This window comes from Motacilla alba, chromosome 2, assembly GCF_015832195.1.
Source record: "Motacilla alba alba isolate MOTALB_02 chromosome 2, Motacilla_alba_V1.0_pri, whole genome shotgun sequence".
Classification (NCBI taxonomy): domain Eukaryota; kingdom Metazoa; phylum Chordata; class Aves; order Passeriformes; family Motacillidae; genus Motacilla; species Motacilla alba.
The window spans coordinates 94,228,219-94,300,017 of NC_052017.1; the positions used below are offsets into that span (position 1 = coordinate 94,228,219).

At 38.9% G+C, this 71,799-nt stretch overlaps 2 protein-coding genes across 4 annotated transcripts; one reads left to right on the forward strand and one right to left on the reverse strand.

Annotated features, from left to right (window-relative positions):
• Nucleotides 1-2,592: 2,592 nt before the first annotated feature.
• On the reverse strand, nt 2,593-8,455 carry TIMM21 (translocase of inner mitochondrial membrane 21). Its single transcript, XM_038129420.1, has 6 exons — nt 8,003-8,455; nt 6,733-6,795; nt 6,536-6,633; nt 5,239-5,312; nt 3,347-3,452; nt 2,593-3,252 (listed from the first exon to the last, which is right to left on the reverse strand). Exons 1-6 carry the CDS (start codon nt 8,292-8,294, stop codon nt 3,160-3,162), a joined length of 726 nt encoding a protein of 241 aa, XP_037985348.1. The 5' UTR covers nt 8,295-8,455; the 3' UTR covers nt 2,593-3,159.
• Nucleotides 8,456-10,875: 2,420 nt separating this feature from the next.
• Nucleotides 10,876-36,891, forward strand: FBXO15 (F-box protein 15). Of its 3 annotated transcripts, XM_038130064.1 has the most exons (11): nt 10,876-11,352; nt 11,657-11,713; nt 15,097-15,210; nt 17,119-17,223; nt 20,723-20,965; nt 21,216-21,425; nt 23,228-23,357; nt 24,769-24,851; nt 25,995-26,140; nt 31,611-31,735; nt 34,904-36,891. In XM_038130064.1, exons 1-11 carry the CDS (start codon nt 11,333-11,335, stop codon nt 35,171-35,173), a joined length of 1,503 nt encoding a protein of 500 aa, XP_037985992.1. In that variant the 5' UTR covers nt 10,876-11,332; the 3' UTR covers nt 35,174-36,891. The 3 variants fall into 3 exon arrangements, with proteins under 3 accessions (XP_037985992.1, XP_037985993.1, XP_037985994.1); XM_038130065.1 differs by lacking the exon at nt 11,657-11,713; XM_038130066.1 differs by lacking the exons at nt 11,657-11,713; nt 15,097-15,210; nt 17,119-17,223.
• Nucleotides 36,892-71,799: the final 34,908 nt, after the last annotated feature.

Here is a 71,799-nt window from a genome sequence, read left to right on the forward strand (position 1 = left end):
TATAGCACTGTTTGGAATCACTGTATATCATAACAATATACATTCCCAGATGCCTAAGGAAAATTTCTACTGGAGTTCTATTATTCCCTATTCAGAGCAAGTGAATGTCTCTCTAGGGACTAAGCAATTTTTCCCTCTCAAAAAAAGGGGGGAAAGATCATTTTACTTTCAAACTTCTGTTTTTCCAGTGCCAGCTTCCAGATCTTCAAGCAGACTTCACAACCCCATATACAGAGACCAGTTATGAGCCCTTACTGTCACCTTTAAGCTTGCTCCTACAAAGTTTTTTCCCCCTTAAATTTTCTCCCCAATCTCTGTGCTTACCTTACATAGCTCTGTCAGTTTACAAGCTGCAGTGAATCCTCAAAGCAGACTTGGACTCAAAATGTGTCCTCAATGTTTTTTTGGGCATAATCTGCAACACTTTAGGTTGCTGACAATATACGTATTGGAATAATCCCACAAGTATTAGGGTGGATAGCATCTGTTGTGCTAGCCAATGAGACTGAGAGCAAAGTGAATTGAAATTACTTGTGGAAACTCCCAGCACGATTTCTTTGGCTTTTTATCTCTGCAGCTGGCACATGATACAGTAATTGTCTTACTCACATTCCTGTCTTCTCTGCTTGTTAGGAGAGTTTGTTGAAGTTTCTTGTACCAGACATGCATTTATTTGCAACCATTTCTAAGATCAAGACTCAATTCCCTAAATCAGCTGTTGAAACTTGAATCCCATGCAGAAAATATTTTGGTATCAAGGTTATTTTTAAACTCTGTCCTGCACAACACCTTTGCTTCCTTGTCTATAACTACTTTTTCTTTGCAAGAGCTTCTGCTTATTAAAGCTTATTGAAAGAGTAATAATTTCTTTTAAAAATATTTTTAAGTTTCCACTGAGTTAATTTCCTGGAGGGATATTTCTTTGTGCCACTGTACAGCAAGTATACACAGGACCTAGAATCAAACACAAGTCATAGAGATGACACAGTAACATTATTCCCACAAACCAATTCCAAACAATTGTCTGCCTATGCTGCACACACAGGTTTTGGCATCCACAAAATTAATGTAGAGATGGAAAAGTTAAGACCTAGTTGTACCCAAAACATGTTTTGAATCCTCTACACAGTGCTTCTGGAAAAACAACCTTTCACTGGTGACATGTTTTAATTTCCTAAAGGAGAGAGGGTCTTTAGAACATGTATCTTTATTAATTCTGCAACAATCAAAACTGAACTCTGGAAATTTGTTTAATTTCTATGAAAATGTCATTCCTTTGGCTCTGACTTGCTAGCATGATTTTTTCCCAATGTTTTATTAATATGACACTTTTACTTGAGAAAGTAGCTGGCACGTGCTGTAAATTTTGTGTTCTCCCAAGAGAAAATGAAGCAAGAGCTTTAAAAAGGAAGCAGTGAAATGCTTACTGCTTGTGTTTACCAACAACTGAAAGTGAACCTTTCAGTTATTTTGCTGTTTCCCCAGCCTAACATCTTTCAGTGAGAGGATGGAACACTGAGCTCCCTGCCATGGAGAAGGATCTCTGCATGACTTACTGGTAGTGCAATGATCCAGTGAAACAGGGGCAGCTTCATAAGGAAAACTGAGGCTAACACACATCAGAATTACAAAAAAGGTGTTCTAAAACATGTTTAAACTCAGTGAATGCAGCTGTTCCCCTCCAGTGCAAACTACCACCAGGAAAGGTGATAGTGCACAAGAGATCAATGTTCTTTTTTCCAGATGTCTTGTTCAACTTATCTTCACCTAATTTTGATTAAGGTATCTCCATATGTGTTTGCATAAAACAGAATTCAATAAAATTTTGTAAGCATGAGTACCAGCCCAGTCCATAAAGACCAAGAGAACTTCAGCCTCAGGAGGAATATGGAAAGAAGTTATCAGTTCCCAAAGCTTTACTACTCCTGAAGTTTCAAGGGGCTTAAATAATCTTGCTGGTGATAGGTATCTAGCTAGTACAAACTTGATAAATCAAGCTATGAAGTTTTTTTTTTCTTCACTGATGAGATGTTCCTAGCAAAAGAATTCCAAAAAGCTTTCCACCACTGAGATTGGAAAGCATTAGAGCCTTGTATTTATCATTTGTTCAAATTAAGAACACTAATACATCTAAGGTCAGATAAAGGTGGATTTCTTCTGCTACTTTTTGTCTTCATTTTATCAAGCATATTCTCAGCTTTTTCACAACACAGGAGAAGTGATGTCCTTTGCAGCTGTGTCCTCCTTTCATGAAATACACAGAAGCATCCTGGTAAATCTGCTTACCTACAAAGGTAATGCAGGCAGTAAAAGAAAATAATGTGGAACATTTTACGGATGGAAGACGTGCCCTGATAAACACCACATGTGTGTTTATCACATGTAGATGCTGACAAGGTGGGAAAGAGAGAAGTTTAAATGGAATATTGTGGTTTTCAAAATATTTTGAAGATAATGTCCAATCCAAATCCCCCTGACACAGTTTGAGGCCATGTCCTTTTGTCCTGTCACTAGTTGCCGGGGAGAAATGACCAACCCCCACCTTGCTACAACCATATGGAGCAGAATGGCAAACACTGAAATGAGCAGATGTTCTGCTTGCTGGTAATTTATTTATAAGACACCAATACCGAAGTCTTTATCTTCAGTTGTTTGTCACAGGTGTGTTCCTCCACCATTCCTACCCTTACACGCCCAGATCTCTTTTTTATAAAAATTTTACCTTCTTACCTAAAAAGGTATCCAAAATGAAAACAGCAGAATTCTGTCTACAGTTAAACTACCCCTTTCTTTATTGCAATGGTAGTGGGAAATCCAAGCTAAGGAAGACAAAAAAACTCCCCATACAAATCTAAAACCTTGGAAAATTCAGGTTTTGGGTGTGCAGAAGTATTATCCACCATTAAACTGTTTATTAGGAGGCATTATTTTCCTATGGCAAGAATATCTACCATGATAGTTTGGCTATATTTCATTGATTTCACTTTAAATCACATATCTGTTATTATCAAAAGTCCTTTGTGGAGGCCCTGAGAGGCTATTTCCCTTAACACAGCCCTGAAGCTGTGAGACACAATTGGCAACACCACACAATCCATATGTAGGCTGGCTACAACAACATTTCCCAATGTGAGATAAGGCAGCAGCTTTGATCATTGGCTATCTGTTGTCCTCTATGACAATGGTTCTTCTCGGATAGGTGTCAACATCCACAAATATGTAGCGAACCTCGAATCTTCCTGTTTCAAGATTCTGGAAAGAAAAAAAATTCAGAGTGGTTTTTTTTTCCTTTGGTAGTTTAAATTCAAGACTTAGCTTGTCAGATGTATCAAGTAATTGTACATACCTCTTTGACTTCCACATGGACGGTTCCCTGTTTCCCTGATTCAGTGCCCTCAATATAGAACTTCAAACGCATATGTTTCAGTCCGTCCTTTACGTATTCAATGTGACTAAAAACAGCAACACAAAACAAAAACCCAACCACCCAGCAAGAATACAGATTATATGCTAGTTAAGACTTCAAATTTAAACTTACTTAGAGGAGTTGCTTACTTATTTTGTAAGAAAGTATTCCGGTGGTGTCCTTATGCTACCTTGGGTTCCTTCTCTACTGCTCCTCTCAAGCTTTACTGTGAGTGCCTAAGGACTAGTGGAGTTAGAAGAGCTAATTAGCTGCTGAGGATTAAGAGATTAAATTCTTAAATGTCCTCACCCCAGTCCTCCCCTCAAAACTGAAAAGAAATCCACTGCTGAAGACTATGGAAATTCCTTGTATTTATTTTAAAAAAATCCCAACCTGGAGATTTGGAGCTCGACATCTAGAAAGGGACCCCACATCACCAAGATTTTCAGAGTTTTTTAGGCACTTAAACTAAGTCATCAAGCCAAAACACACAGAGCATGTTTTACCAAATTAATTATCAGGTTGGTTAAACCACATCAAAACAAACAGTTTACTATGTACTTTACTTACTTTGGCAATAATTTTGTTCTGCTGAAATTGTGTAACTTTGGCACTGTTTGAGATCTCCAACCCAAATGCTGGTATTTAGACTTGGGTTTTGCTCAAGTATGAAATAAATAGCACATCACTTTCAAAGTAGCCACTTTGGGAAACTAATGATCCCATGAGAGTTCTGGTGCCAGTTTATGTTTCTTACTGAAATTATAAACTGCTGTTTAGCACCAATCTTTATTTCTATAAGGCATGCCCAGGTACACACTGTGAAATAAACTTCCAATACAGTTTAAAGTGACATGATGGGGCAGAGAGAACAAATACGAACAAAGAGCCTTACTGCAGTAAATTTACATTCAAGGTGTTCCTACACAAAAGACCCTGCAGATTTTTGAGACAAATATTTAAAATCATTCTTATACTGCAGATGCAAACTCTACAATCTTACCCAGCTCTCAGCTCAAGAATTTATTTAAAATACAAGGTATTCAAAATTATGGAAATTAAATATTAGGAAAGCCGATTTATAGTAAATTTACTTATTTACAGACACGTGCTCAGAATATTTGTGCACATCAATTTCATTTAGCAGCTTCACTTTAAACATTATTTCACAGAGTCTGGTGAAGAGATAAAGCTTCAACCAGTAAAAGTCACTTTCCTCAGACAAAATAAAAAATCTCAGTTTCATGGTTCAACCTGTGTCTGGGCTTATATGTCTCACCCTATATGATACCTCATTAAATATATTCCTGCCAAATAACCCAATTAAGCAGGGAGGACTTAAGTTTTGTAAGAAATAATTTTTTTGTTTCTTTCAAAAGCAAAGTAATAGACAAACTCATGAAAGGTTTAGGTGATAGATGTTCTGTTAAAAACACAGTAGAGATGTTCCCTCAAGTAACAAAAAGCATTTTGCGTATCAGCTCAGTATAGTTTCAGACTGTAAACTTCTGTCAGATTACTGCTGCCCCCATGCAAGCCTAGGCCTTCCTCTGAACTACTCTTTTCAGACTCATTCTGTTTTTTTGAGAGCTCCATGTCTACCATGATGACATTGCTTGTTTTGAGGCACTCAGAATTGGCATTTTATATTCTATGTACACTGCACTTAGTGGTGTACAGCACACAAGAGGTACTGCAAAAAACTTCTATTTTCAATCAAAAGTGACAGGATATGTCACATACAGTTCATCACTCTAGAAATAACTTGTGATCCAAAAATATCTTTGCTGTCCAAAAACTGATGTCTTCATGAGGCAAACACCAAGGGGTACCTGACATGCTGTCGTCTTCCTCTTCTTGTTGCCTCTCCATAACCTTTGATAGAGTCACCAAAAACACCAATTATCTACAAGAGAAAAGAGGTTTGAGCTGTCAGAAAGGATCACATACAAACAGGTATTCCAGTATCAGCTCCTGCCTCTACTGTGAATGCATCTTCTTTTAACAAAATGCCCCTGGAGAATGTAACATGTCAAGAACAGAAGTGTTTATGAAAGAAAACAGTTTAAAGAAAACTCCTCTGTATTCCAGTCCTTTTTATTCTTTACAGTCCCGTCTTAAATGTCTAAAATAAATCCTATTGATATCTTCCATTTGTACTGTTCTCTGAGATGCAGACATGTAAACTGACATTTTGTGTAAAAAAGAAAAAAAAAAGCACAAAATATATGCTCACATTTCCTCCAAGAGAATATGTTTCAAAGTTTAAAATGCAAATGCACTCCCCTTCATATTATCTAAAAACCACTACTGAATAAGAAATTTAGTAATCTTTTTTCAGATCTATAGAGTCAGAGTAGATCAATTTAGTCTTAAGGTTACTTTAAATTTGGTTAGAGGGGAGGTTAAGTTTTACTGTGCAAGTACTGGAAAGAAGTTTTAATTCTACAAACTTGTTCCAAAGCAGTTTTCATTTTCATGTCAGCAACAACTTGTCATTTTATTTCCAGGTTATCCTCAAAGGCATCTGTAGCAACCTTGTTTGAAGGATGTTTTGTCTGAAGTAGTTTTTTTTTTTTTTTAATCTAGTTTCATATTGATTTTTGTTTGCACCTAGCTATGACAACCATGTGATCCCATGACTCTTCTCCACCTGTTTTCCAGTTAGCCAAAAGAATGCTAATTGCTCCAATGAAAAATTTAAATTCCTGGGTATCAGTGCAGTGCCTCACAGAATGACAGAACTGTAGTGAGGTGTCACAATAGAGTAAGAATTGAAGTGCTACATTTAGCAGGCAATTAGAAAAGTCCCCAAGACTTTCTGGATGGTGACACAAGCACATGCTCTGAAGGGCAGACTGTATTTCCACCAATTTTTGTGCTGTGGCACACTCGCTTGGCTTCCAGCAGGCTAGTTCACACAAGCTCAATGCTTGCGCTGACTTGTCCTAACGGAGGCTCTGCTCTGGAGCTGAGCCACCCCATGCCACCCAAAAGCACTGGCAGAACTGCTAAAGCACCATGTGGGTCTTCACGTAGCTTGTGAGATTCCTTGCATGAAGTTTTGACTTGAAGAGAGACAGTAACCACGGAGAAACACAAACTTAGGACTCAAGTTGAAAAACCAACCTCGGGGTGAGATCTGCATTTCTCCAAGGCATCTCCATAGATCTTATTTGGACTAGAAGAAGAGAATAGCTCTTTAAAAATCACATAGAACAAACCACCTGTAACAGAAACAACATCAGATGCAATGAAAACTTATCAAACCAGATGGAATTAATGAAAAGTGTCTTCTGATAAAGAATGTAATTTAAAAAAATAACCTGTAACACCAATTCCAACAAGCACCACAATAAAATAGGTAAAGTCTCTTCCAGCTTCTTTCACTGAAATTAAACAGAAAACAACACATAAATTACAACCTTGGATAATAACACTTGTATGACCTCCTTACATGAATGCTCTTCTGCTAGTCTGTAGATCAAATAACATTTTAGCAGAAGAAAATATTCCAGTTGCAGTTTCCTTAATGCATCATTGATGTAAAAGAGACCATGGAACATCTTGTATATTGTACAGGGCATGTTTACATCTCTCTGTTAAGCCTTATTGCTTTGTTTGCCAGATGTTTTCAAGATCCAAAGTAGCAATTACTGCTACTTTTTTGGGTGCACGAGAGCCAGATTTTTCAGGAACTAATGAGGTACTTAGCACTGCAGTATTCATGCTACCACCTAAACCCACAACCACTGAAATCCTTATGCTAAGAAAAGAAGTAAAAATAAAAAAGTAAAAGCTTATAAGTTGCACACACTGAAAAGAACTGATTTTATGAATTTTCAATCAATAGAACAATAAAAAGGGGAATATCAGAACAAAATATTTTTTTAAAAACATAATTAACTGCTGTTTGTCTGATTCGTTTTCATCTTCCAATTTTGATCTGAAGCGCAAGCGTCAGTATATACTGCAAAATAAGTCATATGAGATTCTCTGTTTCAAAATATTTGAGTACTTGGAAAGAGACTACTATCTTTTAGTGATAAAGTGTGCATTTCATTGGAGTACAAGTTATGGAGGAAATGTTAATTATTTCTCCTGCAGTCTTCTAATCAGTTGAAGGTGTTTTTTGTAAGTAATTTCAAAGTACTCAAATTTTCTGAGGCTTATGATGTAGTAACCATTGAAGTGAATGAGACCAACTAAAGTGAAGGCAATCCATAAAGAAACTACCATCACATGTAGAACTTTGACAACTTTGTTGGAGGTGAACCTATTTAAACAGCCATACGGACAGGCTGCATGTGATAGATTTTCCTTCTGAAATGGAAAATGAGAGGCTTTTACATCTTGTGTCTGATAATTACTTAGATCAACAGGCTGTTTAGAAGAAGTCATATAATTTGTTCTGATTGTGCAATGCATACACAGAAATGTAACATCTGCTTCAAACAACACGATGGGAAAAGAAAACGGCTTGGCGTGCTGTGATTGTTTTTTTCTAGATACTTGATGTTTGCTACTACAAAACTTCATCTGCAGAAGGAACCGTCTCCATCCCTTCGGAGCAGCACACAGCATCCTCCGCCTTACCTTTCTGAGCCGCCGACACCAGCGTTTCCTCGTTCAGCGCCCTTTGCACGGACACATCTTTGCTATTACCGCCAGGTTTTGCAGCTTTCAGCCCTCCCGCCTGCGTCCCGAAGCTCTGACGGGCGGCCCCGAGCAGCAGCGGGGGCTGGCGCCGCCACCTCAGGCAGGAGGAGCAGGAGCCGGAGCCGGTGCCGGCCCCCAGGAGCGCCCACCCGCGAGCGGCGAGCAGCCAGCGGCCCAGGCAGCCCCGCCCGAGGGAGGCGGGCAGTGTCCGGGGCAGCACGCCGGCCATGGCTCCCGCCGCCCTCACAGGGCCACGGCCGGGGCAGGCGAGCCGAACGGAGAGTTGGTGCCGCTCGCCACGGCTCCCCCGGGGAGCCCTCCGGGAAGTGCCGGGCGGCCGCTGCTCCAGCTCAGGAGCCCACCTGAACCTTTACCGCTGCCGGCCGCTGCCCCGGCGGAAATGTTTGGGACGGCGGAGCGGCGAGCGGCGGCGGCGAGTCCTGGGAGCGGTAGTTTGAGCGGGCTCCCTCTCCCGCCCGCCGCCGGGACGGCTCCTTGCGAGGTCACTACAGCGCCCGCCATGCCCAGCGCCGCCGCCGCCACAGCCCGCCCTCCGCGGGCGGGGACCCCCGGCTCCATTCGGGGGTGGGCACACGGCGGGGCCTGCTCGCAGCGCCTGCGGTGGCGGCCACCCTTTTAAAGCTGTGTTTTCATACTTGTGTTTCTTGGTCTTGCGCGCATATGTGAAAAACGCCAGTCACTTGTTTTTGAAATTTTAAAAGTTTAATAGTAATAAAATGGTTGTAAAAATAGTAATATAATTAGAGTAATAAAGATTTGAGCAGTTGGGATTTAGGACAATACGAGGCAATAAGAACAAAGAGTTATGGACGCTCTGGGTACCTTTTCTGGGCAAAATAAGCCTGAAAAAGGACACATGTTAACAGAGGTTTAACCCTTAAAAACAATAGCCTGTTGCATATTCATACGCCTTATATTTAATGCATAAATTCCATTCAAACCAAGGATTCTATCTGGTCAGTGTCAACTTCTTCCTCTTAATCCTAATGGCGTCTTCAGGGCTGAGCGAGGCAGGAAGAAGTTAGTTTCTTCTGATAAGACAGCAATAAATTCTTTTCCTCTGAAAGATTTCGGTATCCTGTGGCTGCTATCTCGGCACGAGTCCTTTCTTGAAAAAAGTATCTTACATAGCATAGTTTCTATTTTAACATTATGTTAAAAACATAAAACTAAAACTATAACCTAAAACTATATTTAACACACTACTTAAAAATTAATACAGCATAACTTTCTAACATAACACATATAATATTCATTTTAATATTTACAAAAAGCCAATCATATAATACGCATTTTTCATACATATATGTGTTAAAGCGATGCAGTTGATGTTTCCACGGATGGAGACGGCTAGAGGGATCTGGACAGGCTAAATCGATGGGCTGAGACTGATGGTATGAGGTTCAACAAAACCAAGTGTCGGGTCCTGCTCACAACAACCCCAGGCAGCGCTGGGGACAGAGTGGCCGGAAAGGTGCTGGTGGAAAAGGACTTGGGGGGCTGATCAATAGCTGCTGAACGTGAGCCAGCGTGTGGCCAAAGCCAATGGCTTCCTGGCTTGTATCAAAACCAGTGTTGTAAGCAGGACTAGGGGGGAGATTGTCCCACTGTACTTGGCACTGCTGAGGCCACACCTTGAGTGCTGTGCTCAGTTTTGAAGCCCTCAATTTACGAAGGACATTGAGGTGCTGGAGCGGGTCCAGAGAAGGGCAACAGAGCTGGTGAAGGGTCTGGAGCACAAGTCTTAGGAGGAGCGGTTGAGGGAGCTGGGGATGTTTAGCTTGGAGGAGGCTCAGGAGGACTTTATCACTCTACAAATCCCTGAAAGCAGGCCGTGGCCAGGTGGGAGTTGGCCTCTTCTATGACAAGAGGAAATGGCCTCAAGTTGTTCCAGGGGAGGTTTGGGTTGGACATTAAGAAGAATTTCTTCACAGAAAAGGTGATTAGACATTGGAAAGGGCTGCTCAGGGAGGTGGTGAAGCCACCCTGGAGATGTTTAAAGAAAAACTGGAATTGGCAGTTAGTGCTGTAGTCTAATTGACATGGTGGTGCTTGGTCGTGCGCTGGACTAAGTAATCTCAGAGGTATTTTCCAACTGTTATAAATAAGAAGCTTGACTAGGCCAATATTCAAGGAGCAATCAATTTATTAATTAATGTGGTAAAGTATGAGCAAAACAGCACTGGGTACAGTGGGGGAAGTTTTCCCTCCAACTGCACAACGATGGTTGGAGCGTACAGATATTTATAGGGGCACACATAAGCTTTTTTCAGCAGTTTCTATTCCCAATTTTTACGTCACAATTCTATACACTATTGTGAGTTAGTTTTTCTCAGGATGTACCCCAGAAAGGAGTATTCCCAGATGGTGGGGTCCGACTTCTGAAAGAAGAAAGAGGTCTTCCAGCTGGTGTGGTCCAGACTCCAGATGTGGGCCCACCTTTTAATTGCAAAGACTATAAATCACATAACAATGATGTTCAGCTTCCCTTGGTCGAAGCTATCAATCCTTGGGTTGATGTTCATCTTCCTTTCTCAAGCTGCTTTTTACTGTTTTGCTAAGGTGTTGAGATAAGCACGTTTCCTTTACATATATTCTAAACTTATATTTTCAAAGTTCCTTACTACAAGCAATATTCTAAAATTATACTTCAAAAGGTTATTATTGCAAAGCTGTGAAATGCTTAGCTACGTGCAAAAAGTTCCTGTCCAGTAGCAACATCCCTAAAGCTTTAATTCAGATGATATAAAAGTTAATTGCAAACAAAGGAGAAGTTCAAAGGCCTTCTTCCATGCTTTACTCCCCCAGTTATTTTTTTTTTTTAATTCATCCTTTAATTGTCCTATGATCAGTTTCCATACATATCACAGTCACAAGCACACATGCTGCCTGTGTGTACCTGACACGAAACACAGCTTTGTATCTCACACAACCCAATTAATTCTGTGATTCTGAGACCCGAGAGAACACAGTGCCCGAGAGCTCGGAGCTCATCGTGGGCCGGCGGAGGCGCCAGGACGCTCACGGCTGCAGCACAGCCGCTCGCCGCGGCGTTAACGCTTCCCGAGCGCCCCGCACGGCCGTGCTCCCGCCCCGCGCTCCCCGAGCCCGCGCTCCCGGGCACCGCCTCCCCCGGGCTGCCGCCGTCGCACCCCGCCCCAGGGCGCACCACGGGAGGTGGCAGCACTTGTTCCTCCCCTCCCCGCCGGGGGTGCGAGGCCGTCGCTGCCCCGCGGCGGAGCGGCCATGGCGACGGGCCGTGGCAGGTAACCGCGGGCGCGCCGAGCGGGGCTCTGCCGGCCCGGGGCTGCCTGCTCGGCCTTCTTCACCTTTTCCGGGGAGGGTGGTTTGCTGTTTTCCCTTAGCTCCCATTGCTCCTCTGGGAAACTTCTTTCACCTGCTCCACGGTTTCCAGCTCTTGACTCTTCACGGCGAGAGCTGTGGCCATGGTGCTCTCCTCTCCCTTCCCCTGGCTCTATGGATACCTTGCAGCGGGAGAACGCTGGTGTTGCCAGGTGCACCGAAGCCTGGGTTTAACACTTTTTTTTTTTTTTTTTTTCTGCCTGGAAGGGGAGCTGAAACTTCGGTGTGTCCTTCACCTTGGATGAGGTGTTATAATGATACAAAGTTAGTTTAATGGCTCCTTTATGTGTGTTCGGGGTGATTAGGCCTTTGTAATAAATAGGAGTGTTTCACTGTGGAAGGTGTCATTACCTTAATTCTTACAGTACAGGTTCAGCTTTCAAAATTTTAAAGCATCAGTCTGAGAGGCAAAGTTGAGAAAGCAGTTTTTTCTGCTAACCCATTTTTTCAACCTTGGGTTTCAGAGCAGTTTTATTTCACCCGCTGTTTTGTTGTACTTTTTTTTTTCCAACCCATGTCAAAACGTTATTGTTATTATTGTTTATCCCCAGATACACTTTAACAGGTGGAGGAGGCAGGTTTTATCACTACTTAAAACTTTGCTTACGTTATTTGAAATGTTACTCGAAAGACAATTATTTGCTGACCATTAAAAAAACCAGGGCACTTTGCAAGTATAGGGTGTGAAAGTGAAAATACTGGTACAAAACTGAGCCACACAGGTTGAAAGCTAATGAAAAAGCAATTGAAGTTGTTGTGCTTCTTACATAAAATGATCTCAGTGGTTCTAGAAGTTTCTAAAGAGGGGGTGTAACAGCTGTCATTGATTTTTATCTTAGGCTTATCTGCCCAAGCTGTGTCAATGCAATGTAAAAGCATTCTGTTAATGCTTATTTAAAATCTTAGCACACACAGTACTTGAAAAGTAATTTATGGATTGGGTTTGCTGTTTGTTTCTTCACACCTTGAGAATATTTTTGTTTTGGAAGATGCAAAAGTTCCGCTTTTTTTTTTTTAATTGAAGCTTACAAAAACAATAGCTGTTACATTAAAGTTTTCAAGACATGTGTGGGCAAAATTTTTTTTTTTTTTGAAATATTTCTTCCTGAGGTGAAGAATGGGATGTGACTGTGTTCAAGGGGTCCCAGGATGAGGGAAGAGATGAGAATCTTGAGTCCATGTTTCAGAAGGCTGATTTATTATATTATGATATATTATATTAAAAATGCTATATTAAAACTATACTAAAGGAATAGAGAGAAAGGATTCATCAGAAGGCTGGAAAGGAATAGAAAGGAATGATAATAAAATCTTGTGACTGCTCCCAGCCTCGACACAGGTAGCTGTCATTGGTCATCAAGTAAAAACAATTTCACGTGCTGGGTAAACAGTTCTCCAAATCACATTCCAAAGCAGCAAAACATGGAGAAGCTGAAGCTTCCTAGCTTCTCAGGAAAAAAAAAAATCCTAGCAAAGGATTTTCATAAAAATGTCATGGTGACAAGGGGGGCAGTTTAAATGAGCAGGAAGGACTGAATACAGGCTATGCAGATTATGCTTGTCCAAGGCAGTGTGTTTTAAAATCCAGAATCCAGCTTCTTATCTGAATTAGTCCTGTGGCTGGAGTCTGTGAAGTTGGGTCCCTATAGAGTATGCCCAAGCTGCCCATGCTTTCAGCATGGATTCAGGGCAGAGTAGCCTGGGGTGTGCTGCCCTGGAACATACAGAAGTGATAGCTCTGCTGCTGTTGAACTCAACTTGTGTCTCTAAATCCCTTTAGTGGCAGTTTGTTAGTGCCTCAGCATCGAAGAGTTCTTGATAATGATACATGAGTAAACCCTTGTTTGATCTCCAGGTTGTAAGACTACTTTTTTGTAGTTGTTAATTTAGTTTGTCTATCAGTGATGGGCACCCAAGCTGAAATGTGCATGTCTTTTTGTTAAGCTCATAACAATTCTCAGTAAAATGTCTTGAATTGCCTTTGTTTTTTGGGTTTTTTTTTTGTTTGTTTTTTTTTTTTTTTTTTTTTTACATAGCCCAGTTGACAATGTAGACCAGAGTTGTTAATTTCTTTTGATTTTATTTGGTACCCATATAGTTTAAAATTAGCTGTTCCCCCATCTCCCCCCATATGGATTGGTTGCCTAGAAACCCAGAGCTGGTTTGGCCAGGTGTTGGAAATCTGCTGGCTATTTAAAACATCAATAATGCAGTGAATCACTGAGTGGGGAGCTCTGCCTGCTTGGTGGCATCAGTGGGTATGAAGTGTAAGGATTTGGTTTAAGATTGAAACTGTCTCCATATTTCTCTGTGGATTAATGATAGTATTTGTTTGCAATTGCAGCTTACGAAGTACTTCCTATCAGAAAACTTGGAAAAATGTATGAGCGGTTGGATTGTAAGAATTTGTGTTGGAAATATGCAAAGTTCCTTTCTTTTCTATCCAAATTGGGATGTGGAAGTGTTGACAAAATAGGTTTTTTCACTGTGGTGTGCAAGAGGCTAATCCAGACACAGGGGTGAGGTATTTGATATATTTACAGTTCTGCACAGAACGGGATGCTGGGTGGCGAATCCACACAGCCAGCACACCAACAATCAAGACGTTTTACCATTTTATACATTTTAGCTAAGGAAGGAATTAGTTGTCATTGGCTACAAGTTACATAATTCTCTTACTAATTAGTTTTCTATCTTCTATTGGATAATGATTCTCTTGCTTCTCACGCTAATTACTTTGCATGTTTAGTCTTTATCTTTTTTGGGTCAGTGAGTTTCTTGGGTCAGTAATCGCAATCTTGCACTTTCCGGAAGCTGCAGCTGAATTCAATACAATTGCTGACTAGCCCTCAATAGTTTCTTCCTTATCCTGGGAGTTGTTCCTTGTATCCTTGTGGCCTGTAAATTCTGCATTCTTTGTGTCCACTAGCAGTGGCCATCCTTCCCAAGCTTTGTGAACCTCTCCCTAGGTCTGAAATCAGTGAAGCATGTCAAGCCCTAAACCTTAACAAAGCAATTCTACCAACCAGTAATTTGTCTGTCTAACATCTGGACATCCCTTAGAGTTTGTTAGCTGCCCTCTGGTTCATGGATTAAATCTCCTTTTTTGCTGTTTATGTGAGTATAATATAGTATGTATAGTATGAAAGACTACAAATTCTTTTTGAACTGCCACAGTTTGTGAGGAATTTTCAAGGTATTTTTTTATCTGGTATCTTTTAATAACTTAGAAGAGTTGGGTGGCTCAAAAATGTCTCTGAAGTAATGTTGTGAAACAGAAGTTTAATCAGTGAGTTTGACTTGCTGCAGGGGCCTCAGTGGAGCTTGGTTGTGGTGGCCAAGCATTGGTGCTGCTGTCTAAGGGTAATAGATCTCTACTGGATTCAAAAGTGTTATGGGGGAACACTATTATTCCCTTTGCCTGCTGTGAGAGATCGATCACAGGATTGACAGCTGTGAGTTTAAATCAGAATCTTCCTGATGCCAGGTATTTTAACTTGGGTGTAATTCAAGTTATAATGGTTGCCATGTGATGTATTCCCTGCATCCTACATTGGTTGAAATGTTGTGTCTAGGTGTGCACAGTATGTGTATTTCTTCATTTTGTGGATATGTGACCCTTAACAGTTTTTCCTTCTTACGAGTAGGTTAAGGACCTTTGCTGCCAGGCCTGGGGAATGTTCTGAAACTGTAAATGCTGGAATTAAAAGTCTGCACTTGACACCTCCCGTAAAACCAAAACCAAATGTGCGCATTGAGAGGTGAGTATGTCTTTATGTTAGGAGTGAGAGTGGAAGTCCCTCTGTAAGCTGTCTTTTGACTGCTTGCAGTAATTATATTCATATATTGGACATTTTTATGTCAGATACTCTGAGTTGAAAAGATTTGCTTTCCTGGCCTACTTTAGGATCCTGTGTTCACCTTCTAATGTTTTCTGGCATGGTTCTCCTTTGTGTTCTTTCCTAAGTTCATAAGGAATATGTATGTTTTCCAAGCCGTGTGAAGGCTTCAGCAACTCCTTTGCAAGTCATGAGCAATGTTGTTCCTTGAGAATAAAAATTGTTATTTTATTCTTTCAATGAAAGCCAGTTCAGAATTAAACTTCTGTTTTTCTTGGTTGTTGGTTGTCATCAAGTGGATCTTAGTGCATAGAGAGGCTGAGTATGGTGGATTGGGATAAGGGGGGAGGAATAAGTGGCTGCTGCATATTTGCTACATGGTAAATGTTTCTCTTCCTGTTTGGTGAAAAGGCACTTTAGATATAATTGTGAGCTGTTTTCTTTTTGAAAATTAGTTACATTTTCACACACACAAAAAAAAAAATCTAAGACTATGTTACCTGAAAAAGTAATTAGTTTTCCTTGTTTTATACATTTGATAGTGTCCTGTGTATTGATTTCTCTGTTTTGCCTTGGATGGCCAGTCTAGTGCCTCAATGCTGTCAAACTGATGTAATAGTGAGAGAAAAAAGAAAAAAAAAATCCCTTCAGCTTCCTTCAAAGGAAGAAGAATACAGTTGAACATTCTGGATCAAGTGTATTATTTTAGCTAATCTGCAGCTTTTCAAAGTATCACTTCTAAATTATCTCTGGAATGAGTGCTTTGGGCTTAGAGTGTATGAGTTGTTTCACATAATAATAGTGCCAGTTTTGGCATGTTGCTTCTATGTCAATGCAACTGAGATTCTGAGTTGAGTACAAATATTGAGTTATTGGCATTATCATGCTACCCTTTAAAGCTCTCTGCTTCTGAAATAGTGTTATAAATCAACAAGTGTTGCAAATAATCCAGTAGTAAAAGGACAAGAGGCACAGCTGGGGTATTGACTTTCAAAGCACCTTTTATTTTCAGTGATGATTTTGATGTGACCATACTCAATGCTCAAGGAAATTAGAGTATAAAATGCTCGTATTTTAAACTCTGTGCAGTTAAGAGGTCCTGCTCAAATGGTATGAGGTTCCTGTCTGTTAATGCAGAAATCACATTGGCTCATCTCCAGGGTATGTTCTGCTTGCCATGCTTAGACTGGCACCTGCATTTCAGGCAGCCTTCCAGATGCACAGAGACGTTGACCTTTTCAGGATATCACTTGGCTCTTACTTTGAAATCCACATCTTTCTGTTGACAAAAATAAAAACTGCACAAGACCTTTTAGCATGTACAGTTTGAAGATTATGATGAGGTAGAGCATGATCTTGCTGTTAGACTAGGACATTTCTGTCCTGGTGCTTCCTGAGACCTGACACCGCAGTCAAAAGGCAGAGTGAATATACCTGCAGTTTTGCAAATGCTGGTGGTTACAGAATAAATGTTCAAATCATGGTACAAGCAATAAGAAACTGAAGCAAAACAAGGCAGTTTCATGGCAAACATAGTTAAAGTTAACAAAGTTTAATGAGAGTGCAAACCTGTAACTTTTCATGTAATTGTTGTGCCACTTGAATTAGTTGTCATTAATTATTTTAGGCAAATGCCACATACCAGAGAGTGAAATTAGAACCCAAACTTCACAATTTAATTCTTCAGGTGATTTTTGATTCATCTGTTTACAGCCTGCTGGTTTTCATCTCTTCTGTTTTTGTCTGGTTTGAAATTGAATTTCTCTGCTATTGTCATTTCTGGATTCTGGAGACATGTCTAACAGTATTAATTTTTATTTTATTTTCCAGCATGCCATCAGAAATGCTGCTGAAGATATTTTCCTATTTGGATGCTGTGTCCCTGTTGGCTGTTGGTTGTGTGAATAAGCGCTTCTATGAGCTGGCCAATGATAAGTAAGGAAGAGGGAAGGCCTCAGTTGTGCAGTAGATGTGTTTGCCTGAATTATGAGTCCTTCTAATTTAGTTTCTCTGATGCCAGAGCACTGATGCATGCACCTATGGGCAGTTACTCTGCTGAAATTGCCCCGTATAGCCCACAGCATGTGTTGCATGGAATTCTAGCTGTGCAGGTCCTGTTGTTTAATGGGAATTATGAGGCAAAAACTAAATCCAGTGCTTTGAAGTGTTGCTGTTACGACTTTTTTTTTCTGTTTTAAAATTTCTGTTTGTATTCACATGGACCTGCACAAACTTCTCAGTTCAGGTGATCCTTAATGGTGTGTCTCCAGCAGCTTTATGAAATTGTCATAGCTTTCACAATTTTGAAGTCCTATTTAATTCTTTCATCAGGTTTTTGCAGAGGGATTGATTCAATCAAGTTATCCACTAGTGGTTTTTATCTCTTGCTCTGTTTGTGAAGTTTTGGTGATTTCTAAATGAGAACAAACGAGATAAAGATAAATACAGAAACTTTTTTTAATAAGGATTGCTTATACCGAGTTCATAAATTGCTCCTGCCAATATGATGATAATTTTGTGAAAAGGTTAAGAGGAGGCATCCAGGTTGGTATGTGGTAACTAGGATCTGGGCATCCTTTTCTTTCTAGGATTGTACTGCATTAGTGTTGTTTGAATGAGAAAATGTCTTCCTCTCTAGGAAGTTGCTGTATCTGGTATGACTCTTATTTCTCCCTTATTTATTGAAACTTGTACGGTGACTTAATTGGTTTACCTTGGCATTGATAACTTTAGAACTGGTGAATTTAAAGGGAAGATCTGTAATCCAGATTTAGGTTTGGAGGCTGTCAGCAGGTAAGGGTAGATAAAAATTGCATAGTTGACACAAATTACCACTCTTGGCATGTCTTTTCCACTTCAGGGTGGTAAGGCAGGATAAAATCACTGTGGCTGTCCACGGGAAGATGATTCATCTGTCTCCATCTCGACGATCTCTGTTTCCATTTTCTAATCTCAACAGAGATTAGTGTATGTGGACAAATGGGACTTGGGGAAGAGTTACTTTCCCTTATCTAGGAGCCTGACTGGTTCAGTGGGACCAGGTCATTTCTTCCTGATGGATTTTAATGGACCTTCTTAAGACCCTGAGTCTTGCAGTGTGTGAACAGAAGTTTTAACTGAAGTCCCTGCATATTTCTGTGACAAATCTGACCTTGGTTTTTAGACTGATATTTTAGGATATTTCTGCTGTCCTTGATGCAACAGGACCATCAGTCTTTCATTGTGGTATGTCTGTGCTGCCTAATGCAGTGATTTGTCTTTTGGCTGTTCATATAATGAGTGTGCTTGAGCAGTTCTTGGCTCTTCTCCAATATAACTGTTGAAGACAAGGAGATGTTTATGGCCTCCCCATTTCTGCACCCTCCGTGCCCCAGCATGGGGTATTCCAGCCTTCCTATCATGTAGTGTGGGAAGTTCACATATACGGTCTGCCTGTGAAAACTTGAGGATTCTGATCACCAGCAGAACGTGCTTGTATGAGAGGAAGTGAGAGCACAGGATCTTTTTGGCATTGTGGTCAAGGGATGGCTGATGATGGGCCTGATTCTGGCATTTGAGTTAAAGGCTTGTTGTAGTAATGTCCAATAAGAGGCTTTGAGATGAGTATTAATAATTTGAGGCAAAAAGGGCATATATTCTGTTGTGAAAGAGGCAAACTTGTGCTTCCCTGTTGGATGCCTTTTTGATTTATCTGTCCTGAATTCTTCAAAAATTGAGGATAAAGGGACAGTGATGCCTTCCTAAACACTTGTGATTCCAAATCCCCTTTCATCTTCTTCTCTGTCTCCCTGCCCTAGCTGAATTTTTGAGTTTCCTGAACTAATTTCTTTGCTTGCCCAACACTGTTTTGGGAAAGGAGTAAGCAATATGTTACTGACAGTGAAGATGAGGATGGTAGGTATTTGTCATTAGTCTGTCTTCAGTCAACTAAATTGCTTGAGTTAGCAACTTCAAAATGCAGGAAATGCCTAGTTCTAAGCCCTGTATTTCCAGCATCATACAGTAAGATTTAGAATATCTCTCTCCATCAAAGGATGTCTCTCCTGGGGAGGGGTTTCTCATTAACAGGAGAGTTTTATAGGTTATTTTACTGGCTTTTAGGCTGTTGAAGACCAATTGGATGTACGCAGCTCAAATTCCCCTGATGATGTTATGTTAAGGACATCTCTCCTTTTTTTTTTTCATCACTGGACAATTCTAAGATGCTTTGCAGTTAAAAAAGAATTTCCCTTCTCCATCAGAAATGTTTTATGTTACCTGGTAACATGGCTGCCTTTTATGGTCTTAAAATAGAAGTATCTTAAAACTTTGTTTAATTTATGGGATTGTTCTTTATGTTACCCTTCCTACCCTGCTTTTGGTGAAAGGAAGGTTTAAAACTCATGTTGACTGTGAGCCCACATTTACCAGTCACAGTAGCTTATTGATCTGTGTATTTTAGACACTTTTGTCTCAAAAAATGGCAGTGGGGAATTTTGTATATGTCTGCAGAACAGCGGGCTGGAAGGTTTTTGTAAAATTCCTGAATAGGTTTGCATCAATAAGCAGAGCCTAGCTCTCAGCATGTGGGGGCTTATTCTCAGCGGCTGATGAATTGAGAATGGTTTTGATGGGTAGGAGGCAGTGTGGGATGGATCTAGTCCTTGAGTGCTTTGAGGAGAGGGGAAGATGCCATACAATACTCACTAGTGTAAGTTTGCCTGAGGATAAGTGAGAACTGGTAAAGGTAATCTTGCTGATAAGTGGTAGAAAATATCTCTTAAGAATTTGTTGCGCTTGCTAATTTTTTTTAGTGCAGTTATGTACACTATGGGTCTAGGACTTCAGAATGAGAAAATTTAATTTAATATTCACAGGTTATTGTTTGAATTCTTGTAGGTTCCTTTACTCAATATTCTGTGAACTGTCCTAGAGATACTGGGGTATGAGAAGCTCAAATGTGACCTCATAGTTTTCCTGGCATGAAAGAGATCAACCCATCATTACAGTCACATTTCTTTGACTTCAGAAAGTCATGTCTTCTCTGGGCTTTTCCAAAGAGAGTGCAGAAGGGATTGACATGACATTGGTGATTCTAAATTGTCCTCCTCCACCCCACTTTCAGCTGGATCTGAGAAACTTGAAGTGTAGAGATTATCTTTGTTGAATAGGCAGTATGAAACCACTTTTTCCACTAGCTGATTTTCTACGAGGAGGATGCATCATTGTTTTGGGGTGGAATTTTCAAAATTTTCTGCTTAACCTTTATCAGTTTTCACTTACTTTGCTGACTATGACTGTGCTATCAGAGACCTATCATCCTGGCTCCTGTAGCTTTGGGAAGACAGACAAGACTTTTTGTGCTCACACCATGCTCAGTGGTAGCTGAGGTGTGCATATAAAAAATGAAGTGACTACTCTTGAAATTTATTCTTTATTCTGTTTTTATTTTCAGTGGAATTTGGCTGAAACTCTATTCCAGCTCCTTGCACCCAAAATGGGCAATTTGGAAAATGAAGTCTAAACAAACAGAAACTGTTTCTTTGGGCTGTGCTGCTTTACAGGATAAAAAGCCTGGGTACTGGAAGAAAGAATACATCTTCAAACAAACATCTGCCTTCAAAACTAGAGTAATGCGGCTCGTTAAATTTCTAGATCCTTATACAGGTCTTCCATGTAAAAACAAAGAAGCTATAAAGTAAGCAATACCTTGTCATAACGATTTAATTGAGAACAATGTACAAAATATTAATGACTTGGGGGGTATAGAATTAGAGCAATAAAATTGGTATCATAATGGGAAGATGCAATGATAATCTATAAATTACTGAAACTGAGGAATATAAGTAGCAGCTAGTAGAAATTTAAAAATAGAGTTGAAAGCGTAGTTTAAGTTTTATCACTTTGTTTTTAAACACCCCTCTCCCCTCTCAATTCCTAAATAACAGAGTCTCTGGGTTGAGTTGGATAATTATTCTAAAGGACAAAAATGGAAAAGAACATGTAGTAGAAAAGCCAAACCTATCGTTTAAGGACACATCTGTTGCTGTACTTTGGCATGGTACAGACTGGCCATGCTTAGACATCCTGTCAACCCTAAAACTGTTTGGAGTTACACCGTTGCTTCCTAACCAAAGCATACCTCCCAACAAGAATGGGTGAGTTTTAACATAGGATTTTTGAGGATTTTTTGGGTGCAACTGGTTGATAATTTGTCTGTATGACCTATCTGACATTTATTTGACTCAATAAGTTAACTCTTCATTGGAAAGCCTCCCTGCGGTATTTCTTTCTATGTTCTTCTCTTCTTTAATAGAGCTTTTTAGCAAGAAATAGTATAATCCAGCAAGCTATGACATTAATTCATAGGTTAATGTGGCTATTGGCATGTGATATGCAGACTGATAGGCCCTGACTTGGAAGCTGAATCTTAAGATACAGACACAAACGAGCATGAAAGAAAAATGTAAATTTAGGAGAATTTCTTGTGAGAAATTTAGCTTGGAAAGTTCATCAGTATTTATGTGGCTACAATCAGGTAAAGATTTTGTTAAAATTTGTTTTCTGTCTGGTAGGTTAGAGAACTTGGTGTTTAACTATGCGTGCAATCTTCAGAATATTCATATAAAGTCACTCAGTCCTCAGCATGTCCCTTGTTTTTTAACTTAAATGTGCACAATGGTTTTTGTCATTATATTCTAAAAATACATTTAAATGAAAAGTGTCTATTTGAGGTATTTGTTTGCTGTCAAGGAGTTTAGCACACATCTGGGCCTATGTGTATAGTAGGTGCAGTGTCAGCTACATGCTTCTTACTCAAAGCTCCTAGCCATAGAGCTCTGAAAAGAGAGAATTATTCGCCTACAAAACACTGGGTTCCTCAAACAGAAGAAAAGTATTTACTTAAAATAGAAATAAATCACGAGAAGCTTTTGCATAAAGTTAGCTAAACAAGTCTTGCAGTCAAATTATGTAGGAAATGTAGTTGTTTTACCAAGATGGTGATTCATACGTAGAAAATTAAAAAGAAAGCTTGCAGGCAGTTGATGTTATTATTTCAGAGTTACAGGTTTTTACAAATCGTGACTATAGATGAAGGTAGTAGATTCACCAATTTCAGTATGTCACTGCTAAGACTATAAGTGCGGGGACAGGCCTGATTGACTTAAAGATGGAAAGGGTTGATGTTGATTAGGATGAAATTTTTTACTGTGAGGGTGGTGGGAACACGTTGTCCAGGGAGATTGTGGATGCCCCATCCCAGGCAGTGTTCAGTGTGTAGTTGCAGGCGATACTACAGTGATAACAGTGTAAATCTAGGAACTGTTTTAAATATAATAGAAGCCTAAATCTGAAAAGGATTTTAGAAAGACTTCTTTCTTCATTCTGAATAGGTAATGCAAACTCTACTTTCTGCTCTTTTTTTTTAATGCATCATTAGTTAATAAGAGTGTCCATGAACTTATATTTAAGAGTGTTTTGGAACTAAATGGCTTTAATTATAGGTAAAATATAGAAAAAAAATCTAAAAAAGGAAGGCTTCCCATAACACGGACTTTTAATTCGTTATATATACAATTTGATCCTTTCCTTTGAATTTTGCTTCACAGTGATACATGTTCTGTGATTCCATCTAGTATCAATAAAGTATTGAAAACAAACTGTAAAGTAATTCTGTATTTTGAAAAGTTGGGCAAGCACATAAGTTCTTCTTTTTAAAGAGTGTTTTAGAAGATCATATAGTGGTTTTTGTTTCTTATCTTGTTAGGGGTTAAGATCCTGCTAGTACACTGTAGTTGTTCAAATGTATAGTTTATGACTCTGCCTGCCAAATGCTTTCAAAACCATTTTCATCATGTGCTGCTGGTCAGACTTCAGAGTTAAAATGTAATTAGGCTGAACTTTTCCATGAATAAGAAGACATAACCTTTTTGCTATATTCTCTATCTTCTTTTCAAAGACCTCGTAGATTTTCCTTGATTGCTGAATACCATCTTGCTAACCTGACTGAAAATAGTGTAGTGATTGGTGCTGATGAGCTTGTCCAGCTCTTCAGTCTGAGTCCTGGACTGTTAGTAGGAATTTGGAAGGTAAGAAAACATTTTGTTTCAGTATTTTATTATTATTTGAAGGAAAAGGGGTTTTTTTTTGTCTATTTCTTTCACTCTTACTTAAGGGTAAGAGTGAAAACCAGTTTCTTAGAAAACTTGAGACTGCCTAATGAGCATAAACCTGTTGTTTCAGTCTATGAAAAGCTCTGCTGAATGAACAACCATTTCTCTTGTATCTTCAGAAGTTTTGTAGATTGGTGTCCCTGTATTGTTGACTCTGTGGTCTTGCTTATGCATTGGGCCCCATCCATGCTTGGAAAGGGAACTCTTTCAGCACCTGGAAATGGTTCAATCATAACCAAATTCCACATAGTTGTTAAGAATCCAGGGCCTCACTCTAGTATATTGTCCCTGCTTGCTTTTCTCAACAGCAGTTATTATTCTTTGTGTAGGCAGAGTAATATAAGGTAGTTAAGTGTCAGAGCGTGTAATAATTGTAAATGCCACACATCTTGTTTTTTTGCACATAGCTGCATAACAGAAACCAAGGGCAGGTTACGTGGGCCTCCTGATATTTGGATGGAGAAAGACTGAGAAATTATGTGATTGATAGATCTCCCTAGTTAAATCCTTTATAGCAGTAATTTTGTACTATGAAAATACAGGAGTAGTTAAAAAGCCAAAAGTTTAATAGAGGATGTAATTTTCTGCTAACCCAGAGAGATGAAAACAGTAGTTGCCCATATTTCAGGAGAGTAATAGACTTCTGGCAGTGAATATTTTTCCTGTTGACTTAGGCGTTTGTAAATGTAGGATTTGAAAAATGCATTTAAAGAAAAAAACCTGGTATCTTAGCATTCTGTGTTCTTGAAGTAAATATGTACCTCTGTCTCTATTTAGTTTTCACATAGATGTTTTCTTTGACTATAGGAGGTTATGTTTTTAATGTTTTCCCAGGAGTAAATAATCTGGTGAAGACACAATTTTTACTTTGATATTCACAATTTCTGTTGAATAATTCTGTATTCCTCACTGATATTAGTCCTCTTTGGAAATAGTTCCTTACGTATGAAAATAAACTCGATGCTTCAATAGTTGGGAGTAAGTGCTGTTTGATTCTGTTTAGGTATCTTTTTTAAAGTGGTAAGTAGAAGCTAGGGAAGTACAATTCTTGGATTGCTCTCATAATTTTTGCCTTGGCATAGCTAGCTTCTTTCTCTTTCTCCATAATACAAAAGTGCTGCAATCTTTATATATATTCTGTGCTCTTGTGAAAAGACAGTAAAGGTTTTAGGAGTCCAAGTGTCAAAGCAAGCCATTACTAACATTATTATAGTAATTGACAGAGTAATAAGCAGCAGCATTTATCTATGAATTTTAATGCTCAGAAGGACCTTGTGTAAAAAAGAATTTCCAGATGAAAATACATCTACTTTAATTAACTTTTCAGGAGAAAAATGAAATTGCTTTTGTTATGGCGAATCTTCATTATAATCAACTTCTTGAAAGAAGCATTTTGGGTTCTGCTACTGTGTAAGTTTGGTTTTCCTTTGTGGGTAATAAAGATAACCTTTTGAATAAAGCTTTGAGTTTTACAGTTAAAATTGGCTGCTGGTAAGAGGTTTATATTTAGGCAGCAATTAACTATTCTTGTTTAATATAAACAACAGTTACAGTAACTAAATAAAAAACTGTAGAATCATTTCCATACTAAAATTTTGCCATTGTTATGCTATTAATGAGATGATTTAGTTATAGTGTACTGGCACTTGCTGTATTGGGAAAGTTAGAAGTACACTGCACACACTTTCTCCCTTTCCACAACCAGTCTTCTTATTTCCTTTTTCTATCTGAAACAAAGAAAAGAGAGAGACATTTCAGGAAGCAGGGAAGTGTTCTTTGGCTGTGTAAGAGGGGGGAACACTCCGGTAAACTGGTGAGGGGCCTGCATTAATCTTTTAATCCTTTTGAGAAAGTAGCTGGGTTTCCTATGAAGTGTTTGTATATGTGTATATTGCAGTGTATAATATAATACAATACCGGTTTATACATTGTAAGCTGTTTAAAAATATGATTTTTTTAGCTTTAGAATAGTATTTGGGGAATTTATTTCCCACTCAGCTTTCTGGTCAGATACTGTTGTATCTATCAGTAGTATTAAATGCCCACTATAACTTAGTGTGGCTCTTCTCACACAGAATGTAAGATTTAACACCATCTCTGTTAATACCCAATTGAATCCTCTACAGAAGTTGCTCAGTTGCCTCTGGCATGTGGTCTCTTTAAGTCACTTGTGTGCAGTAGTTATTTAGTTAGGCACAGACAAAATTATTTCAATATTTGCTGTTTCAGAGAAATCTCTAGAGCTAGTGGACTTTTAGATTTGTAGTTAAGCTGATGCTTTTTTTCTTTTTCATAGACAAGTCCATGTTTTGAATTTTAACAGGTGTACCTTTTAAAGTTGACTGCTGTATTTTCTGCCTTTGGCTAGGCTGAATAGCTGATCAGCAGTATTAGACACTGTATTATCTTAAAAGAAGCTGATGAACTAGAGATGTTTGATTTTGAAACTTAAGACCTGTCTTAAGATGACAGTCTCAATGTAGGCCTTTGTGTTATATCATTACTAAGTCATCCCCCCCTCCTTGCTGAATTCTTTTTTTTTTTTTTTTCAAGTCAATATGCTCCTCCACCTAATAAACCTTTACTGGATGATATTGACTCAGAGTATGGACTGCATGACTACAGCCTGCATCTTGATCTGCATGGCAGAAACTGCATGTACCTGTGTGGATCCTTCAAGTGCCTCTTCTGCAGAAAACGTAAAATTGATGGAACAATAATGTCTGTTTTAAAAATGATCCCTGCTGTTACATCTTTCCTTCTTATATCCATTTTCTCTGTTTTAAGGGGTGAAACTGAAATGGAATTTTAAGAGTAAGCTATCTTTCTGTTTGTGGTGTGGTTTCTTTATATCTGCATGGTGCTTTGCGTGGCATCCTAAGCCGGCTCTGTAAGAAGCCTGCCTGCTGTGACATTGACACTGTCAGGCCTGGCACACAAATTCTGCAGATTTTCAGGGTCTTTTCTTTTAGTTCTATGTTACATTAATAATGCGCTGGCACACTTCTTGGTGCAGGTTGATGTTTCTTTCACAAGTATTTTATAAAGGGGAGGTAGTTTGTTCTCATACGTGTTAGAATCTTGTTTCTGGAGAATTGTCCTCGAGTATACTTTGGGTTCACAGACAGATTAAATAAATAGATACATTTGTAGAAGTTACTGTGAACTTTAAGATTTAGAGTTTTTATTTCGGTGAAATTAAGCTTGCCTGTTTTAACATCCTTTCATTGTGTGCAAAACAATTTCACTCTTCTTCTGCTGCTTCATTCTGTTCTCAGCACTTCTTTCCATGAGTCATGATTGACCATCCGTATTGTTCTCATACAGCCCAAATTCATAATTGTACTGTGGTTCTAAAAAATACATGGGTGATCTCTCTTTTGACGTAACTTCAGCATAACTTCCTAAGCTACACAGCTGTCTTTCTGTAAGCAGAGACAGATTAAAATATTAGAATTAAACACTGTCTTTAATTTAATTTAGACTTAAGTAAATTAATTATTACTCCCCTGTATATTTTTTTGATCCCGGCGCTCCTGAGCGGTGCGGATTTCAGAACATGTTGTTTTTTTGTCAGCAGAGGGCGCTGTTGTCAGGCCTGAGTTCTTTTACAGGGCTGCAGCATTTCCCCGAGATTTGGTTTGGTATTTGGTGATTCCAAGAACTGTCATTTAGACTGCAGCCTTGTGCAGTGTGGAGCGTTGTAGTCCTTGAACCTAAAATATACATGTTTTCAGATTCTAGAAGAGCGCCAAGCTTAGATTAAAGGAATACTTCTAAGGATAAAACTTCAGTGAAAATCTATGCATGTAGCAAGAAAACTTACCTGAAGTGTTGTGTAGTACAAGAGTCCTCTTTATGTTCTCAAAATTGGCCAGAGGGTTGGGTTTTTGGGATTTTGTTTGTTTTTCTTGTTTAGCTGAATATCAGGTTTAGTTTTCTACAGTGAAAATGTTATGATTCTAGCAATACAGTTGCACAAGAAAAAGTATTATGTGGCATACTTCCTCTTTTGGTATCACTTTCTTGCTGCTTAGATGCTACTTCCACAAGAGATTAAGCTGATGTTTATGCAAGTTGAAGCAAATGTCCATGAGCTACAGTTGTGATGCCATCTCACTTTGCAAGTTACAGAATCTGTTTTATGTTCACAAGTGTTTTCTGAATTGCTTTGGTTTTGTGACCTTCAGCAGTGTGACAGCCACCAGATTCTGGTCTCAAAGGACATCAGACAGCTGAAGCCATGGTTCTGCAGACAATAAGTTCATTTGTCATCTAATCCCTTCCATGCGCTTACACAATAATTCCTTTTGGAAAATGCTTGACTTCCTCCAAAAAGGTGTAGTGAGGCAGCATATGGCTGATAGCTGTCACATTTTTCATTGTGATTTGTTATTCATTTTTCTCATTCTGGGAAACATGTTGTTGCTGAATGTGGGCAGGTTTATCCAAACTGGTTGTGTTGGATGGTTTGTGTTTTGTTTTTAGGGTCCGTTCTAGTAATAGACTTTGTCCCATCCTCTGGGTGAGGCATGGAAGTCCTGCAACATACTGAGAAGTCTTGCTATTTCTGAAAATTCTCTACCCAGTCCAGTTTTATTTTAAATTATAGATGCAGCATACCCATGGCAGTTTCCACAACTTGAGGCACATACCAGTTGTCAGCTATTTCTGTTTTATTTATTTATTGGTTTTCACTAGGAAGCTTTAGGCATTCCTAGGTTACCAGAGAATGCCCATTTGTATTTTGCAGAATAACTGATTTATTTGCTCAAGATTAATTTTTGTCTGCTTTTTGTTAGTATATATTGATATTGTGCTTCATTTTGCTACTCCATTTTCAATTAATTTTGCAGAATTCTTAATATTAAATTAAAAAAGGTTATGTCACACTTCATTGGACCAAGCAGATGGAATGTATATGGCTACAGATTTTTTTTTCAGTTATTATACTTGCATTGCAGTAACTAGCTGTTTTGCCACTGTTTTTATTGGGGTTTAGCATTTTATTTTATGCTCCCTTTCATGTAAACAGAATTAGTAATATGGTCTCATTGACAGGTACTGTAGGGTGAATATGTTAAATACTTTGTGACTGAATTGAAAATATTTAGAAAACTTTCCTTGTTTTCAGGAAGTTATGGCAGGCTTTTCATACGACTCCCAGAAGCCATGAATCCAGCTTCTTAATAAATATTTTTGAAATGTATTTGCCTAGGTTTTCAACTTTTTAAGCACAGCTTCGTAGCCACATGGTAGTTTAAGCTTTTGCTTTTCAATGTCATTTCTTGTTGATGTAAACTGATGTGTTATGCTTGCAAAATGTAAGGGTTGATTTTTGTGTACTTAGAGAAACTTTAGGATTTGTTTGTAAAATTTCATATCAGGCATTTGAAATGTTTTGCTTGACCTTGAAGATTGATTTGCAAGTTTAAATAACCATTTCAATTTGGTAAGGGGCTGGTTGTTGGCACCCAAATTAGTGCTAAGCACAGCTTTTCCTCTGAAAATACCAAACAAATGACAACTTGCAACAAAGGCTTGGTTAGCAAAACAAACTTCCTTGGCTTTTAGCTAAAATAAGTGCTTTGGAACTGTTGGTCTATTTGTTTCTTTCCCCTGAGGTTTGTCTACATGGTATATGTTCTCTTTGTTGGTATTACCTTTAATTGGAAGTATTTGTTTCCTATAACTTACTCTGCTGCTTTGCTTGCAATTGCTATGTGTGTCTTGCATGAATCAAGGACTAGAGATTTTATAAGGGGACAATGAAAGAAAGTCTGGCTCAGGCTGAAGAAAGCCCTGTCCAATTTGCTTCCTTTATGTTTCTCTTTGTATGTTTAACATAGCTTGTTCTGCCTTTTAATTTCATTTTCTCATCTAACTGGGGTGAGGAAGGGGAGATTTCAGTACTTAGCCGTCAGTTTCTTGCTTCTTTCTAGGCAGGCATTTCCTTCCTCCTGAAGGTGAGGACTGCAATGGAGCTTTTAGATGAAAAAAACCCATATATCAAACCTGGATTAACCAACCCATGAATAATTAGCCTTCAGATTCCTGATCCATTGCCTATTTCCATTCTGGCTAAAGTTAAGAAGTAACTGCAGCACATCATAGCCAGATGATCTATCTAGCAATGGTGTATTAATGCCATGCAATAGTAGTGATGTCCTGGGCTTCATTAATTTATTAGCAAAAGAATGGGTTTTTTTTTCAATGCATTTTTATTCCATTCAAACTTCGTTTTATCTGAATAAGAGAAATAGCCACTTCTATTCAGATTGGAATTATGCATAATCAAGTAGTCCTTTTGGAAAAAATGCTTGTTGACTGATGTTTTCAAGCCTCTTGTATAAAAGCTCAACCTTAAATGTGGGCTTTCAGTGGTTAGTCAGTAAACTATTTCAATAAGATATTTTTACCTTGAATGAAATTTTGTCATTGAATTTGATTTAGTGAGGTGTTGGAGCTGAACCATTTGGACAAGTGTCAATTTACGGCCTTTTTCTACTTTGAGCTGGATCCTGGAAATGAATTCTGCTTACATTTTTCTCACTGATTTCTTTTGCACTTCACTGCAAGGACCATGGGTATCACAGTTTGGAGGATTGCATTTTTCTTCAACTACACAAAGCATTTCCTACAAAAAAATTCCTGGGCAGTCGTGTTGGTTTCACTGTATTCACACTCCTATTCCAAACAGTGAAAAACCTGCAGCTGTTGTTCTCTGTCATGTGCTGGGCTGCTTCCTTTCCAGAATAAGTATTCTTTGCACTCCCCACTGGTGAGTGATGCCTTTCCAGCATTGGTTTGTGGCCAGCTGTATCTTGGGAGTTGCTTGGCTCTGCAGTACCAATTCAGAGGAGTTTTTGGCTTCTGTGTTAATGTGCGGGCTTGCTTTCTCCATCACTGCCTCCAACTATCTGCTTCAAGTAGCCACCAAGCAGAGGTTTTGCTGCCACTGCATGCTGGATGCAGCCACTGAACTCACAGCCAGCCTTTCTAATGTTGCTTCTTCTGTCTGTAGCCTCATTCTGCTACTTGGGCTTGATTGAAGGAGAATCACAGGCAAAACACTTCTGCCTTTTTTCACTTCTGTCATTTGCATCTTAAATCTCTGCAAGCCCCTTCACTTGTTACCTTACCAATCAGGACCTGCTACTGGATCCTGACAAGCTTTATGTTCCTGGGAATACTTCTCTGCCTTGGTATCTGTCTCCTGCAAGAAAATACTTTTTTCTTTGTACTGAGGTCTCTAGTGCTTTAGTTCTGCTCTTTTGAGAGAGAGTATCTCTTGTTCAAGGAAACTTGTTTAAGGGATGTCCTATCAAGAAATCTGCTTGTGTCATGATGTGATGCTTTTACTTTCACTTTTCTTTGTAGTCAGATCATTTTCACTATGATGTATCCCAAGTTATAATTAGACTGTTGGATTCCCTGGTTAACTTTCCTTCTTTGATAGCAAAGGAAAAAAATTTAAAATGCCAATCGCTTTTGAGAGGAGAGGAAGAGATTCCAAGAAATATGGTTATATGTAGTAATAAAAAAATTACAAATCATAGTAATTCTGCCAAAACCCCCCCAGGGGCCTTGGAAAGCTATTTAAAAATGAAAAAATCCATAATTTAAAAACTTGATTCAAATAAAATCATACCTCATGTCAATTTAAATGATGCATCATCCTTTCTAAGGAAGAACAGTTGTCTGTGTACTCTTTGTATTGGGTTATTTTGAGTTTCCAGTCAGAGCTGAGAGATTTAAATAACTTGAAAAAAAAAAGATTGGGGAGGTATCCATTGTTTTATTTTGTGTGTTAGTGTTGAGCTTGACTCCTGGAGAATGGGAAGTGAGGGAGGCACTGGTGGCATGACATTGAAATGCTGAATGTGAAATTTACTCCTTGCATCCTTGTGTAAGTTCTTTAGGTGGCGTTCCTATTTTTATACTAAAAAATACAAAATAATTTTTCATCTGCAGTTTCTACTGTGGATCACAGAATTAACTTAATTCCTCTTTAAAGTGCTTGATATTTAGCTGTTGGTGTATGCCAGGGTTTCTTATTGGTGAGTGGGAAGAAAAAGACATGGAAAGAAGATAAGAGAACATTTACAGTGTACTTGGGCTGAATTGGATTTATACTGCTGTAATGTTGTATATTGTTTATATTTTCAGGTGACATTGAAAATGGATACCTGAAGCTGAGAGTTGTAAACTTAAAGGATAATAGGAAGCACTTGCCTATTATTGGGACACTTGGCATATGCTGGGAAACAGATGTGTTTAAAGGCAATGTAAAGGTCAGAAGTATTTTTTTGTTTCTGGAAATGCTTACCTCAAAACAGAATAATGTTTGTGCATCCTAAACAGGCTAATTTTTAAACAGTCTTTTGATTTGTAGAAGCTGTCTGTAACTGGACAAAACCTCTATTCCAATATTCAAAAAAAGTGAATTTTGAGGAAAAGAATTTTCTCCTTTCTCACATATAGAGTCTGGATTGCATGATAGACCCATTATCCATGTGTAATTACCCCAGTGCTTTCCTCTCAGCAAAGATGCTGTGACTGACCAGCCTACTTGCAAATGCTGGACAAAAAAATGTACTGCAGATGTACTTTTTGTGAGGATTTTTTTTTTAATTTGGTGTGAAAGTGTTATTTTTTGTTTTGTGTTTTTTGTTTATTTTAGTTTGCTTTTTTGGTTGGTTGATTTAGGGTTTTTTGCGAGCAATAAGCCTTGAACCTCTGGGGAAATACTCTGCAGTTCTGTGCTGCATGTGCAGTGAAAGTTAGGAACTGCTGGGGAATGTTAAAATGATAGTGGACACAGGAAACTACAGTCCACATCCACACCGTCAGCACCTAGCTCCAGTCAGGTGCATCACTCAGCTGGATTAACTTTTTATTTTTTAGAGGAATGCTCACACATTCTATTGGATAAAATTCCTAAAAGAATTATTTCAAACAAAGTTTCAGAGTAGTTCTGTAGCTTTTGCAATAGTGGTGAAGGCACATATTTTTAAATGTACTTTATAAGCGTGAATGTTTCAGAAGTTGTGAAAATTCTGATGAATATAATTTAAGCACTACTGAAAAATCATCTAGTTCAACATTTGATTTCAATTTCAGCTCTTCTTTTGAAAAAAACCCTCAGAAGTAATATAACTGTTGTTTCTGTCAATCCTATATAAATGTGGAATGGAATACTGTTTGATGAGATGAGACTTTTTTACCAAGGCATGTAATGATAAAACAAGGGACATTGTTTTTAAACTGAAAGAGGGTAGATTTAAACTGGACATTGGGAAAAATAAGCTAAAAAAATTCTTTCTCCATGCTGAGCATGGTGAGGCAGGGGAGTTGGAATTAGATGACTTATAGAGGTCCCTTCTAACCCAAATAATTCTGCAATTCTATAGGATTAACAGTTGCTTGGCAGAATCTTTTTTTTTCATGAAAAAAATCCTGAGTAGTACATAAGAATTTCAGAAGTTATCTGTCAGAGGAAACAGAGAGCTATGACTGTAGTCTTTTTTTAAAATTTTAATCTTTCTCCTATGTGCTTACAGCATAAATTATATTTAATATTTGTTTCTAGGACAAAATAAAGAATACAGTATTTTTTTAAACCTCATTTTGTGATGACAGATGGAACATGTCAGCATATAGCTGTGGGTTGAATTCAGTGTGGATTTTGCCATAAGTCTCTAAAATTCTTAAAGCATGTGAAGGCCAGGTAACATCAGCCACAGAAGTAGGACATTCCATTACTTTGAATTTATTTGAATTTTGGTTAATACTCTAAGGAAAAGCAAAAAACCCAAAAACTTTCTTGGCACTTTTGGGTTTTTTAATAAAAAATTAATTGCTGAAATACAGATTGTTGGAAATTGTCATGGCTTAGGAATGATATTCTCCAGTTTAGTATTCTCACTGTAACCACTCCAAATCACACTCCACTGGCTTGCTTTCTCTTTCCTCTCCCCTGTGTTGAGCTGGAGAGGAGAGCTGGAGGCACAAAAAGTAAAGATCAAGGTTGAGATAAGAGCAGTTTACTGGAAGCAGCAATGAGATAAGACAATGGAGAGTAGCAGCAGCTATTAGTAACAAGAATGTACAAGAGAGGGGAGTGATTCATGTTCAAATGCTCACCATGGAATGCAACCTGACCATGGTGCAATACCCCTAAGGAGAAGAAACCCCTTTCCTTGCCCCTGGAAATGAGGTGAGGTGGTATAGAGCAACCAGCATCTTAGCCATGCTCCCTCCTGGCTACTGCAAAAATTAACCTGATCCTGACCAGAACCAGGACAGAAATGCATGGGAAGACCCCACCATCCCACCACCCAACACCACCCCACTTTAGTTTTCATAATTGGCCTTTTATATGCAAGATGTCAGACCAGAAAATAGTGATTCTTTCTTGTTTCCAGTGATTCTGTGGCTAATATAAGTTTATTACACCATCATTAGGCTCGATTTGAATTTTGTATTTTCAGCATAGTCTACAATAAAAAGCTTAGGGAAACTGTGTGTATCATATTACCTCATGTTTGTGCCATCTGCCCTTCTGTTGTTTGATTGAAGTAAAGTAATGGTGAAAGCAATGTTAGAGCAACAGAAGCACAGCTATGTGGTACAGAGAAATAAAGCATTCCAAATGAATTTTTTTGGCATGGAGTATGTGGTGTTGGTTTGTTTATGCTTTTGGAGCACGGATACAACATAATTAAGATAATTTGATTCATTTAATGATTCAGAACTCATGAGAATAACAAACAGCTGATACTAACAATGACACATTTCTCCTGTGCTTCCAAGGGGTATGTGAAACTATCAGTTTGCAAAGACCAAGGAATTGGCATTAACATTTTTAAATTATATAGTTGTGTAATCTTGAAAAATAAATATTTTCAAGAATTTGTAAGAGGGGGAATTACATAAAGATTATTAATATTACCTTTTTGGGACCTGAAGCTGTGAGCCTTTCAAAGAGTACTGTATACAGCTGGCTTGGAAGGGTAATTGTATGTGCACTGCCTTGGGTGGTCCCTGAGTGTCTTTGCAAACATTGCTGCATTCACACAAGTTTAGCAGCTGACTTTAAACTTAGGTTGCTTTCTCATATTGAAGGGACTATCATTATTTGAATGGTAAAGTAACTAATAGTTGAGAAAAACTGATGTTAAGGGCTTAAAAATATTCAAGAAGTAATGTCTGTTTTGGTTTGGCAGTGGTACCTTCTGTAGCACAGTGTTTGATGTGTGTAGGTTGCAGTTTCGATTTGTGTAGGAAACCTCTAAGTAAGTATTGTTGCAGTAGGTCAGTGAAGCACTATCAATTTTATTTTGAGGTTTTGGCCTCCGTCCAAAACTCTCTGAACCATTGGTACGTCTTCTAAAATCAGGGACAGATCTATTTACTGTGCCATGACATAGGGAAATAATCTCTTCTGCTTGTGTTTGTAGGACTGCTTTGTGATGGATCTGACTCTCTTGGATGAAACTGGAAAGCCCTTCTGGTGTTTTAGTGCTCCAGTCCACATGGAATTGTCTACTGAGTCATCAGGCCTTTATGACTACATGGGTCATAGCTATACTGCGGACTATGCAGATTCAGAGGGTAAAGTCTGTGTTGAGTTTGTATGGTTGGAAGAAACCAAGGAATATATTATAGTCAGTTTGGTGCTTTATGTAAGCACCAAAAAGGTAAATAGCTGGTATGGAACAAACTACTGACTTATTTAGGTCCCTAATTTCCTTAAGAACCAAACAACCCTGCTACAACAAAAACCTCAATAAACCGTTGATGCTTAAGATTGACACCAGCAAGCAAGACTGTTCCTGCAAGTTTTCCAGTAACAAGTGCAATTGCCTAAATTTTTTAATAGGCAATTGAGGAATTGACATATTGGTATAAGTGAGAAGTTTTCTTCTCTGTTGAACATTGCATGGTTAGTCTGTTTCTAACTGGCTATATTGAAATTATTTTTAGGGAGATTTTTCTTTGTAGACACTTGTTACTGTGGTTAAGGAATTGCTTCTTTTGAGAGCTGTGCTGTGAAGATGCCTTACCTTACGTAAGCTACACTGGTTTTGAGAACATTGACTTTTATGCTTAGTAATAAAACAGCATGTGTGCTGTTCCCTGCAGGTTTGTTGGAATGTAATTGGTAAATGAGAAGTTTTGTTAAACACATTTTGTTAAATGCTTTTTGCAGAAAAGCTTCACTGAGATATATTTTAGTAAAAGATTGAAAGGCTAGATGGGAAGTCAGGTCTGAAAAATGTGTCAGTCAAGGCATTTGTTAGGAAAGTCGTGTAAAATCTGTTTATGACGTTTCTTTAAATTCCTGTTTGTTCAGTTTTCCCATGTTCTAACCTTGTCTGATTGAGACTAGATACTTGCCTCACATATTGGCCTATGAATAAGTGTCCCAGTTGTCAGCCAGCCTGAGCTGATGTCTGTTCTTACTGAATGTATGGAACATTCAGTTGTTTTGAAAAAAAATCCATATCTGATGCTGTTTATCTAACAATATGAATATAAAAATATAAAAATTGAATTCATATAAAAATTGAATATATGTGCCTGATCTTTCCAGTTCCATGGAGTAACTTTAGAATCAAATACTTCCTGTATTAAGAAAAAAAATAATTAAAAATTACGTGATATTGTGAGTCCAGTGTCATTACCTAGCAAAGACAATTATATTGTTGCCTGCTCTGACTTTATTATGGTAGTTCTTTCCTTAAAAATAAATTATCTCTTTATTTGTTTATATACATTAATTGCTTTGTGCAAACAATGTTCATATGCAAGCACTTGTCTTCTATGCTACAGAGGTAGATATTACAGCCATAAAGCTGTTTCTTAATTTAACTTTCAAAGACAATATACAATAACAAGTTCACCTTGTTAACCTTACCTAAAGAAGCAGCAGAAATGTTTCTGCATTTGGTCGTTAGCCAGACTAACAAGAGTGATCAAGCTGCATTTTGTCTTCTTTCTTACTGACTGCTGATGGGGACAGGGATCCCTTGAAGTGATATAAAAGTTTTAACCTGTGGACTGGGTGTGATGAATGCCAGAGTGACAGACATTGAAAGTGATCTGTGCAGATAAATGGCTAGTCTAGATTTTTGGTTTTGCCCAAATTTAGTCTTTGAGATACCAGCTTTAGCAAGAAAATAGTAGCTCAGTCCCAAAGTTTTCTTAGTCATTGGCCTTACTGCTAAGCTTGTAAACAAAAATATGGAGTTATTCTGGATACATTGTTCCTTTGAAATGTGCAAGTATGTTCTCTTCCCTGCTGTGAAGCTACCAAAGACAATGGGCACCCAGCAGCCATCAAATGGTGAAAGGTTTGTCACAGTTCATTCCAGCTGAATTTTTATTGTATTTCCAATATTTCTGGGTTTAGTGTTTTTTAATAAAAGTAAAATACTTCCTTTAATAAGCAATTTCAATTTTTAATTAATTTGATTATTTTATAAATTTATTTGATTAATTTGATTATTTTATACAATTGAATGTTTTATAGAAAATGCTGGCATCACTGTTGGAAGTGGAACAAGAGAGTATGCTGTCCCTATCCCTGACAAGCTAATCTAGTAGCCTGCGGGTTTACTAACTGAATTGATTAGGATGAGAGTAAGTCTTTAGCAGCACTGTCAACCTAAAAGGTGTGATACAAGGCAGAGCAGTTTTGTCAAGTTATTGCTGGCTTACTTGTGCTGTGCATAAACGTGTATTCAGCAAATCCAAGCAAACTCTTCCAAGATCTTAAAAAATGGACCCAGCTGTTGCAGGGCTCTTCTCCTGTATCTTCACTGGCTATAATTGTGTCCTTTCTGAAAATGTGAAGGATGTGTCCTGAAACAGGCCTCAGATGGACCTAAATTGATCTCGTATTTATGCCACTCCTTTGATTTCAGCTGAGAGTTGCTTTTAACTTGCACAACAGAAGTAAATTCAGTAGCTACCACCTGTATGATCAAACCTGGTAAGTTACATATGCCTTAACTCAAGCTTCCATTTCTTCAACTCTCATCCTCTTTTCTTTATATGAGTAAGGACGTAAACTAAACTTCCAAGAAGGAAAGGGTTTACATTAGGTAAACTGCACTGGCCTATTTCATGGAAGAACACATCTGTTCCAAAACCTTATGCTTTGATAAAATCATCTTCTAGTCTTCTAAGACCCCTTTTATACACGTGGTGCAAAAGGTGGTAGAGTGAGTTGCATGTACCATTCCACAGAAAAAGATTCTTGTTGTATAAAAGACAATTATTAGAACAAACAGGAAAGATGAAGGCAGCAGTTGAAATCTCGTCATGTCACAGCTGGACATGACAATAAACCTTAAGCCTTCCAGCACATTTTTCATTTAATGCCTCAAGATTTTTCTTGCAGCTGCTTTTAATAATTTTGTGTTTCATACTGAAGACAGAGCAATGGGTTTGTTGTAATTTTATGCTTTATACAAGTAGTAAGACAATGTCTGTGAGAGGAAGTATAAACACATGTGAGTTAAAGATTTTACTTGTATTTGTACACTTCAGGTACCAACTCATCCAATTAAAAAGAGAGCAGCCCCTACCAACTTCTGAATGTGTATGTTTAAGTACTCCGCAACAGACAGAACTGTGATATTTTTAGAGGGTGATTTACATGGTAGGCAAGCATAAAAACAGTACTTATGTTTATTTTAGTGCAGATACAATAGTGCTCATTTAACATAATGAGTTTGAATTGCATTGAAAAGGAATCAGTGTGAAAGAGTGATTTAGTGAAAGGGCTTTCATGAGATTATTGTAACAGTAGAGGAGTTGTCATCTAACAGAACTACATCTAAATGTTAATCCTGCCATTTATCCTTGTTTTGCTAGATGTCTGCTGTGTACCTAAACGTTTCTGTGTTCTGTGTTCTTTTTTTTTTTTTTAATTATTTTTAGGAGGTATTTCTAAAGGGAAAATATCTTCAATGAGCAATTTGGTAATATTTTTGGGCATTTAATGTGATCTTCCATTGATACAAGCTGCTGGAACTGTTGGTTTATATCATCTGAACAATTGTCTTTAATTTTAATAGTGCCACTGTGGAACCATTGCTCTTTACTGCAGTTGGCTTACTGTAGTGGGAAGCTAATAGCAGCTATAGATTCTGAGGTCTTTGTAGCATAGGCAAGTAATCTCAGTATTTTTCTTCCAACTGGCCTGTCAGTTGCTTTGGTTTTTCTTCCCTTCTTTTTGCAATTGCTTTTATGACACATTTCAGTTTCAATGTGCTTTTTGGTATCTCTGATGTAATATGGAAAGTAATTGTATGCTTTCCATATGTTTGTGAATGACTCATTGACTTTGCTCTTCTCTGTCTGGCCTCTTTCCCTGTTTAGCAAGTATGTTTTGATTTGTATTCATCCACTAGGTGTTTAGGTATGGCCTTGGTTTTGTTGAAACTGTTCTCATTGTCACGTGCTTGCTTTTAGAAACAAGCACTATCTTCCTTTTTTTTACCTTATTCGTTCCCCCCCCAGGTACATGGCTACCTGATACTAGGGATTGAGTGCTTAGCAGAAGTATATGAATAGGCTACTGTCAGCTGAAATGGATTAATTCTGTTTCAGATTAAGAATCTGGGCAAGTGATCAAGTTTTATATGTTAGGTATATCTGAATGATTTACTGCCTGGCAACAGTTACCTAGTAGCCTACGTTGTATTTACCAGACTGGGCAATGTATTCAAACACTTAGAAGGAGATTTAGGTAAAAGCATTTGCTCTTTTGCCTTTGTTGTGTACTGCTACGGCTCAGCTTATCTGCTGTGTCTAACTAAGTTGTGGTAATGAAATTGAGCTCAAACATAATTGCATTAGAAACTGTCCAGAAGAAAAGGTGTTTCAAGAAGTTCAAATGAGAATAAGTGATGGGTTTTAATCTCCCTTTGTGTGTGGTGAGTTGGAAGAACATTAGTATGAAAAGTTAAAGCCTGTCTCTTGCAAGCATCATAAATCAGAGGGGGAAACAGTGGCAACAGGGATAACTAGGGAGTTTAGTGTGGTGAGGAATTTATCATTCTGAATGTCAAAGCAGTGCTTATTCTATTCTTTCTGACTCTTAAATGGCTTAAAATTTTTTCTCATGATGTGCCTCTAAAAATGTTGGTGAAAAAGAAGTAATGATACTTTGTGTTAATGCACTTCAGTTGAGGAAGGTTTATAATGAAGTTGAAAACTAAGGCTTTTAAATGTATTGAAAAAAACTAAAATGGGAGTTATTCTCTCTGGGTTTAAGTTACTGATCTCCTTTTGAAGAGCAATGAACCTTTTGAAGGGAAATGTGCTGCTGAGTCAGACACTGATCATCTGTTGGTAGGTAGAAGTACTTCTGTTCTGCATGTAGGCCACTTAGAATATGTGTTAACAGTCATTTCTGTCCTGAATCAGCCATAAAGTTATATTCAGCTGTCTTGATGAAATGTTATCCAAAAAATGCAAGGTAGAGAAAAATATGTAATAGTTCTGTTATGCCCTGTTTATTCACTGAAATATTATAAAGCAGTTTAATCTGCAGTGGTTAGAAAGTATTTAACCATTGAACAAAAAATGCCACTACCAAACCCTTCAAGCTAATGCAAATGCTTAGCATGTCAGAGCTCAGAATCATCAATATCTCTTCCATACCAAACAAACAATATACTTAGAAATAGGGCAGAAAAACCCTTGTTTAGAAGAATCGGAAAATAAAGATTATAGATTTAAAAAAACCCTAACAAAACCCTAAAACCTTAGAAAGTATACTGAAAACTCTCCATGTTTGGAAAAATCTGGAAATAGTGAATAAAGTTATTCTGATTTACGATTATCAGTGGTTCTTTGTTCATTGTTTTCTAATTTGTTTCTAACACCTTGATTTGCAGCTTCACTGTTTCTTATAGAAATGTGCAAAGACAGGTACACTTGTGAAAACGTTTAACAAAAACCTTGAAAGAGAAGTAAAATACTCTGTAATTAAATAATTTCATTCTGAATTTGCTACCTGGATGATATAATAAATAAAACAATATTTTTGAGAAAAAACCCTCATCATAGTAACTATACTACATGTTCACCATGTTTTGTTCTACATGTATATAAGGATCTTAAAATTTCAGTTTTAATTTTGCTGTAGAGTAATGAATGGAATATTTGTATGTGAGGAAGGACAGAACTTTGTAAGACTAATGTTCATCCATCCTGAAGAGACATTTAATGAACAAGTAATGGTGTAATAGAATTACTTAGTAATTTTTTAATTTCGAGTTTTGCACCTGCTTTCACATATTGTAGGACACATTGTAAAGACTGAACTAGAAATAACACTGTCTTTAGGAAGTAGTAGAAGTAATTGATAGCGTGCTCTTTTTTAGAAACTCAGCATTTCATGTTCATTTCATGAACTTATATATTCAAAGCGTGAGCAGAAGGCAGCTATTTTGACCTTAAATTTTCACTGTTTTTTGTAACTATGTAGGAATTTGTGGAGCACAAGGATTTTTGCCCATATTCTTCAGTATTTCTGAAGGATGGTAACTGTAGTCCCAGTCCTCATGATTTCATGCACCTAGAGACCTCTGTCTGTGGGTTTATGGTATTCTTTTGGATTGAAGTGGTAGTTAAACTGTTGGTTGTTGAACAGTATATAAACAAGTTTGCATTGTTTTATGCAGCTCTGTTCTGTTAAGAAACTGCAGTGAATTCTTTCCAAAAAACATGAATTCCAAATGTATCCATTACTGATAAATACACTGCTTAGTTCTCATTAGCCAGCAAGTAGAACTGGAAAAAAACTGCCACAAAGTTTATTACTTTTGAGAGACAGAGGCTTTTTTCTGGTATCTCCCCACAATCACTGTTTGCAAGTACAGCATAATTGCTAATGGACATGGGGCCTTCCATTTCAGCTACTCAGTGCACTTATATGTGGAATTTAAATTTACTGTCACAGAGCTTTCCTTTATTTCTTCTGCTATGCCTTGGTCCCTCATTTTGCACCTGCAGTAATTTTGTGGAAATTGTGGGAAATTGTGTACTGTAATATTACAGTGTAAAGAGGAAAATGTCTGCAAATTTTGAAATCCAAAGAGAGCTCCATCTGCAAGTCAGACTGCACATCCATATTTGTGTTGCATGGGACATTTATTCCAGCATTTATTAAAACTGGAGTTCTGGCTGAAGCTTTAGCTCAGCTCTTTATGTTTATTCCTACTAATCCAGCAGTAAGGATTTCCAGTCTAGATGTCCTTTATAATGGCCTATCTCTGTGAGAGCTCAAATAAATTGTCTTGCAGTGAAATGGACAGAATTACATTCAGTAAAAAGAAGAAGCTTTAAATTTTTGATTTGTGTTGATAGTTTTGTCATGACTGTTGAAAATTCTATTTAAGCAAATGGCTTGTTTCCAACTAATACTTGGATAGTCACATAAAAGCAGTCTTGATTCTCACTTTTTTTGGCCAAAATCTCTATAGAAACTTACCAGACTATCTCAAATTTATGACTTAGTCAACTGAAGCATTGCATTCCATCCAAATGTTGTAGCAGCTACTATGGCTTTCTCTGAGATTCTTCTTCAAAAGAGCAATTTATTCTGTTTTAAATAAAAGACTAACAGAAGTTGATTTACCATAATTAGTAATTATAAAATATTTTTTATCAAGCTCTTGTTAAACTTATAAACTTCTCATAGCATAGACATTCTTACGTAGAGCATATGTGTGTATCTGTTTGTGAAAACTGACAGGTAATTATAGCATTTTCTATCTGTAAATAATTTGCTACCTCCTTTAAATCTGCAATTCAAATCTTTTTCCAAGGACTGAGTTTTTGGAAGTTTTTTTTTTTCAAGACCCCAATGTGATTTTAAACTACTATATGTCTATGTCTCCTACCTATCCCCTCCCCCCCCCCATTTTCTTCTCTCTTTTTGTTTGTTTGTTTTTCTGTTTGTTTGGGGTTTTGTTTTGTTTTGTTCCATCTCTAGAGGCCTATGACACATCATTGTAGCAAATAATTCTTATTTTGTTCCCTTAATGATTTTTTCTTCTAGTCCTGTGGAAGCACCAAGCATTAGACATTCCCAGCATGTCTTGTGTAGAGCAGTCTAATCCTTTCAGTCCCTTTTTCTTGTTTCAATGTGATGTGTAACATACATTAATGTGCACACCAAGCCTTGCTCATAGAGAATGGCCCATGACATACACTCTGTTTCTGTCACAAACAGCAGCTGGCACCTGTGCAAGGTCACCTGCAGTTTAAGCATTCATTTCTTTTACTTTTAGGGTGCTTTGTAAGATTCCCAAGTAAGTGGTCTAAGATAAGATGGCCTGGCCATCTTTGTAATTTCTTTCCATTGAATAACTTTGTCTTGCAGATGCTTGCTTGCTACTTTCATTCCTTGCTATTTCCTGTAAAGGTGTTGGTATGAGAAAGCAAAGACCTTGTTATTACTTAGGAGTTATAGTGTAGGCAAAACCTAATAACTTTTAGGTACAGGTCGCTACCAGTGTTTCCTGTGTGGCATGCTAAGACTTCATCTGAAGAGCTCAAGTTCCAAAGTTATGCTTTCGGAGGAAAATGAATGCTTCCCCCTCTTTGGCTTCCTTCAGGTACCTCTTTCTTCCCCGTGAAGGTAGCAAATGACTGTTGTAACTGGGAATTCACTAAGGTTCATGGAAACAGGTGAGATAAATCTAAGGCCTTTGAGTCTTAGACATGAACTTTCTTGGACCAAGATAGAGTAAAGAGCTTGTCATGGGACTAGTGCCAGAAGAGTGATGGAGTTCTGGTAGAAGCAGAAAGTCATTTTGGATAGCCCATAGAACCCATTGGTCTGTTGTAATCCTTATGGAGAGGTGAATCTCTTTTATTTCCAACATATCTCTCAGAATGCAAAGTTTGCCCATGAGCAGTTTACTGAGCAGTAATTTGCTGGAGTTTTTTGACAAGCCTTTCTGTGATTTAATTGTGGCACTACTGACCTGTCTCCTTTGGGCCACTGTTAAGGATTCAGGGAATGTGGTGTAGGACTGGTACAACAAATGTAGCCAACATACGCTACTCTTTGCAGTTTGGAAACTGCAGCAGGAAGTTGATTGGCAAGGTACAGGTCACTTTGTGTAACAACATGGATAAGGACTGCAGCTGAAAGTGGAAAAAAGTTTTGTACTTCAGTCTTTTATCTTATTTTGTTCCACTGCTTTTGCTTCTTTACTTGTTTCTTCCCACACTTATGTCAATTTCTGCCTTGGACATATAATCCTAGTGATATTCATGGAGGGGATCATAGAGGGATTCATTTATCTGCTGAATTATTTGGCAGGTTTGCTGCTGGGAGTTGCCTTATCTTTTTTAGCCTCATCAGTGTCAGGCAAATTGTCTTGTCACCTAGTGACTACCATAAATCTTGTTTGATCTCTTCCCACAGGCATGGAACTATCTTAAGCAGTCGTGGGGGCAATTCCTGATGTCATTGATGAAAACAATGGTAGCTGTCCAGTGGATTTCAGCAACTGAGAGACACAAGATTGCAGTGTAATATAAACTTATAAAACAGTAAAGTTTATACAGAGTATGTCACTTGGGTAGCATATTTTTACTACTGGCAGAATTGGACAGGTTATAGAACAGATTTCAGCCATTTGTAAGGAATATGTGAACTGAAGCATTAATTTAATATGTAGCTGCAATCTGGCAACAGGGACATAGTGAACTTTCTAGTCATCTATTCTCTAAAGGACATAAATCATAAATCAGAACTTTCACTGAAACTTTCACTAATGCTCATTTTTACATTGTACTCCCTAACTTTGAGAGGCAGCAAGAGAAGTCACCCAGGCATGTGAGAGTTATCTCATCTGGAAGAACAGGATATAAAACAGGGACAAAAAAAGATGGGGTGCTTTTGTGAAGAAGTTCAGTTTAACTTCTGTGACACTGATTGTCATGGAGGTACACAAAAGCAACAACACTCCCCCTTCACCAAGCCACTCTCACTCAGGGGTGCCTGGATTTGCTTTGCCCAAAGGGTCAGTAAAGGGTATCCAGTAGAAAAATGACTCCTACAAGAGAAATGTAAAGCACTCAGTCCCAGGAAGTGTCCTTGCCTGGCATCCCAGTGCCAAGGGAAGGGCTTCCCCTCAGAGACCCACTACTCCCAGGAAAACCCCACTGTAGGAGGGCTTCTGGCAGAGTGTGTATAACTTGGTCAGGTTGGGGCTTGTGGTCGTGCATGGTAACAGTCAAGAAACTTCTGTGAGTCTCAGTGTGTCTGTCTGTGTGTGTGTGTGTTCCTGTCACTAAAGAACATTAGCATGAAGGGGAATTTAATGAGAGCACGTAAATGACTTTAATGAGTTAGCTTAAAAGGAATTTTGTAATTGACACTGAAACTGGTTAATTTTATGCATTAGATTTAGAAAACTCCTGTTGATGTTATAGGTGATGTTTTTCCTAGTTTGCATTTTAAGAGAGTGTAAGGCTGTGGAAAGTGCTTCCTTTAGGCAGAGATAGTCTAAGTGGGTTAAGAATGGTGCAGGGTGCATCAGCAACTTCACCCCGGGAATGTCACTTTCAGACATAGGCAAGAGGCTCCCAGTCATGTCCTTTCAGCTTTGCTGCTTCTAGAGATAGTAAGGATGATGCAGCAAGTTAGCATCACCATTGTCATCCAGAAATTCCACCCCACAGTAGTAGAAACCTGCTATTTTTAAAATTACTTTCACATTTTTTCAGGTAACCGTGGGAAGAAATACGTTATGACATGCAAGCAGTTCATGCCTATGTTGCCTGCTTTTCAGTTACATGGCCTGTCTTATTCTGCTGCCTTGAAGTTTATAAGGTAGCATATCTGATCTGATAATGAAAGAAATCGGTGTTGAATTTCTTTGACTGAATTTTAACCAGTGACTTGAAAGGTGCTTTCTACAAAATATCTTTGAGTATCTATGCATATGTCTCGTTTAGATTTTTATGAATGAATTCACCAACTGCTTTTCTCCAGGTCCTGGGGTTTTTTTTCAGGGAGAATATTGACAGAAGAGTATCTGTGGAAAAGGATTTGATCCCGGCAGGACTTAAGTGATAAGCATAGTTAAACATGTGAGCATACATTTGAAATGTCTGAAGTTCAGTCAATACATAATTTACGTTCTGTGTTCACATTTCCCTTACTGACTTTTTGAGAAGGTGTATCATTGTGTTCATTGGAAAATTTCTTTATCTTTTTAGCATTACACAGGAAGCACTGCAGTCATGTAATATAATGAATGGTAAAATGCATCTCTTGTAACAGTTCACAATCAGATTATTGTGAGAGGGTAATTTTATGAGGTCTCTCTGAAAAACACTTTTTTTTTCTGAGAAGTGAAGTTTAATGATTGGAAATGGATGCTGAGAGGAATTCTAAAAGTAGCTGAACTGCTGCTCCAATTTTGCTGGGTTAGCTGAGCAAAGCGAAGCGTTCATGTCCTTTTCCATTTTCCTTTTTCCAGTCGATGTATCCTGAAACTGCAGCAGTAAACCCAGGATTAGTCAAGCAAATGTCCTTTCTGGATATCTGCTCTCCCCATGTGGTTACATATCTGGTCTCCCCATAGGGTTGCACTGATGAACAGTCTTTAGTTTGTAGGTCAGGAATATTTGGTGAGATGTGCTTGGTTATCACTGCCCTAGAGTCGGTCATTGAAGAGCCAGTTCCTGAGTATGCAGTTCTAGTTCACAGTCGTTGTTGACCTTGGGATTCTGCGTTTTTGTCTTGAATAATGTGTTCACAGATTTCACAGAATATTCTGAGTTAGAAGGGACTCACATGGATCATCAAGTCCAACTTTTAAGTGAATGGCCTGTACAGGGATTGAACCTGTGACCTTGGTGTTACTTAGCACCATGCTCTAAACAGCTTTTTCAACAGCAATCCATCTACCCTCTAGCAGCTCCTATCTCCTCAGTGAATTCTATTCCAGGCTCCTTATTTTCATTATACCTGAGCCAATCTCAGTGTTTCTATATCCTGCTGCATTAATTTTTACAGGATATATAAAGAAACTTTCTTTGGGTGAAAGAGTCCACTGCAAAATGCTTAAGTGGGGTCAGAGTCGGACTTTGCTTCGAAGGATTGCATAGAAAGTGGTTTGTATTTCACTTCGTATTGTTTCCTTACTATGGTTGGAACAATTGCTTAGCTAATTTGAAGCAAGAGATTGCTTTGAAGTGTTTCTTTTGCCAGCAGATCTTCATCAGTGAACAAACAATTTGTATAGATTTTAAAACTCTTCATTTTCCCTACTCTGCAAATGGCTTAGATATTTGTCTTTGATATCATAACAATGTTTTTGTCTAGTTCTCCCTTAGAACTGTTCCCTTTTCTGTACCACACGAAGCTGGATAGATTCAGAAAATGTTCTGCTTCACTTAAAAACCTCAAAAAAGCAAAGTTTTGGGGGAGTAATCCCAAGTATTATTTTTACTATAGGGTTTAGAAAATCTCATAATTGGTATTAAGCTTTTGGTAGTGCAGCCTTTGACAAAGTGGTTCCTTAGTGTAGATTTGTAGAACTGTGTGTAGGCTCAAGGAAAAGTATAATTATGGCAACACAGAATCACAAGGTTGGAAGAGACCTTCAAGATCGAGTCCAACCTCTTCCCTGACACCTCAACCATGGCACCGACTGCCACATCCAGGCTTTTTTTAAACACGTCCAGGAATGGTGACACCACCACCTCCCTGGGCAGGCTATTCCAGAACTTTATCACTCTTCCATTAAAAACTTTTTCCTTATATCCAACATATATTTCCCTTGATGCAGCTTGAGACTGGGTCCTCTTGTTCTGTGAGCTGCTGCCTGGAGAAAGAGACCAACCCCACCTGACTACAACCACCTTTCAGGAAGTTGTAGAGAGTGATAAGGTCACTCTGAGTCTCCTTTTCTCCAGGCTAAACAACCCCAGCTCCCTCAGTTGTTCCTCACAGGGCTTGTGTTCCAAGCCCCTCACCAGCCTCATTGCCCTCCTCTGGACATGCTCGAGCGTCTCAACATCCTTCCCAAACTGAGGGGCCAGAACTGGACACAGCACTCAACGTGTGGCCTCACCAGTGCCAAGTACAGGGGAAGAATGACCTCCCTGCTCCTGCTGGACACACTGTTCCTGATACAGGCCAGGATGCCATTGGCCTTCTTGGCCACCAGGGCACACTGCTGGCTCATGTTCAGTCGGCTGTTGACCAGCGCCCCCAGGTCCCTTTCTGCCTGGGCACTGTCCAGCCACACTGTCCCCGGCCTATAACATTGCAGGGGGTTATTGTGGCCAAAATGCAGGACTTAGCACTTGGACTTGTTAAACTTCATCTTATTGGACTCTGCCCGTCCATCCAACCATTCCAGGTCTCTCTGCAGAGCCCTCCTACCTTCCAACAGATCAACACATGCTCCCAGCTCAGTGTCCTCCGCAAATTTACTGATGACAGACTCAATCTCCTCATCCATGTCATCAGTAAAAATATTGAACAGAACTGGCCCCAGCACAGAGCCCTGAGGGACTCCAGTGGTGACTGGCCACCAGCTGGATGCAGCACCATTCACCACCACTCTCTGGGCTGGCCATCCAGCTGGTTCTGAACCCAGTGAACCTGTCCAGGCTGTGGGCTGCCAGCTTTTCCAGGAGTGTGCTGTAGGAGACAGTGTCAAAGGCCTTGCTGAAGTCCAACTAGACAACATCCACAGCCTTTCCTGCATCCACCAGGCGGGTCACCTTGTCATCAAAGGAGATCAGGTTGTTTCAAACACGACCTACCCCTCCTAAACCCATGCTGGCTGGGTCTGATACCCAGCCTTTCTGTAAGTGCTGCATGATGACATCGAGCTAATGTGTTTGTATAGGACTGTGTTGATACAATTTGGGAACTGGAAGCAAAGTGTTAGCTTGGGTGTGCTTCTAGCTATTCTGCACAGCACACTATGAAATGTTAAATAATTTGATTTGAAAAAACAGCCCCAAGGCTGACAAATCGTAAGCATTCTGAGTTATTAGAAAGTAGTCCTCCAGAATTAAAAAAAAGGAATTAAATCTACAGGCTACACTGATTCTGAAATTGATGTGCTGCATCTGACGGTAGCCGAGGGACAGTCTGTTATATATGTGATGAGGTTAAATGAGGCACAACTGTAATATGACAGAATTATACAATATTTCTTATACATGATAGACAAGAATAATCCAGTTTATGTTGAACCCCAGTAATGTGGCATAGTGGATATAACCTGCAGTAACTGAAGTAGTATGCAATGCCAGTGATAGATTAAAGATGATTCTAGCAGGTAGTAGGAAATAAATGATTTTCTGAAATAAAAAGCAAGATGTGCATTTCAGCAGCAAATTTCTGGTAAGATAGAAACATGATAAATCAAAATGGTGCTAGAGAAAATGCTCTGAAGAATAGATTATAAATATTAATGTAAATATTAGTAGTAGTAGTAATAGTATTACTAAATTACAATCGTCGTTTGGCTGCACTACTTCCAAAAAATGACACACTCAGTGTTCTAGTGTTAGGGAGTCATTGCATGCTGTATACCTCACTCAATCAGGCCTTTGCATGGCTTGATTTGTTTCAGATGTTCTCTGTTGTGCATATGAGAGTAATTTATTTTGGCAGCTGGAAAATACACTTAAATCTGTGGTATACATTGATTTGTAATTTCTGTTTTCTTGCATGCTGATGGCATTTAAAGACTTTGAATTGTTCACAGCAGTAGATGTTTATTCTAGGGGAGGTATAATAACATTCTTACACACTCAGTTGGATCTTGTTAGTGCACCCTACTGGTTTTGGTATGTGTTGGAATAAATTGATAGATATGGGCAACACAGACTCGTGCAAGTGCATAATTATCTGCACTACATGAAATGTTTTAAACAATATTGTCTCAAAGCCCCATTGTCAGGCACTGCAGGGAATGAAGATAAAACTGCAGCACAAAACAGACTGCCTTTGGCCAGCGGGGAAGAGGTGTATTTGTAGAGAACAAAAAACTGCATCAGGGTTAGGGGGATGACTCAATGAAAATACAGTCATCTGTCAGCCAAAAATTACTGCTCTAAAGGAGATAATCTAATCATGTAAGTCTCTTATGCAGTCATCATGTTTTAGAATGTGACTGCATAGTGCATCTTTTTCTGAATACTTTGTAGTCTTTTTCCTACCTGGAAAAATCTAGAGAGGGGAAGAGGAACTGCCTTCTCATTTTACACTAATAATATCCCATTACCACTTTCTGGAAGGCTTTATTTGCCTAGGTAGCTGTGTTTAGTAATGTTTACCTCTAAAAGCGTAGTGAATATGCTGTTATCTCACACATCGAGTACAGATAGTTATTTTGCCACTTCCTGAGATCCATGGGAGGAAACCATGCCTTTAAGAGGAATGATGAAGCTGGAGGTGACTGGAACTTGTTTAAATTTGTTCAAACAATTTGAATTGTTTGACTTTGTTGAAATTTATGAAAGCTGATCTGAAGTTAACTCGTAAGAAAGTTGTTACCCATGGTTGTAGAAGGCAGCTGATTCAAGGCTGTGATAGCTGCAGTGCTTACATCCAGTCAGTCTACCAAGTGGCCAGGCTCTATTGTAAGCTGACTTTCCCTGTGTCACTGTACTGATGCTGATGCCTTCAACATGTTATGGTGTGCTCACAGGAAATACTTGAGTTATACTTAGTCTTTCAAATAGGTAGCTATGTAAGGAGTAGGTGGGGATGATGGTTGTCACTTCTTAAAATGTGCTGTTTTCTAAAATGTCAAGACAGAATTTTATATTACTGAGTTTCATTTAACATTTTTCAACCTTGCCTTTTTGTTTTTGCAAGGTACTGCTTTACAATAAAGTGACTAACATAGTTGCTCCTTTGCCCATCCAAAAATAAAAAGCCATTGTCATGCAGGTTCTTCTTGACATTTTTAAAAATATGGGTGGTCAGAATGAAAAGAAACTTTAATGTAAGTAGATCAACTTAATTAAACCTGTTCAGCTGTTAAAATCTGCCTTGTTCAGATAAATAAATTCTAAGGAGTCTGACTTGGAGGAGAAAAAAAGAGATATTGCTGTCTAGTACACTGTACATGACATTAGTGCAACTGATATTTTCTCAGTGCTTGTATTTGCTACCCTCTATTTGCATTGCCAACAGTTCTCTCCAATTTAAATGAGTATTTTAGCATGGGCAGGGAATGAAATCTTTCTATTGAGGCAGATTCTTGCAATGCTTAATACCTTGTGGTTTTAGAACCTAATTGCAGGAGTGGTGCATTGACAGGCAGGTGACAGATGTATTCTTCTGTTTGTCCTTCCCGTGTTATAACAGTTCAGGAAAAAGAGTGAACTTGTGGAAATACTCAATGATAAGAGATACATATTTTAGTTCAGTATTTTGTGCAGAGCCTTTTAGAATGCAAATATATTAAAAGCAGTTGCAATGATTAAAAGTGGTTGTGCCAGTCTTCCTCTTTATGGCAATTACTCAAATTTTCAGAATGACTTCCATGACTTTCACCTCAGCATTAATACTTTAGCTGTGGGATATTTTATACTACATTTCCCAGAACACTTATGTGTCTCACATCTGAATATTCTCCAAATAAATCATAATCTCTCATTTTGATGCCAGATTGATGGCTTATGACTTTCTCATGTAGTGTCATGATCAAGTCTTCTACAAAGTGCCTTATTGTACAAAGCTGCATAATAATGTACAAAACTGTATTATTTATTATTTATTATATGAGGCCCTATTATTTCATTAACTCTCTGACCTTTCCTGTCAGATCTTATTGTTTCAGCAGAATATTTCTGCAGAATTAGAATTTTGATCTCAATATTGATACGTGTTCCTGCATTATCTTATTTATATGCAAATGGAGTTTCTTTAGTGGTTTTGGTAGGAGCAATTTTTTTTTTTTTTTTTGCAGTTCTTTTAATTTCTGATAGTATTCCCTTGCTCACACCACCAAGACTGACAGAATGTTTGATGTTTAACAAACAAAAGTTCTTGCTAAGTAAGAGGAAGAAGGATTTTAATCTCAAAAAATGCTGTGCTAATTCTAGAAGTTTTGATTTTTGAGCAGGTTCATCATTTAGGCATCATGACCTTTTCCTTCAATAACTTAGTTTGTACTAAAAATACAGTAATTAGTGTATAAATGTTTTAAGGTGGCACTGATATATTAAATTAAAACTTCGAGTGTTGAAACCACTCCTGTTTCCCAATATCCCCTCCTTCACTGCTTTCCTTCCCAATTAAAACACTGCAATAGAAAAGAAGATTGCTGCCCTTTCTAATTTGGTGTTTATTACTTCTTCTAATCTGTGGTTATAGCACATTTCAAAGTGTCTCCTGTGGGGAGAGCTGCTGCTTCCACATTCTTGCTTTTTCACTTGGTTGCTAATACAACATATTTGATCTCACTTGAAGGATGATTTTGCAGTTTACAGAAGAGCTGATGTGAAATCTCACGAATACGACTTACCCGGGATTTAAAAAAAAAAAGCTGTACTGCAACCAGTCTCTGCAGTGCCATGGTATTTGCAACATTCCTACTGAATCAGGTTCTATAAACAACAGTTTATATACCAGGTTCTGTCAGTCACAGCTGTTAATAGAGAAGCTATAGTTGCTTACTTTGGCCTTATTAGATATGGTTCATTAACAAAGTTGGGGTGCGAAATAAACACCATGTATCCTCAGGAAAATACTAAACTTTACTCTTAGGGAAATGGAAAGAACTTTGATTTTTAAATGAGAACATTAGCAGAGCAAGGTTTCTTACAGACTTCCTGTTTTATATAAAGTTTTGCTCAAATCAATATATAATAGCTGCTGTTCAACTATTTGTTACTTTGATTGTAATCTCTCATACTTTATAATGAGAGCATGACAAGCTTTATTTTTTCCTTGGCCATCACAGAATCACAGAATGAACTAGGTTGCAAAAGACCTTTGAGATCATCAAATCCAACATATGACCTAACACCTCCTCATGAACTAAACCATGGCACTGAGTGCCATATCCAGTCTTGTTCTAAACGTGTCCAGGGATGGTGATTCCACCGCCTCCCTGGGTAGATTATTCCAGTGCCCAATTACTCTTTCAGTGAGGAATTTTTTCCTGATGTCTAATCTAAACTTTCCCTGGCACAGCTTAAGACTGTGTCCTCTCAATTTGTCAGTGGTTGCCTGGGAGAAAAGACCAACCCCCACCTGTCTACATCCACCTTTCAGGCAGTTGTGGAGAGTGATAATGTCACCTCTGAGGCTCCTTTTCTCCAGGCTAAACAACCCCGGCTCCCTCAGCTGGTGCTTACAGAGCTTGTGTTCCAAGACCTTCACCAGCCTCGTTGCCTCCTCTTGGATGTGCTCCAGCATCTCAACATCCTTCCTAAACTGAGGGGCACAGAACTGGACTCAGCACTCAAGGTGTGGCCTCACCAGTGCCAAGCACAGGGGACAATGACCTCCCTGCTCCTGCTGGCCACACTGTTCCTGATACAGGCCAGAATGCCATTGGTCTTCTTGGCCACCAGGGCACACTGCTGGCTCATGTTCAGTCGGCTGTTGACCAGCGCCCTGAGGTCCTTTCTGCCTGGGCACTGTCCAGCCACACTGTCCCCAGCCTATAACACTGCAGGGGGTTATTGTGGCCAAAGTGGAGGAATCAGCACCTGGTGCATCTACAAGAGAGCCAAACACTACAGAAACTCTCTCCTGTCTTGGTTTGGGGTGGGGGAGACCACAGCCACAGAATGCTGGTTTACACAGCCTCCCCCTGAAACAGGGATGGGGGGAGGAGGTTTCAGGTGTAACCTCTGGTTAGAGGCAGTGACTCATCCTCCCTTACACAAACTGGCCCAGCTGTGAAACCCCAGGAAGGCCACATCCACGGGACATTCACATGGGAGTTGGCTGAGGGGGTGTCATGAGCCATCAAGGGTCCCCCAAAGTGTCCCCCCAAGTCATTGCTGAAGCCTTGCACCACAGGACTGCACGTGATGCAGCAAACCCAGAGTCTGTTGTAAGAGACAAGGGCAAACTCCCCCTGCCCAGGGAGGTGCCTGGATTTCCCTACTAGCCTGAGCCTATATTAACCCATCAGATTCTCTGCTTTTTTGCGGGGGACCTTCACCACCAGGAAGACCAGCTGGAGAGAGTCAACAGAACCTTGTTGGGATCCATGGAGTGGTGATATTTTCCTTGCTCTATGTCACCCTCTTTCTATCCCCCCCAACCTCTTTTCTATTTCTTCCTCTTACTTTTTCTCTCTCATATTTACTATCAAATAAAACCCCATACTATTGTCACTGGTGTATGGTTTTATTTGCACTTTAATTCAGGCAGAGGCATTTCTAATAACTAATAACTAGATGACACCTGGCCATCCTGTAAGTGCTGTGTGATGGCACTCAAGATGGTGTGTTCCAGAATCTTGCTGGGCACTGAGATCAGGCTGACAGGCCTGTAGTTTCCTGGATCCTCCTTCCTATAGCTGGGTGTGACACTGGCCAGCCTGACAGTCATCTGAGACCTCCCTGCTGAGCCAGGACTGCTGGTAAATGATGGAGAGAGGCTTTGCAAGCTCATCTGCCAGCTCCCTCATCACACTAGTATGGATCCTGTCTGGTCCCATAGACTTGTGAGCATCTAAGTGGCTCAGCTGATCTCTGACTGCTTCCTCTTGGATGACAGGGGGGCTGTTCTCCTCCCTGACATTATCTACTGGCCCAGGAGGACATTTGTTCTGAGGACAACCTGTCTTTCTGATGAAAATTGAGGCAAAGAAGGTGTGAAGTACCTCTGCCCTTTCCTCATCTTTAGTTACTAAATTCCCTCCTGCTTCTGATAGAGAATGGAGGTTGTCCTTCCCCTTTTGCCATTAATGTATTTATAAATATTTTTTTTATTGTCCTTCACAGAAGTGGCCCGATTGAGTTCTAGCTGGGCTTTTGCCTCTCTAATTTTTTTCACATGCCCTAGCAATTCCCTTAAGCATTTCTTGATATACCTGACCCTCCTTCCAAAGATGATACACCCTCTTTCTTTTCCTTAGCTCCTTCAGAAGCTCCTTGCCCATCCAGGCCAGTTGTTTTCCTCATTAACTCATCATTTGGCACATAGGGACAGTCTCTTGCTGTGCCAAAAGACTTCTGTTTTGAAGCACACCCATCCTTCCTGCACTCCTTTGTTTTTGAGGGCTTCTTCCCAAGGTACTCTCCAAGTAAGTCTCCTGAATAGGCCAAATTCTGTCCTCTGGAATGCCAGATGGCCTCCAACCACCACATTTCCCACCAGCCCATCTCTGTTTGCAAACAGCAGGTCTGGCATAGTCCCTCACCTGGTGGACTTGCACACCAGCTGTGACAAGAAGCTCTCCTCCATTTACTCTAAGAACATCTTAGACTGTCTCTTCTTTGCAGCAGATATTTGGCAGGTTAAAGTCACATACAAGAACAAGGGCTGGTGATCCTGAGACATGCTCCAGCTGCTTGTAGAATAAGTTATCCACTTCTTCCTGGTTGGGTGGTCTATAAGAGACTCCAACCAGGATGTCAGCCTTTTTGACCTTCCACCTGATTCTTACCCATAGGCACTCGACTTTATCATTATTAATCTCAATTCCCATGGCATTGAGAGCCTCCTTAATATAAAGAGCCACCTTTCTACCTTTTCTCCCTTTCCTGTCTCTTCTGAAGAGCTTGTAGCCATCCATTTCTGCATTCCAGTTATGTGAGTCATCCCACAATGTTTTCATGATGGTGACTATGTCATAGTTTCTTGCTGTACCACGGCTTCCAGCTCCTCTTCTTTGTTACCCATGCTGCATGCATTAGTGTACTTGCACTTCAACTGGGTTGCTGATTTCACCCCTGACTCTGGCTTACCACCCTTGGGCTTGTTTATGGAGAGCTTAGTTGCATTCCCCTCCCTCTTCAAACCCAGCTTAAAGCCCTCTCAATCAGTCCTACCAATTAATGGGCTAGAATCCTTTTGCCCTTGATAGATAGATGGAGCCCATCTGGCTTCACCAGGCCAGGTGTCATAAAAGTTGCCCCATGATCAAAGAACCCAAAATTCTGCTGATGACACCAACCCTTGAGCCACTTGTTGATAATGCAGGCTCTCTTGTTCCTTTCATAATTTGTCCCTGCCACTGAAGGGACTGAGCAGAACACCACCTGTGCTCCTGTCCCATCAACCACTCGACCCAGAGCCCTGACGTCCCTTTTAATTGCCCTCGTGCTCTTTTCAATCTCATCACTGCCAGCCTGGAGTATCAGCAGTGGGTAATAATCAGAGAGCTGAATCAGCTCAGGGAGTCTCCTGGTGACATCCCATACCCGGGCCTCAGGGAGGCAGCAGACCTCTCTGTGGGATGGGTCTGGTTGGCATATGGGGCCCTGTGTTTTCCTCAGAAGGGAAGCCTACTGACAACCCTTCTTGTTAATGCTAGAGGCAGTGATCCATCTGGCAGACAAAGTCTAACTGGAAGGCTCTCTGGGCAGATTATTTTCTCCTGTGTCATCTGGCTGACCCTCTGGATCCAGGGCCTCATACCTATTCTGAAGTGGCACCTAGGTAGATGATGGGGGTCAGGAGGAATTTTCATTACCTCCCTCAGTAGGGACCCATTTCCACTCCCCTTCATCTACTAGGTCTCCTTCCTCTGCCTCATGGTGGAAGGCATGGGAGTGCTCTGGCTCCTGGTGGGCTTCTCTCAGGTGTGGAAGGGTAAAACTTCAGTCTATTTCCCTTTCACTTTCCCTAACACCTCTTAGTCCTTCTACTTCCTCCTTAAGCTCAGTCACCGGACAGAGGAGATCATTTACCTGTTTGCACCACAGGCAGGTGTCCCTTGCACCATCCCATGGTACTACTGACAGGCTCAAACACTCCTTACAGGAAGGAGTCTGGACAGTATGTCCTTCTTGGGGGATTCTATTTGGGTTGGTACTTTTACCAGGTATGTTTTTTGATTGTTTGGGCACCATTGCTGTTAAAAAAAGAAACCTAAAAAGAAACAAAGAAAGAAAACCCCAACATGAAATAAATATCCCAGTAGCAGAAGGTTGACTGCCACCCTGTCTGCTTGCCCTGCCTATGCAAACTGCCGTGCCATGGCTCTGTTTGCCTGCTCCTGTTTGCCTGCTCCCTAAAGCCTTCTTTTAATCCCACCTCTGATGGCTGGAGGAAGCCCCCCCCCCCCCCCCCCCCCCCCCCCCCCCCCCCCCCCCAAGCACCTGAATGGCTGAGGAGAAGAGAAGATCCTCATTTTTCATCATTAGGGCATGACAGAACTTTCAAAATATCTCTCTGACAAAATTCCCTGGTTTAATTCCATTAAACATCTGTATTCTGTTATTTTCTGTATTAGGTGGAAGCCCATGTTATAGGAGTTCATTTGAAATTTCTAAAACTCAGAAATACTCTACATGCCTGGTAATATGGTGGCTGTTTAGAAATGCATGTATTTTTCTTCTGTGAACTTGACCACTTGAGTTTCTGTTGGCTTGACTTGCTTTGTGTCAGAATAAAATTAATTAAAAGTGAAGGCATTCTGAATGACAAGTTGGGCATGCCAGGATGCTGCAGATGTAGAGGTGATGGAAATGTACTATTTATATCCGTTGTTAATTCCAAAGTCACAACATGCAAATTTCTCACAGACTTTTATGAGAGGTCAGTTGTGGAATGCTTTGGGGAGATATTTCTAAAATTATCAAGATTGGATTAAAAAATTAAAGTCAAAATAATAGCTTCTAGGATGTGGGATTTTTTTGGATGAACACTTGGTCTGTATTGATCTACTAAGATTTTTATCATTGGAATGGAATATTACACTTTAGATAAGTTAAAAGGAATTAGAAAACTCCTGGCCCGCTACAATGGGCCCTTACAGAGCTGCAAAGAGAACGTTCTACTTCAACTTGCATGCAACAAATATCTGTCTTGTGAATTTGTTTTAGTTATGGGAAACAGGAGAGCAGGTAGTAAGTTGGAAGGTACCTACAGAGAAGCTAGTAATACATTTTCAAACAAGAATGGAAAGAATATTTATATAGGCTGGTGTGTGTGCTATAGCTACCCTAGTGAATTTATAATTCATGACACATCCTCACAGTTGGAAGTATTTTTTGAAAGAAGAAACCACTTTTTCTTTTACGAGATTATTTAAAAAAGAGATTATTACTTTTGAAAGTGTGGGAATTTAAGAAAGTCCTTGCTGCAGAAAGTAACTGCTGTGACTCAGCATGTAGCTACAATGGCCTACTGGAGCTAAATGTAAAACAATCAATTGAAGGCCTTGCATACCCTAAATTGTTACCTCCTGCAGCCCTTGTAAAGTAGTCACTGTAGTGCCAGCACTTGTACTGAGTTTGCAGTCCTCTAGCACTTCTCAAATGCAGGAGAACCATTGGAGTGAAAGGGGTATGCAAGCAAACACACAGGTAGCTCTGAAGTTTCTTTGACAGTAAGGCAGAACTGCCTTCTGAGGTGGAAAAGGACTGCAGAATTGCCACTTTTAAAGTTTTAGGTGAGACTCTCAGATGTTCTCACCAACAAAAGTGGAAGTGCAGGACTTGCCTGCAAGACCTTGTTTGGGCTGGATTTTAGTCTGAGTCTGATCATAGAGCCCAAAAATCTTTATTTTAGAATACTTGGAGCCTGTAAATACTTACTTTCTCCTCACTTCTCTTAGACCTTCATAAACTGAATTTCTGCTGCTTGATTTTATTCCTTTCCTGTTTGGTTTGTTTGATTTTTTTTTCCCATCAGCTTATGTAGACTTGAGCTAAAGAGTGTAGCATGGGTTTTGCATTTGATTAAACAGCTTAAGGCAAAACCCCTTTATCTGATATCTAGACTTCCTGATCTTATTAGTAGTATCTTGTTCATACATCACAATATTTTATCATGCTGTACTAATGTACCCTGTACTAATGTTGCTTGTTTATTCAGCTTTTACTATAATACCTGTTAAATTGTAATGAACTCTTTGAGCTAAGTTACCATTTTAATGAAGTTATGTCATGATATTTAAGGCACAAGTCTATGCCTTAGAATGCATCAGCCGAAGGCAGAATTTGTATTCTTGTACAGCATTTATTCTAAAAGTAATAATTTCTGGTAATAAGAAAATGAAAATGAGATGATGTGTGTTTAGACGTTAGGGTCGTGGTCATGGAATGAATTGTTTGACTATAGACCAAATCTTTTTCAGCAGGCTGTCTTTGAGAAGTCTTTTATTCTTCTACTTTTCTCCCTTGACAGTGGCTAAAAGAATGAGTTTTAGGGAGAGCAGAAGGCTAGAGCAAGCCTGTAATGATTATTTGACAGAAAATTCTCCCTCCCGCTAACCATTTTCACTGTAGGACTTCTAAAGCTGAATTTGGTTTCTATTCATTTAATAGCTCGTTTTATTGTCAGGGAGCTGTCTGTGGAAGATCCACTGTCACTGTGCCTTCTGTTGAAGATTTCTTTTTGAGTCTCTCAAGCAATACTCAACACCTCTGATTTCAGGGCTGCTCTGAGGAGAAAGACACTGACCTGATTTCCTCTGATATTTAAAGTCTTCCCCTGTAAGTCCTCTGATAGCAATACATACACCACTGAATGGATGAAAAGAGACAAGAATAAACATTCTCAAAAGCATCATTACAGTGAATGAACAGTGAAACAATGTATTATTCAGTGTTTGCACACAGTAGAATATTCTGCTTGCGTTCTGTCATTCTCATTGTAGTAGATAATTGTGTGCCATATGCAAGTAGAGCAAGTCTGAAATACAAGTGTACCCAATGTCTGCAGTTTCAAGATGAATGAACACTGTGTTGAGTTAGTGAATTTAATTCTGTTTCTGGAGGAAATAAAGAATTACAAAAATACTTTAATTTAGGAAAGTGAACAGTAACCTGAATTCCTTGGGAATTGAAGTCTTCCAAAGTTGCCTAAATAGTAAGTACTGTAAATATATCACTACTGCAGTGGTATTTTTTTTTTGTCTTTGCCCTGTGAGGATGCTTATATGCATGTATATAAAAAGAGTTTACTACTTTTAAATGATAGTAGTAAACTGGTGATCTGTTTTTGCACCACGTACCCACCATGTCTAAGCACACAAGCTATTTGTTAAAATGTTAATGCACTACTCATTTTCTGAAGTTACATGCATGTTCTTCACTGAAGGGCTGGCTGGGAACCTAAATATTTTTGCTTATGGTTCCAGGAAAGTGTTGTGGGTGCAGTCTGGTATCTTTATAGTGCCGGATGCAGGCCCTGTGTATCATTAGGAAGAAACAATGAAATGGAAATCTTCCTTGCAAAAGGCTGACACTTTATTTAGCATCTTTTGAAAGCAGTTGTAGATAGCCTCACTTACAGGTTAGCAATGATTTGCAAGTTTTCTGTCTTCTGTGAGTGTAGGGTTTTCTTAGCCTTACAAAACGAGCTGTGAGAGATGGAGGAAGGAAGCATGAGAAATACAGGTAGATTGTTTTAAAGCATTGTGTTTTTAAGCTTACTTAAACTCAGAATTTCAGGTTGTTGTTCTGCTAGAAATAAGAATGACCAATGTATGTTCCACTTTATTGGGATTTTGTTTGAAAACGTTTTTGCATGAGTTCAAGAAAACTGTGCATTTGCTAGTCAAGAAATAAATGAAACATTTTTCACTTGGTTTCATTATCCTGCAGATCACTGCAGTTGGTAGGGGAGATACAAGGTAACAGTAAACTTTCTAACTACCCCAAACCCTGCTGAATCAATTTTTTAGACCATGCTTTTCTATTTTCTTGTTATTAGTGTCATTCTAGGGTGCTATGACTATTTATTTGAAGTCATATGCGAATTTTACCTCAAGTAGTTTGAGTTCAAATATTTTCAGCATTCCTACAATGTTTGCAGTAAATTCTGGCCACTCTTTGCTTAGACTTATCTATAAAGAAACCTCTTACTTGAGTGGAATTAATGGCTACTGAATCTTTTTGTTTAGAACAAATAAAAACCTTACCTCAAAGGCTACACAGCTGCTTACTTGCTTACTGATTTGAGGGAAGTAATGTCATTGGAAGGGGTATTAAAATATGTGTTGAAACTGTCGCTGTAGTTTACAGAGTTGATTTTTTTTTTAACTTTGTATTTCTCCTTTGGACATGGTTTAAATGTTTTAAAAAATATTTTAGTTCAGACAGATCTGATATTTACGTTGTTTCTTCCCCTGATCACCGCTAACAGAATCATACTGACCTGTTTTTTCCTTGCAAATTAATTGCAATTAAATACAAATTCAAAACACTTTTTGGCTTTTATCTACGTAGATATACTCCTCACTAGGAGGTGAATTACTAACTTGCACCTACACTTTTTCTCACCTTCTAAGGAAAAGAATTTGCTAAAGTATTTGAAGAGTATTTGAAACTAGTAAATGAAGCAAAGGCATTGGTGGTGATGGCAGACATACATTTCTCCACAATGACTGTTCTCTGCCTCTGGCCTTACCACTGTTTGGAGAAGTTGTCTCTTTGGTTTTTACATCCATGGCTTCTTTATCAGGTTTTCTAGCTGATTTGACAATTTTTTTCCAAGTTTGATATTTAATTGTAGGAAGTTCATAATTCTTGCTTCATATCGGTTTTCAAGCTCTCCTGCTATCTCATAGATGCCTGGCATGGGCTCAGTTTAAACTCTATTTATATATTCCCCCAGGGTTTGGAAGAAATAACAGAACCAGCATACCCTGTGTGATTGTATTACAGTTTCTAGGATAGTTAGACACTGCCAACAAACAGCCATTTCTACCGAGCATGATGTTCACTGTATCTCATATTAGAGAACCGAACAGGCCATTTGCAATCAATGGAAAAAAGTAGGATGCTAAGCTTCAGTGAGCACTCAGATGATTGTGGATCAATTGTGCAAAGAATTTGAGGAAAGTTAAAACAGCTTTTAGCACACTGGCTGTTTACATGAGTTTAATGCAGTGGATAAGCTGTTGATGCCTTTTGCAATTGCATTAGGCCCTGTCTCCATTCCAAACTCCTTGGCCTCAGTGCAAGGATCAGCACAATGCTGTTTGTCTCTTCTGCAGCACTCATCTCAAAACTGGCAGAGGGTGTGATGGAGGTCAGCTGCTGCCTCCCACAGGATGGGGCAAACCTCAATTGGGAGTGCAGGCCAGGTGCAACTGGGTGTAGCACTGGGGCTATTTATTCTGTGAGTTAGCCAGCAGCCTCTGGTTCTTAGAGAGACTGGGAGGAAAGGTAAGTGTTACTACTTTTGTAAGTGATTTTGGTGTTTTTGGGGTTTTTTGTTTGTTTTTGTTTGTTTGTTTTTTTCGTATTGGCCTTGGATTTAAGATAGTAGTGATCTGGGCCCTGTATTGGAAATATCTAGTCTATTAAGCAGTAAAGATTAATTTGTACTTCATCATTTAATTAGTGTGTGATTATAAACTCACTTAATCAGGAGCTTGTTTCTTCACAAGATGTATGAGAAACCAAAGCCCCTTCCTGAAACCTTATGGAGGGTTAATTTCCTAAATTGTATATTCCTACTCATACTTTTCAATAAGAATTCTCTGCTACCTACAGCAGTATTAGGTCTCTTGAGAGACAGCTTTTTTGTTTGTTTGTTTTTTGGTTGTTTTTTTCAGCAGCTGTTGGGTTATTGCTATTTGCTTTTCACAGTAGTCTTATGCTGTGGCAGCTTTGGTCAAACAGGTAATACCTGTGTTTTTAGTCAAAATGCTGCAATACCAGAATATATCTATCTATACTAGTGTTTGTAGGGTTTTTGGTTCATCATGAACTCACAACTCTGTGCTACTTGGAAAGACACATAACTAACTGGCAATTAAAATCTTCTGAAAAAGGAGAGACAAAACATACTCTTGATGCTGTCACTGAAAGTTAGGAATAAGAGTCTCTAGCACTGTAATCTCAGTATTAGAGAGCAGCATCACTTTTATTTTCAGTACTGGGTGTGAGAGGAATATTTGCCCCTAACCCACATGGAGCAGCTACCTAACAGATTTATGTATAAGTTATAAAGATTTAAACTATGTAACTTATACATATTTATTATATTTCCCCAAACTCATGCATATGTGCTAAACATTTCTGCAATTTTTTTGCATATTTAAAGCACTTCTCAAAGCTTATTTACATCAGAGTAGGGGTCTTTTGAGGGTCTCTGGTGGTTGTTTGGGAAACATGCCATTCCTCAAATTAGTCTTTTTTGGTTATAGGCTTCCAAAAAAAGTTTCTTCTCTTTGGGTCCATCCTAGGGATGTGGTCAATAAATGCCTTCTTGGAAGTGTTTCTCAGGCCTGCAGTCTTAAAGGCTAAGATAACCACGGGCACATATTAATACAGGACTAAGCACTGTCACTTAAAGCTGAAGGCATTCCTAAGACTTAAACACTAGGTGTCACAATTAAAGATTGTCCCAACAAAAATAAATGTGTTTCTTATAAGAAAAAACAAAGCATTTTTTAGTTGCCTATTTAATTTGCATAGATTTACTCTAGAATTTTGGCTTTTTCTGCTCAGATGGACTATAAAGGTCTGTGTTTGTATCATTAAATAGTATGTAGCTTCATGCTGGTGATCACAGTAATGATGGTCAAGATGTGTTTCTGAAGAGTAATTTAGTCCTGCTGTGGTTATAGTACCCTATGACACACAAAAGACTTATATGTTCATCTGCTGTTCCTCCTGACAGAGTGTTCCTGTAGCACAGCCAGTTTTTCCTTTCATTAAAATGTTCCTGCCTGCATGCCTGACTTTTATTACCATTATAACGTAAAACAACATGGGTGCACTTAGAGAGTAGTGAAATATAATAATTGAGAGAAGTCCTTATCCAGTACCCCAGGATTTAAACTGATTTCAGCTGTCAATATTTCTCCCCTCCACCTGTCAAACTGATTTTCCTCTTATTATTATAGAGGAGAGATTGTCACTGTCACAAGCAGGTAAATTTCCAAGTATGTTTCAGGCTTGTTTGTAGGATCTAAGAATGAACATCTGAAAAGCCCCTTGCCTAAATTACAATAGTGGTCACTTGGACAAAATGTGTTTCTGAATATATACAGATACTTACACATATATGTACTTGGTGCTTTCTTAGGAAAAGTTTATTTAGTTGCCTGGGTTATTTTATTTATTTATTTATTTAGTTCATGGAAGTTAGTGAATAGGACTGTTCTTAATGGGAGTGAATATCCTGTAGGATTCCACATGACCCAAGATACAGTACTTGCTTCTCCCCTGCCTTGCACCTTACACTGTTTTATGCTTGCATAGTATATAAATAATACTATATATATATTTAAATATAATAATATATATTTATTAAATGTATAGTCTACTTTAACTATATATTTAATACATAAATATATATTATATATATATATAAATAGTATCAATGCAAACCAGTACAAGCAATGGTAGAAGAATGGACAATAGCAATACTCAAGACCAGCATGGTTCTAATTGTTTCTAGCAGCAGTATCATGCTCATAAATAAATATAATAAATCTATTTTGTCTACTAAAAAGAGCAGAGGGGTTAATTTATTTCTTGGGATGCAAACATGATGGATCACATCTTGAGCCTTCTGATGTTGCAACAAGCTGGTGATTTATAGTTTGTCATCTATAATTAAGAGTTCCCAGCAGATGTGTTTATTACTCTTACATAGCACCGTGGCACTAAAGCAACACCTGCATGCAGTGCAGTTATATGTGACTGAGAGTCTCAGCTCAAATGAGTTTAATCTCTAGCTCATAACTGACTCTTTTATTGCCTTCAAATGGAACTAATTTTCTTTGGCTGTAGCATGTCAACTTTGAATTAGTGTCCTTATCTTATGTGGTTCTAAAACTGATTGACATCAACTCACACTTTTGCTTCATTTTCTATTAAATTGGGAAAGTGCTTTAGGAATTCAGGTCTTAAGAAGATCAGGTTTTCCTGACTCTTATCTGTAGTCTGTATCATCAGATATGTGTATGAGTTTCTCACTTATTCTGACAGCCTTCCCACTAAGACCTGTGTGGGATGGGCAAAGTTGATCTGCAGCTGCAAAGGTGAGCTGAGTGTATAAATTTTAAAAAACAGTATATTATTGGTTTTCTTAGTTTGATGTTTTTAAAAATAAATTAACTCCTGTTAATTGAGGAGTTTTTCATTCTCTGTTGGGGTTTTTTATTCTTTTTTAACAAGTGATGATGTTTGATAGGAGGGAAGTTTAATTTCCAGACTAGTAGGATAGCATACTGTTTCTTTAATTATGTATTCACAGCTTCTGTCTACTATTCTTTGTTTCAGAGTAAATATTTAAAAACTCACTGTTTCAAGATCTTTACATTTGCCTTTGCATCTGACATAAAATTAAATGCTTTCCATATCTAATAAAATGGGTTGACTTTTTTATTATATAAGTGTTTAGTGGTGGAGTCAGGTGTAAATATGAATTTAATACTAAGAAAAAATATAATGTGGTTTCTGGAAGTACCAAATTTTCACTTTCCATTAAGAACTGGTTATTAGTTGGTAAATAGATTGGTTTGACACCCACCTGTGTTTATTCAGATTGGTTCCTGCACTCGCAAACTGTCAGCTTGTGTTCTGTGTTGAGAGAGCAGCAGAAACTCAATATTTAAGAATGAAATTAAATAATACTTACATTTTAAGGGAGACCGCATACGTTCTGACTACCTTTTTATGCTTTTCAAAATGTTCTTGCCATAATGAATACCTGAGACTTTGTAAAAGTTTTCTGTGGCAGTCAGTAACTTGTGTTACTGTGCAGCACAGGAGAGATCAGTTCTTGCTGGAAAGGTGAAAGTCAAATAAAGAGGAAAGATCTCATCCCTCAGTAGGCTGGCAGGACTCTTCAAATGCCTTTTATTATTCTGCTCACAGAATATTTTATTATTCTCACAGCAGAAGCTCCCTTTCTCCATAGTACGTTATCTTAAGCCACATAAAGCAAAGTTCTCCAAATAATCACAAATAAATTTGATTAATTCAGTTCTGGCTTTGAAGACTTCTAGGGTCTGATTTCATACCAAAGCCATATAAGCTCGGTTTTACCTTGGAATTTTTGAGCAGAAAAACTCAAGGAATAGTTCAAGCACTGAAATCCCATTGAGCACACTTACTGGCCCCTAGTCTGGCTTTCCAACTTCCCAAGGAATCTGAGGGCAGCTCAGAGAGAGCCTCAACTTAGCATTATGGAGCAACTCTTCAGCAAAATTTATTAACCAAAGGATTTACCTAGAAAATAAACTCCTTTGAAGTAGGGTTGCTGCTTGTTTTTCTATTGCATTGACAACTGCAAAATGCTGGAAGTTTTTCTGTTACAAGTTCTGCCCAGTACAGATATTTTGAATGGTTTTTGGTAGGGTTTGAGAACGGTGCAGGAGTGACAACAACCAGAATGTCTGCAAGGGAGCTGAGCCAAGTCAGGTAGCAGAGAACATCAGTTTGTTATGAGAGGAATTGAATTCAGAGGTTCTTTTAGAGTCCCAGTAGAGCACTTTTCTGCTGAGAAGTGCTTATTCAAGTTCAATTTGAAGTATTTTGCAGGAAGCCGTTTCTAAAAAAAGCCCCTTTTGATAGCTAACATAATTATATTAACACTGATATATAATAACAGTTTGTGTCTAGAGATAATTGAGAGAGTGACTGTTAGAGTCAATATATGAAAAATGCCTTCCAGTAGGATTTGGGAAAGAATCAACTGTCAGCATTTTGAAGTGATTAAAAGTCCATCTATACATTTGCCATCTCTTGAGGGCTGTTACAACTCAAAACAGCACTGACTGTCACCACAGGGAGTGAAAAACCTCTCTTTATAGGAAGTCTATTTTTTGCTTGGTACTCTTGTGTAATTTTGTGCAATAATTACTGTGTGGCTAAAAGTGTACCTGTTCTGTGCCCATGGCCTGTTTGTGTCCCTCCACTCATGCCACTGTTCTGAACCTCCTGCAAGTTGTTTGACCTTCCCTTTGCATTCATTATTATTGGACTGAAAAAATCAGAACTTGTGGGGCCTGTGTTACAGCTAGATGTAGAGAAGAAACTGCTTAGTGACAGTTTCTTGAAGAGACAAGTGTATAAATGGGAGGGACCTTCCTGATTTATTTATTAGTCCTCCCATAAGCAAAATGCCACTTGGGGATTGCTGTGGTGGATCAGGATCTGTCCCATTTCTTCCTAGGGGTGTTTAGTGAGGGGATAGATATTGGTCATTTTTGGAGGAAGAATCTGTGTTAAAAAATGGCATTAATCTTGATGCAACTAGAAACTGGCCAAATTCAGCTGAGGATGCAGGAAGTGGCTGCCATTGGGTGATGCTGCTCTGCAGGGCAGGGTTGCTCCTCCAGGAGCTTTCCTGGTACATCCAGACCTGCAGCAGAATGCTGCAGCTTGGGCTGGGGCAGGGGAGGAGGATTCAGTGACCTGCCTGTAGGAGGGGAGCCATCTGTGTAGAATCAGAAATGATGGAAAATAGATTAATATTTCTTTGTAGAGACCTCACTAGGGCTGGGGTATTAGGTGGAAAACTGGCTTTTACAGCTACAACATCCTTTTTAAAAAGGAAGGATTGCTGTGGAGAGGAGGATCTACCTGACCAAACGGGGCAACAGCACCTTTGCCAACAGGCTGGCCAGCCTTAAATAAGGGACATCTTGGGAAGTAAGGACACCATATGTGGAGATGCAAACTGGCAGTTATAAGAGACAGTGCAGAATCAATAAAATACAGCAAAATACACCTGTATAGAATATATATATATATATATATATATATATATATATATATATATATGAATGCGTGGGGTCTAGAATACAAATGGGAGGAACAATCACTCTGACTGTGGTTGCAAAATTTACAGTGACAAGGGGAGATTAGCTCCCTTGACTTGTCACTTGTTAGGCCATATCTAGGCTACTGCATGCAGCTTTGGACAAGCCCCCTTCTCAGTGCAAGACAGACATTCAGAGAGGCCATCAGGATCACAGAATCACAGAATTTCTAGGTTGGAAGAGACCCTTAAGATCATCAAGTCCAACCCTTGTTCCAAGACCTCAACTAGATCATGGCACCAAGTGCCACATACAGTCTTTTTTAAAACACGTCCAGGGATGGTGACTCCACCACCTCCCTGGGCAGATGATTCCAGTATTTGACCACTCTTTCTGTGAAAAACTTCCTCCTTAATTCTAGCCTGTATCTCCCTTGGCGCAGCTTGAGACTGTGTCCTCTTGTTCTGTCTGTTGTTGGATGGGAACCCTTGTCCTGTAGGAAGAGGCTGAGGGACCAGGGCTTGGAGCAGGGATGTGCTTTGGGGTTCTTAGCAGCAACCCTGCATGCTGGTGGAGAGGTTATTGGGGAAAAGGATCAGCCATGTATGGGCAGGATGTGAAAGGCAACTTGCCGAAGCTGAAATAGAGGGTCCAGACTGCATGTGAGGAACAAAGATTTCCCTATGAGGCCAGCCCAGTAGGGAAGCAGGCTGCATTTGGTTTGGTGCATTCTACTTAGAAACTGGAGTAACTGCAATTTATCACAGTTCTGCCTTGGTAATCTCAAGAGAGTCAGGAGTGATTGACATGTCCCTAGCTGATCTTATCTTTGTGCGTGGTTCAAATGTGCCATGTCATCTCATGGGCTTTGGGGAATCATGCCACCAGCTGCACTATGCTTGTTGTTACATTCTTAGTCCTATGCAAAATTGTCAGGGAAAGTAATGTTGGTCTTTCTGAGGCTGTGTCTTTTCTGTTTACAAATTCACAAACTCAGTGGGTATGCTGGCCTCTTTTAGTACCTTAGAAGTGTTCCAGTTTTCTGTTTTAGAAGGAGGATTATAGGAGGACTGTGCTTGTAGAAGTCTGGGGAAGCTAGTTCAGCATACAGCTCTCTGCAGTTACAATTTGGTTACTGCTCTGGTCTTCCTCATTTTTTAATCATAAGTGTAGAACATACAAATCAATTTTGCTCAAATAATATCTGAATCTGCAGGTGCAGGGATTTCACAATCCCAAATAAAGTGTTTTGATTTTTCAGTGAGTGAAACCTATATTCCTTGTTCTGGGAACAGTGCCTTGATCACACACTTCACATGCTTAGCATGTCATAAATTATTTAAACAATTCCATTTAAGTATTAGAGATGTGACAGTTTTATCCAAAATAAAACTTCAGTACAGACAGATTCTGCCAGTCTGGCTTTAGGCCTCTGCCTAAAGCTCTAATTTAAGAGCTTGTGATGTTTCAGCTCAATTTGTAGAAGCTATGTAGGGCATTCAAAGTAAGAGATTATAGGATGGGCATATCAGACTCTTTCAATCATATCCCATCCTCCCCCAGTACTTTTTGCTCTTCTCAAGTATAAATTCCAATTCATTTCAGAGGAATAGAGGTTTCAGAAAGAACTTATACTTACCTTATACATTACAAATAAAATTTGCACCTGCTCTGCACAATACTGATGAATTCAGCTTGGATTTTTTTGGGTTACACCAGCCAATGAGCCAGGGTCCTCACAGCAAAGTTAGTGTAATAGAATGCTGATTCAGTTATCTCCAAAAGATGGTACCTCATTTCAGCGGTGAATAATTTCCTATATATTCAAATCCATTTCTCTACAGTACAGCATCAGTTTTTGCAGACCTGTTTCTTGACATCCTCACTAGTTTGATTTGGCCTTGGGATGTGTTCTTGTTCTTGATCTCATCTTGCAGAGATTTAGTTGCTGATTGCCTGTTTGACAACAGAGTTAGGTATTGGATACTAGGAAAAATCTGAGGCGGACTTATGGAATATGGCCTTCTTTTCATATAGCTTGTACCATAGCTTTCTATTTTGTCAAAAAGATTTTTTTCTGTATTTTTCTACTCCTTGTGGCAGTCTCTAAGTTGTGTCTTATAAGTGGTAACTGTTCTTGTACTGTCTAGAGTAATGTATAGAGGTGAATATTGTTGCCAAAGGGACTCACAGGGTTGTTCACATATCATTTCTTTCATAAATCTCTTTTGATTTTAGACTGGGTTTGTGTTTTTAGTCTTGGTATAAAATCTGTGCACCCCAACATACATGTAACTGCCTATCCTGTGCTTAGTTTGCAGAAAAGGACCCCAGCAACCTGATTATGATACTCTGGTTTTTATGTACTGGAACATGGAAAATGTCACCTGCAGTAAGGTCACTGATTTACCATTGAGTTAGTCTCTTCATTGAGCTACAACGTATTGCTAAAGAATTCAAAACTAGAGCATCCATGAGACTGAAGAGCTGAAGCTCCAAACACTGTGGGCAAAATGCTGAAGAGCTGTTCTGGGCCTCTTTCTTCTGCTCTATGTAGATTACCCTGAAAATGAAAGCGTTTGGTCACCTATTCAATAATTTTAGCTTTAATATTTGAGACTTGTATCTGGTAAGTGTAACATAAAGGCTTTGGAGGACAAAAAGAGCCAATGATATAAAAAGACTGTTAAAAAGTCAATAAAAAGTGAACCCAACCTTTGTGTAATCACGGTGCTTTACAGAATTAATCCCCAAAAGGAATTGGGAACTCTGAGTGTATTTTGGCTTCATGGTTTAAATGTGATCACTGTTCTGATTTGAATGTGCAAAGAGTCATGCATCATATATATTTTTCCCATTAGCTAAAGCCTGATGAGACTGTAGTTTAAATGTTAAACTCAATATCTAAAATCAGTGTTTTGCAGGAGTTTGCTATCACACTGATTGCTCAGCTACCTTGATGTTTTAATTAGTTGGCTGAAGATATTTTTGGCCGGAACATAAACATGAATATGTACCTTGCTGAATTTGGCAGGCATATGCATTTCTTCACTTTCTTAGGACTGGTGATAGTTTCAGCATGTCCTTGAATAACTTCTGTAATTGTGGAAAAATGTGGAGTCACTTTTGGTCCTTGATGACTTTTTTTTTAACCTGCACACTTGGACAGGGCAAAGATGACCTTCAAATTTTAAACTGATAGCAGTTAGTTTGCTTGATAAATAAGGTGAGGGAAATCTTAATCTCTCATACTGAAGCTTACAAAGACCTCTAGCTAGCCAGCTTTGGATGGTAAAATGCTGTATTTCTTGTGTGGGGGTAGCCTGATGGTTTTGGTGTAGGTTACATAACATTCTTCTTTCCACATCCCCAGATATTGCTCAGATAGCTTGAGCACTGCCCTGACTTCAGCTGTTCCCAAAACACTGCCCTGACAAAGTAAATCTTGTGTCATATTTTGAATCATCTGGAATGTTTCTGTGTGAGTAAGACCAACTGGGTTAGTTGTATTGATTTATGACTAAGTCATTCAGCTATCGATTCAATATGTTATTGGCAAGTAACACGCAGCATTGCAGAACTATATGCCTGCTAATCAGCTCTGTTGTTCACCACTGAACTATTTGGTTTTTCTTTCCAATGGAAACAAAATCCTTAGCTGGAAAAGACTGGAAACGTATTTCTGTTGCTACCTCTCAGCTTCCAACCCTGACATAACACTTGCTGTTGGCCTGGTTCTTGCCATGCAGCTGCAGTTGGTGTTGGAAGTTTCACTGGGCAGACCAAGTTTTGAATACTTTAAACTTCACAGTTTCCTTCTGACAAACGGGTCACTTTTCTGATCAGCTGTGTACTGCTGGGGCACTTGCTTCTCATGGCCCTTGTCTAGTGAAGCATGATGTTTTTGGGTATGCAAGGAGACAGCATGAGCCTTAGTGCCTGCAGGTTGTCTGGGTGGGTTCAGGGACTCTCCCTCTGCAGCTGGGCTGTGCAGCAGCTTTGCTTCTGATCTGTACTGTTGGATAATAAATTCATGCAGAAGGCAGAGTGGATATGCGATATTAAACTAGCATTGTTCTACATTTGTCTGGCTGCTCCCAAGGGATTTCACTTGCGCTTGGTTTTAAGCAGGAAGCTGAAGGAGCAGCCCCCCCAACATGAGTGCCTGCAATTGGCACAGAGGGTCCAGGGCACAGTGTGCTTGTAATACTTTTTCATGTCACTTAAGAGGGATCAGAAACCAAAGATGAATGATTTTTTTTTTTTTTAAGCTGTCCCCTTCTTCATTTCTTGCAATTAATTTTAGATTCTGTAAAAATAGTTCCAAATTATTCACTATTGAGTTCAAAGGCCCTCTTGGAGAAAGTGTGAGATACCACACTTCTGCTGGCTCTTGTACCAGTGCTTTTATCGAAGTTCTCTGAATGCTAAAAAAAAGCTGTATTTGGAGAGAGAGACTTGTCCTC

Bases quoted from the DNA above. Each gene is read 5' to 3' on its own strand.
- TIMM21 (XM_038129420.1), bottom strand. From the start codon at position 8,294: ATGGCCGGCGTGCTGCCCCGGACACTGCCCGCCTCCCTCGGGCGGGGC. The intron at 6,634-6,732 runs GTTATTTTTTTA...TTTCTGTTACAG, and splicing joins TGTTGGAATTGGTGTTACAG to GTGGTTTGTTCTATGTGATT. The intron at 5,313-6,535 runs GTTGGTTTTTCA...TTTCTCTTGTAG, and splicing joins AATGCAGATCTCACCCCGAG to ATAATTGGTGTTTTTGGTGA.
- FBXO15 (XM_038130064.1), top strand. From the start codon at position 11,333: ATGGCGACGGGCCGTGGCAG. The intron at 24,852-25,994 runs GTAAGTTTGGTT...TTTTTTTTCAAG, and splicing joins ATTTTGGGTTCTGCTACTGT to TCAATATGCTCCTCCACCTA. The intron at 31,736-34,903 runs GTCAGAAGTATT...TTGTGTTTGTAG, and splicing joins TGTTTAAAGGCAATGTAAAG to GACTGCTTTGTGATGGATCT.